We start from the raw sequence: 72,089 nt of genomic DNA on the forward strand, positions 1-72,089 counted from the left end.
TGGGCCTCAGAGGTGTAGGATGCATTTTTCAGGCCAAAAATGTTTTTGAATATTTCAGGGGTCTAGGGTGCAGATTCAGGCCCTTTACATGCTGCCGATATTTTTGGGACATTCAGAGCACTTTGACACATTTTTCAGGCCACCAACATTTTATGGACTTTAGGGGTCTAGGCTATTTGTAAACCACTTTTTCAGTCCTCCAAGGTTTTCTAGATTTTTGGAGGCCTAAAATGTGTTTTAAGGCTCTTTTTGGCCGGCCAATATTTTCTGGACCTCAGGGGTGTAGGATACATTTTTTGGGCCAAAAATGTTTTTGAATATTTCAGGGGTCTAGTATGCGGTTTAAGGCCCTTTACAGGCTGACGATATATTTGGGACATTCAGAGCTCTGTGACACATTTTTCGGGTCACCAACTTTTTCTGTATTTTATGGGGTCTAGGCTATTTGTAAACCCCTTTTTCGGGCCTCCAAAGTTTTCTAGATTTTTGGAGGACTAAGATGTGTTTTAAGGCTCTTTTTGGCCTGCCAACATTTTCTGGACCTCAGGGGTGTAGGATGCATTTTTTGGGCCAAAAATGTTTTTGAACATTTCAGGGGTCTAAGATACGGTTTAAGGCCCTTTACAGGCTGACGATATTTTTGGGACATTCGGAGCCCTGTGACACATTTTCTGGGCTGCCAACTTTTTCTGGACTTTAGGGGGTCTAGGCTATTTGGAAACCCCTTTTTTGGGACTCCAAAGTTTTCTAGATTTTTGGAGGCCTAAGATGTGTTTTAAGGCTCTTCTTGGCCGGCCAATATTTTCTGGACCTCAGGGGTGTAGGATGCATTTTTTGGGCCAAAAATGTTTTAGAATATTTCAAGGGTCTAGGATGCAGATTAAGGCCTTACATGCTGCCGATATTTTTGGGACATTTAGAGCTATGTGACACATTTTTTGGGTCACCAACTTTTTCTGTATTTTAGGGGGTCTAGGCTATTTGGAAACCCCTTTTTAGGGACTCCAAGGTTTTCTAGATTTTTGGAGGCCTAAGATGTGTTTTAAGGCTCTTTTTGGCCTGCCAACATTTTCTGGACCTCAGGGGTGTAGGATGCATTTTTTGGGCCAAAAATGTTTTTGAATATTTCAGGGGTCTAATATGCGGTTTAAGGCCCTTTACAGGCTGACGATATTTTTGGGACATTCGGAGCCCTGTGACACATTTTTTGGGCCGCCAACTTTTTCTGGACTTTAGGGGGTCTAGGCTATGTGGAAACCCTTTTTTGGGGCTCTAAAGTTTTCTAGATTTTTGGAGGCCTAAGATGTGTTTTAAGGCTCTTTTTGGCCTGCCAACATTTTCTGGACCTCAGGGGTGTAGGATGCATTTTTTGGGCCAAAAATGTTTTAGAATATTTCAGGGGTCTAGGATGCAAATTAAGGCCTTACATGCTGCCGATATTTTTGGGACATTCAGAGCTCTGTGACACAATTTTCGGGTCAGAAACTTTTTCTGTATTTTATCGGGTCTAGGCTGTTTGTAAACCCCTTTTTCGGGCCTCCAAAGTTTTCTAGATTTTTGGAGGCCTAAGATGTGTTTTAAGGCTCTTTTTGGCCTGCCCACATTTTCTGGACCTCAGGGGTGTAAGATGCATTTTTTGGGCCAAAAATGTTTTTGAATATTGCAGGGGTCTAGGATGCGGATTAAGGCCCTTTACAGGCTGAAGATATTTTTGGGACGTTCGGAGTCCTGTGACACATTTTCAGGGCCACCAACTTTTTCTGGACTTTAGGGGGTCTAGGCTATTTGTAAACCCATTTTTCAGGCCTCCAAAGTTTTCTAGATTTTTGGAGGCCTATGATGTGTTTTTTAAGGCTCTTTTTGGCCTGCACACATTTTCTGGACCTAGGGGTGTAGGGTGCATTTTTCAGGCCAAAAATGTTTTTGAATATTGCAGGGCTCTAGTATGCGGATTAAGGCCCTTTACAGGCTGAAGATATTTTTTTGACATTCGGAGCCCTGTGACACATTTTCTGGGCCACCACCTTTTTCTGGACTTTAGAGTGTCTAGGCTATTTGTAAACCCCTTTTTCGGGCCTCCAAAGTTTTCTAGATTTTTGGAGGCCTAAGATGTGTTTTAAGGCTCTTTTTGGCCTGCCCGCATTTTCTGGACCTCAGGGGTGTAAGATGCATTTTTTGGGCCAAAAATGTTTTTGAATATTGCAGGGGTCTATGATGCGGATTAAGGCCCTTTACAGGCTGAAGATATTTTTGGGACGTTCGGAGTCCTGTGACACATTTTCAGGGCCAGCAACTTTTTCTGGACTTTAGGGGGTCTAGGCTATTTGTAAACCCCTTTGTCAGGCCTCCAAAGTTTTCTAGATTTTTGGAGGCCTATGATGTGTTTTTAAGGCTCTTTTTGGCCTGCACACATTTTGTGGACCTCAGGGGTGTAGGATGCATTTTTCAGGCCAAAAATGTTTTTGAATATTTCAGCGGTCTAGGATGCAGATTAAGGCCTTACATGCTGCCGATATTTTTGGGACATTCAGAGCTCTGTGACACATTTTTCGGGTCACCAGCTTTTTCTGTGTTTTATGGGGTCTAGGCTATTTGTAAACCCCTTTTTCGGGCCTCCAAAGTTTTCTAGGTTTTTGGAGGCCTAAGATGTGTTTTAAGGCTCTTTTTGGCCTGCCAACATTTTCTGGACCTCAGGGGTGTAGGATGCATTTTTTGGGCTAAAAATGTTTTTGAATATTTCAGAGGTCTAAGATGCGGTTTAAGGCCCTTTACAGGCTGACGATATTTTTGGGACATTCGGAGCCCTGTGACACATTTTCTGGGCCGCCAACTTTTTCTGGACTTTAGGGGGCCTAGGCTATTTGGAAACCCCTTTTTTGGGACTCCAAAGTTTTCTAGACTTTTGGAGGCCTAAGATGTGTTTTAAGGCTCTTCTTGGCTGGCCAATATTTTCTGGACCTCAGGGGTGTAGGATGCATTTTTTGGGCCAAAAATGTTTTTGAATATTTCAGGGGTCTAGGATGCAGATTAAGGCCTTACATGCTGCTGATATTTTTGGGACATTCAGAGCTCTGTGACACATTTTTTGGGTCACCAACTTTTTCTGTATTTTAGGGGGTCTAGGCTATTTGGAAACCCCTTTTTTGGGGCTCCAAAGTTTTCTAGATTTTTGGAGGCCTAAGATGTGTTTTAAGGTTCTTTTTGGCCTGCCAACATTTTCTGGACCTAAGGGTGTAGGATGATTTTTCGGCCAAAAATGTTTTTGAATATTTCAGGGGTCTAGGATGCATATTAAGGCCTTACATGCTGCCGATAGTTTTGGGACATTCAGAGCTCTGTGACACATTTTTCGGGTCACCAACTTTTTCTGTATTTTAGGGGGTCTAGGCTATTTGTAAACCCCTTTTTCGGGGCTCCAAAATTTTCTAGATTTTTGGAGGCCTAAGATGTGTTTTAAGGCTCTTTTTGGACTGCCAACATTTTCTGGACCTCAGGGGTGTAAGATACATTTTTTGGGCCAAACATTTTTTTGAATATTTCAGGGGTCTAGGATGCAGATTAAGGCCCTTTACATGCTGCCAATATTTTTGGGACATTCAGAGCTCTGTGACACATTTTTCGGGCCACCAACCTTTTCTGGACTTTAGGGGGTCTAGGCTTGTAAACCCCTTTTTCAGGCCTCCAAAGTTTTCTAGATTTTTGGAAACCTAAGATGTGTTTTAAGGCTCTTTTTGGCCTGCCAATATTTTCTGGACCTCAGAGGTGTAGGATGCATTTTTTGGGCCAAAAATATTTTTGAATATTGCAGGGCTCTAGTATGCGGATTAAGGCCCTTTACAGGCTGACGATATTTTTGAGACATTCGAAGCCCTGTGACACATTTTCTGGGCCACCAACTTTTTCTGGACTTTAGAGTGTCTAGGCTATTTGTAAACCCCTTTTTCGGTCCTCCAAAGTTTTCTAGATTTTTGGAGGCCTAAGATGTGTTTTAAGGCTCTTTTTGGACTGCCCGCATTTTCTGGACCTCAGGGGTGTAAGATGCATTTTTTGGGCCAAAAATGTTTTTGAATATTGCAGGGGTCTAGGATGCGGATTAAGGCCCTTTACAGGCTGAAGATATTTTTGGGACGTTCGGAGTCCTGTGACACTTTTTCAGGGCCACCAACTTTTTCTGGACTTTAGGGGGTCTAGGCTTGTAAACCCCTTTTTCAGGCCTCCAAAGTTTTCTAGATTTTTGGAGGCCTAAGATGTGTTTTAAGGCTCTTCTTGGCCGGCCAATATTTTCTGGACCTCAGGGGTGTAGGATGCATTTTTTGGGCCAAAAATGTTTTTGAATATTTCAGGGATCTAGGATGCAGATTAAGGCCTTACATGCTGCCGATATTTTTGGGACATTCAGAGCTCTGTGACTCATTTTTTGGGTCACCAACTTTTTCTGTATTTTAGGGGGTCTAGGCTATTTGGAAACCCCTTTTTTGAGACTCCAAAGTTTTCTAGATTTTTGGAGGCCTAAGATGTGTTTTAAGGCTCTTTTTGGCCTGCCAACATTTTCTGGACCTCAGGGGTGTAGGATGCATTTTTTGGGCCAAAAATGTTTTTGAATATTTCAGGGGTCTAGGGTGCAGATTAAGGCCCTTTACATGCTGCCGATATTTTTAGGACATTCAGAGCACTGTGACACATTTTTCAGGCCACCAACATTGTGTGGACTTTAGGGGGTCTACGCTATTTGTAAACACCTCTTTCAGTCCTCCAAAGTTTTCTAGATTTTTGGAGGCCTAAGATGTGTCTTAAGGCTCTTTTTGGCCGGCCAATATTTTCTGGACCTCAGGGGTGTAGGATGCATTTTTTGGGCCAAAAATGTTTTTGAATATTTCAGGGGTCTAGTATGTGGTTTAAGGCCCTTTACAGGCTGACAATATTTTTGGGACATTCAGAGCCCTGTGACACATTTTCTGGGCCACCAACTTTTTCTGGACTTTAGGGGGTCTAGGCTATTTGTAAACCCCTTTTTTGGGCCTCCAAAGTTTTCTAGATTTTTTGAGGCGTAAAATGTGTTTTAATGCTCTTTTTGGCCTGCCAACATTTTCTGGACCTCAGGGGTGTAGGATGCTTTTTTCGGCCCCAAAATGTTTTTGAGTGTTTCAGGGGTCTAGGATGCGGATTAAGGCTCTTTACATGCTGCCAATATTTTTGGGACATTCAAAGCACTGTGACACAATTTTCGGGCCACCAATGTTTTGTGGACTTTAGGGGGTATAGGCTATTTGTAAACCCCTTTTTCAGGCCTCCAAAGTTTTCTAGAATTTTGGAGGCCTAAGATGTGTTTTAAGGCTCTTTTTGGCCGGCCAATATTTTCTGGACCTCAGGGGTGTAGGATGCATTTTTTGGGCCAAAAATGTTTTTGAATATTTCAGGGGTCTAGGATGCAATTTAATGCCCTTTACAGGCTGACGATATTTTTGGGACATTCGGAGCCCTGTGACACATTTTCTGGGCCACCAACTTTTTCTGGACTTTAGGGGGTCTAGGCTATTTGTAAACCCCTTCTTTGGGCCTCCAAAGTTTTCTAGATTTTTGGAGGCCTAAGATGTGTTTTAAGGCTCTTTTTGGCCTGCCAACATTTTTTGGACCTCTGGGGTGTAGGATGCATTTTTTGGGGCAAAAATGTTTTTGAATATTTCAGGGGTCTAGGATGCGGATTAAGGCCCTTTACAGGCTGCCGATATTTTTGGGACATTCAGAGCACTGTGACACATTTTTCGGGCCACCAATGTTTTGTGGACTTTAGGGGGTCTAGGCTATTTGTAAACCCCTTTTTCAGGCCTCCAAAGTTTTCTAGATTTTTGGAGGCCTATGATGTGTTTTTAAGGCTCTTTTTGGCCTGCACACATTTTGTGGACCTCAGGGGTGTAGGATGCATTTTTCAGGCCAAAAATGTTTTTGAATATTTCAGCGGTCTAGGATGCAGATTAAGGCCTTACATGCTGCCGATATTTTTGGGACATTCAGAGCTCTGTGACACATTTTTCGGGTCACCAGCTTTTTCTGTGTTTTATGGGGTCTAGGCTATTTGTAAACCCCTTTTTCGGGCCTCCAAAGTTTTCTAGGTTTTTGGAGGCCTAAGATGTGTTTTAAGGCTCTTTTTGGCCTGCCAACATTTTCTGGACCTCAGGGGTGTAGGATGCATTTTTTGGGCTAAAAATGTTTTTGAATATTTCAGAGGTCTAAGATGCGGTTTAAGGCCCTTTACAGGCTGACGATATTTTTGGGACATTCGGAGCCCTGTGACACATTTTCTGGGCCGCCAACTTTTTCTGGACTTTAGGGGGCCTAGGCTATTTGGAAACCCCTTTTTTGGGACTCCAAAGTTTTCTAGACTTTTGGAGGCCTAAGATGTGTTTTAAGGCTCTTCTTGGCTGGCCAATATTTTCTGGACCTCAGGGGTGTAGGATGCATTTTTTGGGCCAAAAATGTTTTTGAATATTTCAGGGGTCTAGGATGCAGATTAAGGCCTTACATGCTGCTGATATTTTTGGGACATTCAGAGCTCTGTGACACATTTTTTGGGTCACCAACTTTTTCTGTATTTTAGGGGGTCTAGGCTATTTGGAAACCCCTTTTTTGGGGCTCCAAAGTTTTCTAGATTTTTGGAGGCCTAAGATGTGTTTTAAGGTTCTTTTTGGCCTGCCAACATTTTCTGGACCTAAGGGTGTAGGATGATTTTTCGGCCAAAAATGTTTTTGAATATTTCAGGGGTCTAGGATGCATATTAAGGCCTTACATGCTGCCGATAGTTTTGGGACATTCAGAGCTCTGTGACACATTTTTCGGGTCACCAACTTTTTCTGTATTTTAGGGGGTCTAGGCTATTTGTAAACCCCTTTTTCGGGGCTCCAAAATTTTCTAGATTTTTGGAGGCCTAAGATGTGTTTTAAGGCTCTTTTTGGACTGCCAACATTTTCTGGACCTCAGGGGTGTAAGATACATTTTTTGGGCCAAAATTTTTTTTGAATATTTCAGGGGTCTAGGATGCAGATTAAGGCCCTTTACATGCTGCCAATATTTTTGGGACATTCAGAGCTCTGTGACACATTTTTCGGGCCACCAACCTTTTCTGGACTTTAGGGGGTCTAGGCTTGTAAACCCCTTTTTCAGGCCTCCAAAGTTTTCTAGATTTTTGGAAACCTAAGATGTGTTTTAAGGCTCTTTTTGGCCTGCCAATATTTTCTGGACCTCAGAGGTGTAGGATGCATTTTTTGGGCCAAAAATATTTTTGAATATTGCAGGGCTCTAGTATGCGGATTAAGGCCCTTTACAGGCTGACGATATTTTTGAGACATTCGAAGCCCTGTGACACATTTTCTGGGCCACCAACTTTTTCTGGACTTTAGAGTGTCTAGGCTATTTGTAAACCCCTTTTTCGGTCCTCCAAAGTTTTCTAGATTTTTGGAGGCCTAAGATGTGTTTTAAGGCTCTTTTTGGACTGCCCGCATTTTCTGGACCTCAGGGGTGTAAGATGCATTTTTTGGGCCAAAAATGTTTTTGAATATTGCAGGGGTCTAGGATGCGGATTAAGGCCCTTTACAGGCTGAAGATATTTTTGGGACGTTCGGAGTCCTGTGACACTTTTTCAGGGCCACCAACTTTTTCTGGACTTTAGGGGGTCTAGGCTTGTAAACCCCTTTTTCAGGCCTCCAAAGTTTTCTAGATTTTTGGAGGCCTAAGATGTGTTTTAAGGCTCTTCTTGGCCGGCCAATATTTTCTGGACCTCAGGGGTGTAGGATGCATTTTTTGGGCCAAAAATGTTTTTGAATATTTCAGGGATCTAGGATGCAGATTAAGGCCTTACATGCTGCCGATATTTTTGGGACATTCAGAGCTCTGTGACTCATTTTTTGGGTCACCAACTTTTTCTGTATTTTAGGGGGTCTAGGCTATTTGGAAACCCCTTTTTTGAGACTCCAAAGTTTTCTAGATCTTTGGAGGCCTAAGATGTGTTTTAAGGCTCTTTTTGGCCTGCCAACATTTTCTGGACCTCAGGGGTGTAGGATGCATTTTTTGGGCCAAAAATGTTTTTGAATATTTCAGGGGTCTAATATGCGGTTTAAGGCCCTTTACAGGCTGACGATATTTTTGGGACATTCGGAGCCCTGTGACACATTTTCTGGGCCGCCAACTTTTTCTGGACTTTAGGGGGTCCAGGCTATTTGGAAACCCCTTTTTTGGGGCTCCAAAGTTTTCTAGATTTTTGGAAGCCTAAGATCTGTTTTAAGGCTCTTTTTCGCCTGCCAACATTTTCTGGACCTCAGAGGTGTAGGATGCATTTTTCGGGCCAAAAATGTTTTTGAATATTTCAGGGGTCTAGGGTGCAGATTAAGGCCCTTTACATGCTGCCGATATTTTTAGGACATTCAGAGCACTGTGACACATTTTTCAGGCCACCAACATTTTGTGGACTTTAGGGGGTCTACGCTATTTGTAAACACCTCTTTCAGTCCTCCAAAGTTTTCTGGATTTTTGGAGGCCTAAGATGTGTCTTAAGGCTCTTTTTGGCCGGCCAATATTTTCTGGACCTCAGGGGTGTAGGATGCATTTTTTGGGCCAAAAATGTTTTTGACTATTTCAGGGGGCTAGTATGTGGTTTAAGGCCCTTTACAGGCTGACAATATTTTTGGGACATTCAGAGCCATGTGACACATTTTCTGGGCCACCAACTTTTTCTGGACTTTAGGGGGTCTAGGCTATTTGTAAACCCCTTTTTTGGGCCTCCAAAGTTTTCTAGATTTTTTGAGGCGTAAAATGTGTTTTAATGCTCTTTTTGGCCTGCCAACATTTTCTGGACCTCAGGGGTGTAGGATGCTTTTTTCGGCCCCAAAATGTTTTTGAGTGTTTCAGGGGTCTAGGATGCGGATTAAGGCTCTTTACATGCTGCCAATATTTTTGGGACATTCAAAGCACTGTGACACATTTTTCGGGCCACCAATGTTTTGTGGACTTTAGGGGGTATAGGCTATTTGTAAACCCCTTTTTCAGGCCTCCAAAGTTTTCTAGAATTTTGGAGGCCTAAGATGTGTTTTAAGGCTCTTTTTGGCCGGCCAATATTTTCTGGACCTCAGGGGTGTAGGATGCATTTTTTGGGCCAAAAATGTTTTTGAATATTTCAGGGGTCTAGGATGCAATTTAATGCCCTTTACAGGCTGACGATATTTTTGGGACATTCGGAGCCCTGTGACACATTTTCTGGGCCACCAACTTTTTCTGGACTTTAGGGGGTCTAGGCTATTTGTAAACCCCTTCTTTGGGCCTCCAAAGTTTTCTAGATTTTTGGAGGCCTAAGATGTGTTTTAAGGCTCTTTTTGGCCTGCCAACATTTTTTGGACCTCTGGGGTGTAGGATGCATTTTTTGGGGCAAAAATGTTTTTGAATATTTCAGGGGTCTAGGATGCGGATTAAGGCCCTTTACAGGCTGCCGATATTTTTGGGACATTCAGAGCACTGTGACACATTTTTCGGGCCACCAATGTTTTGTGGACTTTAGGGGGTCTAGGCTATTTGTAAACCCCTTTTTCAGGCCTCCAAAGTTTTCTAGATTTTTGGAGGCCTATGATGTGTTTTTAAGGCTCTTTTTGGCCTGCACACATTTTGTGGACCTCAGGGGTGTAGGATGCATTTTTCAGGCCAAAAATGTTTTTGAATATTTCAGCGGTCTAGGATGCAGATTAAGGCCTTACATGCTGCCGATATTTTTGGGACATTCAGAGCTCTGTGACACATTTTTCGGGTCACCAGCTTTTTCTGTGTTTTATGGGGTCTAGGCTATTTGTAAACCCCTTTTTCGGGCCTCCAAAGTTTTCTAGGTTTTTGGAGGCCTAAGATGTGTTTTAAGGCTCTTTTTGGCCTGCCAACATTTTCTGGACCTCAGGGGTGTAGGATGCATTTTTTGGGCTAAAAATGTTTTTGAATATTTCAGAGGTCTAAGATGCGGTTTAAGGCCCTTTACAGGCTGACGATATTTTTGGGACATTCGGAGCCCTGTGACACATTTTCTGGGCCGCCAACTTTTTCTGGACTTTAGGGGGCCTAGGCTATTTGGAAACCCCTTTTTTGGGACTCCAAAGTTTTCTAGACTTTTGGAGGCCTAAGATGTGTTTTAAGGCTCTTCTTGGCTGGCCAATATTTTCTGGACCTCAGGGGTGTAGGATGCATTTTTTGGGCCAAAAATGTTTTTGAATATTTCAGGGGTCTAGGATGCAGATTAAGGCCTTACATGCTGCTGATATTTTTGGGACATTCAGAGCTCTGTGACACATTTTTTGGGTCACCAACTTTTTCTGTATTTTAGGGGGTCTAGGCTATTTGGAAACCCCTTTTTTGGAGCTCCAAAGTTTTCTAGATTTTTGGAGGCCTAAGATGTGTTTTAAGGTTCTTTTTGGCCTGCCAACATTTTCTGGACCTAAGGGTGTAGGATGATTTTTCGGCCAAAAATGTTTTTGAATATTTCAGGGGTCTAGGATGCATATTAAGGCCTTACATGCTGCCGATAGTTTTGGGACATTCAGAGCTCTGTGACACATTTTTCGGGTCACCAACTTTTTCTGTATTTTAGGGGGTCTAGGCTATTTGTAAAACCCTTTTTCGGGGCTCCAAAATTTTCTAGATTTTTGGAGGCCTAAGATGTGTTTTAAGGCTCTTTTTGGACTGCCAACATTTTCTGGACCTCAGGGGTGTAAGATACATTTTTTGGGCCAAAATTTTTTTTGAATATTTCAGGGGTCTAGGATGCAGATTAAGGCCCTTTACATGCTGCCAATATTTTTGGGACATTCAGAGCTCTGTGACACATTTTTCGGGCCACCAACCTTTTCTGGACTTTAGGGGGTCTAGGCTTGTAAACCCCTTTTTCAGGCCTCCAAAGTTTTCTAGATTTTTGGAAACCTAAGATGTGTTTTAAGGCTCTTTTTGGCCTGCCAATATTTTCTGGACCTCAGAGGTGTAGGATGCATTTTTTGGGCCAAAAATATTTTTGAATATTGCAGGGCTCTAGTATGCGGATTAAGGCCCTTTACAGGCTGACGATATTTTTGAGACATTCGAAGCCCTGTGACACATTTTCTGGGCCACCAACTTTTTCTGGACTTTAGAGTGTCTAGGCTATTTGTAAACCCCTTTTTCGGTCCTCCAAAGTTTTCTAGATTTTTGGAGGCCTAAGATGTGTTTTAAGGCTCTTTTTGGACTGCCCGCATTTTCTGGACCTCAGGGGTGTAAGATGCATTTTTTGGGCCAAAAATGTTTTTGAATATTGCAGGGGTCTAGGATGCGGATTAAGGCCCTTTACAGGCTGAAGATATTTTTGGGACGTTCGGAGTCCTGTGACACATTTTCAGGGCCACCAACTTTTTCTGGACTTTAGGGGGTCTAGGCTTGTAAACCCCTTTTTCAGGCCTCCAAAGTTTTCTAGATTTTTGGAGGCCTAAGATGTGTTTTAAGGCTCTTCTTGGCCGGCCAATATTTTCTGGACCTCAGGGGTGTAGGATGCATTTTTTGGGCCAAAAATGTTTTTGAATATTTCAGGGATCTAGGATGCAGATTAAGGCCTTACATGCTGCCGATATTTTTGGGACATTCAGAGCTCTGTGACACATTTTTTGGGTCACCAACTTTTTCTGTATTTTAGGGGGTCTAGGCTATTTGGAAACCCCTTTTTTGAGACTCCAAAGTTTTCTAGATTTTTGGAGGCCTAAGATGTGTTTTAAGGCTCTTTTTGGCCTGCCAACATTTTCTGGACCTCAGGGGTGTAGGATGCATTTTTTGGGCCAAAGATGTTTTTGAATATTTCAGGGGTCTAATATGCGGTTTAAGGCCCTTTACAGGCTGACGATATTTTTGGGACATTCGGAGCCCTGTGACACATTTTCTGGGCCGCCAACTTTTTCTGGACTTTAGGGGGTCCAGGCTATTTGGAAACCCCTTTTTTGGGGCTCCAAAGTTTTCTAGATTTTTGGAAGCCTAAGATCTGTTTTAAGGCTCTTTTTCGCCTGCCAACATTTTCTGGACCTCAGAGGTGTAGGATGCATTTTTCGGGCCAAAAATGTTTTTGAATATTTCAGGGGTCTAGGGTGCAGATTAAGGCCCTTTACATGCTGCCGATATTTTTAGGACATTCAGAGCACTGTGACACATTTTTCAGGCCACCAACATTTTGTGGACTTTAGGGGGTCTAGGCTATTTGTAAACACCTCTTTCAGTCCTCCAAAGTTTTCTAGATTTTTGGAGGCCTAAGATGTGTTTTAAGGCTCTTTTTGGCCGGCCAATATTTTCTGGACCTCAGGGGTGTAGGATGCATTTTTTGGGCCAAAAATGTTTTTGAATATTTCAGGGGTCTAGTATGTGGTTTAAGGCCCTTTACAGGCTGACAATATTTTTGGGACATTCAGAGCCCTGTGACACATTTTCTGGGCCACCAACTTTTTCTGGACTTTAGGGGGTCTAGGCTATTTGTAAAACCCTTTTTTGGGCCTCCAAAGTTTTCTAGATTTTTTGAGGCGTAAAATGTGTTTTAATGCTCTTTTTGGCCTGCCAACATTTTCTGGACCTCAGGGGTGTAGGATGCTTTTTTCGGCCCCAAAATGTTTTTGAGTGTTTCAGGGGTCTAGTATGCGGATTAAGGCTCTTTACATGCTGCCAATATTTTTGGGACATTCAAAGCACTGTGACACATTTTTCGGGCCACCAATGTTTTGTGGACTTTAGGGGGTATAGGCTATTTGTAAACCCCTTTTTCAGGCCTCCAAAGTTTTCTAGAATTTTGGAGGCCTAAGATGTGTTTTAAGGCTCTTTTTGGCCGGCCAATATTTTCTGGACCTCAGGGGTGTAGGATGCATTTTTTGGGCCAAAAATGTTTTTGAATATTTCAGGGGTCTAGGATGCAATTTAATGCCCTTTACAGGCTGACGATATTTTTGGGACATTCGGAGCCCTGTGACACATTTTCTGGGCCACCAACTTTTTTTGGACTTTAGGGGGTCTAGGCTATTTGGAAACCCCTTCTTTGGGCCTCCAAAGTTTTCTAGACTTTTGGAGGCCTAAGATGTGTTTTAAGGCTCTTCTTGGCTGGCCAATATTTTCTGGACCTCAGGGGTGTAGGATGCATTTTTTGGGCCAAAAATGTTTTTGAATATTTCAGGGGTCTAGGATGCAGATTAAGGCCTTACATGCTGCTGATATTTTTGGGACATTCAGAGCTCTGTGACACATTTTTTGGGTCACCAACTTTTTCTGTATTTTAGGGGGTCTAGGCTATTTGGAAACCCCTTTTTTGGGGCTCCAAAGTTTTCTAGATTTTTGGAGGCCTAAGATGTGTTTTAAGGTTCTTTTTGGCCTGCCAACATTTTCTGGACCTAAGGGTGTAGGATGATTTTTCGGCCAAAAATGTTTTTGAATATTTCAGGGGTCTAGGATGCATATTAAGGCCTTACATGCTGCCGATAGTTTTGGGACATTCAGAGCTCTGTGACACATTTTTCGGGTCACCAACTTTTTCTGTATTTTAGGGGGTCTAGGCTATTTGTAAACCCCTTTTTCGGGGCTCCAAAATTTTCTAGATTTTTGGAGGCCTAAGATGTGTTTTAAGGCTCTTTTTGGACTGCCAACATTTTCTGGACCTCAGGGGTGTAAGATACATTTTTTGGGCCAAAAATTTTTTTGAATATTTCAGGGGTCTAGGATGCAGATTAAGGCCCTTTACATGCTGCCAATATTTTTGGGACATTCAGAGCTCTGTGACACATTTTTCGGGCCACCAACCTTTTCTGGACTTTAGGGGGTCTAGGCTTGTAAACCCCTTTTTCAGGCCTCCAAAGTTTTCTAGATTTTTGGAAACCTAAGATGTGTTTTAAGGCTCTTTTTGGCCTGCCAATATTTTCTGGACCTCAGAGGTGTAGGATGCATTTTTTGGGCCAAAAATATTTTTGAATATTGCAGGGCTCTAGTATGCGGATTAAGGCCCTTTACAGGCTGACGATATTTTTGAGACATTCGAAGCCCTGTGACACATTTTCTGGGCCACCAACTTTTTCTGGACTTTAGAGTGTCTAGGCTATTTGTAAACCCCTTTTTCGGTCCTCCAAAGTTTTCTAGATTTTTGGAGGCCTAAGATGTGTTTTAAGGCTCTTTTTGGACTGCCCGCATTTTCTGGACCTCAGGGGTGTAAGATGCATTTTTTGGGCCAAAAATGTTTTTGAATATTGCAGGGGTCTAGGATGCGGATTAAGGCCCTTTACAGGCTGAAGATATTTTTGGGACGTTCGGAGTCCTGTGACACATTTTCAGGGCCACCAACTTTTTCTGGACTTTAGGGGGTCTAGGCTTGTAAACCCCTTTTTCAGGCCTCCAAAGTTTTCTAGATTTTTGGAGGCCTAAGATGTGTTTTAAGGATCTTCTTGGCCGGCCAATATTTTCTGGACCTCAGGGGTGTAGGATGCATTTTTTGGGCCAAAAATGTTTTTGAATATTTCAGGGATCTAGGATGCAGATTAAGGCCTTACATGCTGCCGATATTTTTGGGACATTCAGAGCTCTGTGACACATTTTTTGGGTCACCAACTTTTTCTGTATTTTAGGGGGTCTAGGCTATTTGGAAACCCCTTTTTTGAGACTCCAAAGTTTTCTAGATTTTTGGAGGCCTAAGATGTGTTTTAAGGCTCTTTTTGGCCTGCCAACATTTTCTGGACCTCAGGGGTGTAGGATGCATTTTTTGGGCCAAAGATGTTTTTGAATATTTCAGGGGTCTAATATGCGGTTTAAGGCCCTTTACAGGCTGACGATATTTTTGGGACATTCGGAGCCCTGTGACACATTTTCTGGGCCGCCAACTTTTTCTGGACTTTAGGGGGTCCAGGCTATTTGGAAACCCCTTTTTTGGGGCTCCAAAGTTTTCTAGATTTTTGGAATCCTAAGATCTGTTTTAAGGCTCTTTTTCGCCTGCCAACATTTTCTGGACCTCAGAGGTGTAGGATGCATTTTTCGGGCCAAAAATGTTTTTGAATATTTCAGGGGTCTAGGGTGCAGATTAAGGCCCTTTACATGCTGCCGATATTTTTAGGACATTCAGAGCACTGTGACACATTTTTCAGGCCACTAACATTTTGTGGACTTTAGGGGGTCTAGGCTATTTGTAAACACCTCTTTCAGTCCTCCAAAGTTTTCTAGATTTTTGGAGGCCTAAGATGTGTTTTAAGGCTCTTTTTGGCCGGCCAATATTTTCTGGACCTCAGGGGTGTAGGATGCATTTTTTTGGGCCAAAAATGTTTTTGAATATTTCAGGGGTCTAGTATGTGGTTTAAGGCCCTTTACAGGCTGACAATATTTTTGGGACATTCAGAGCCCTGTGACACATTTTCTGGGCCACCAACTTTTTCTGGACTTTAGGGGGTCTAGGCTATTTGTAAACCCCTTTTTTGGGCCTCCAAAGTTTTCTAGATTTTTTGAGGCGTAAAATGTGTTTTAATGCTCTTTTTGGCCTGCCAACATTTTCTGGACCTCAGGGGTGTAGGATGCTTTTTTCGGCCCCAAAATGTTTTTGAGTGTTTCAGGGGTCTAGTATGCGGATTAAGGCTCTTTACATGCTGCCAATATTTTTGGGACATTCAAAGCACTGTGACACATTTTTCGGGCCACCAATGTTTTGTGGACTTTAGGGGGTATAGGCTATTTGTAAACCCCTTTTTCAGGCCTCCAAAGTTTTCTAGAATTTTGGAGGCCTAAGATGTGTTTTAAGGCTCTTTTTGGCCGGCCAATATTTTCTGGACCTCAGGGGTGTAGGATGCATTTTTTGGGCTAAAAATGTTTTTGAATATTTCAGGGGTCTAGGATGCAATTTAATGCCCTTTACAGGCTGACGATATTTTTGGGACATTCGGAGCCCTGTGACACATTTTCTGGGCCACCAACTTTTTCTGGACTTTAGGGGGTCTAGGCTATTTGTAAACCCCTTCTTTGGGCCTCCAAAGTTTTCTAGATTTTTGGAGGCCTAAGATGTGTTTTAAGGCTCTTTTTGGCCTGCCAACATTTTTTGGACCTCTGGGGTGTAGGATGCATTTTTTGGGGCAAAAATGTTTTTGAATATTTCAGGGGTCTAGGATGCGGATTAAGGCCCTTTACAGGCTGCCGATATTTTTGGGACATTCAGAGCACTGTGACACATTTTTCGGGCCACCAATGTTTTGTGGACTTTAGGGGGTCTAGGCTATTTGTAAACCCCTTTTTCAGGCCTCCAAAGTTTTCTAGATTTTTGGAGGCCTACAATGTGTTTTAAGGCTCTTTTTGGCCTGCACACCTTTTCCAGACCTCAGGGGTGTAGGATGCATTTTTCTGGCCAAAAATGTTTTTGAATATTGCAGGGGTCTAGGATGCGGATTAAGGCCCTTTACAGGCTGAAGATATTTTTGGGACGTTTGGAGCCCTGTGACACATTTTCAGGGCCACCAACTTTTTCTGGACTTTAGGGGGTCTAGGCTATTTGTAAACTCCTTTTTCAGGCCTCCAAAGTCTTCTAGATTTTTGGAGGCCTAAGATGTGTTTTAAGGCTCTTTTTGGCCTGCCAATATTTTCTGGACCTCAGGGGTGTAGGATGCATTTTTTGGGCCAAAAATGTTTTTGAATATTGTAGGGCTCTAGTATGCGGATTAAGGCCCTTTACAGGCTGAAGATATTTTTGGGACATTCGGAGCCCTGTGACACATTTTCTGGGCCACCAACTTTTTCTGGACTTTAGAGTGTCTAGGCTATTTGTAAACCCCTTTTTCGGGCCTCCAAAGTTTTCTAGATTTTTGGAGGCCTAAGATGTGTTTTAAGGCTCTTTTTGGCCTGCCTGCATTTTCTGGACCTCAGGGGTGTAAGATGCATTTTTTGGGCCAAAAATGTTTTAGAATATTTCAGGGGTCTAGTATGCGGTTTAAGGCCCTTTACAGGCTGACTATATATTTGGGACATTCAGAGCTCTGTGACACATTTTTTGGGTCACCAACTTTTTCTGTATTTTATGGGGTCTAGGCTATTTGTAAACCCCTTTTTCGGGCCTCCAAAGTTTTCTAGATTTTTGGAGGACTAAGATGTGTTTTAAGGCTCTTTTTGGCCTGCCAACATTTTCTGGACCTCAGGGGTGTAGGATGCATTTTTTGGGCCAAAAATGTTTTTGAACATTTCAGGGGTCTAAGATACGGTTTAAGGCCCTTTACAGGCTGACGATATTTTTGGGACATTCGGAGCCCTGTGACACATTTTCTGGGCTGCCAACTTTTTCTGGACTTTAGGGGGTCTAGGCTATTTGGAAACCCCTTTTTTGGGACTCCAAAGTTTTCTAGATTTTTGGAGGCCTAAGATGTGTTTTAAGGCTCTTCTTGGCCGGCCAATATTTTCTGGACCTCAGGGGTGTAGGATGCATTTTTTGGGCCAAAAATGTTTTAGAATATTTCAAGGGTCTAGGATGCAGATTAAGGCCTTACATGCTGCCGATATTTTTGGGACATTCAGAGCTATGTGACACATTTTTTGGGTCACCAACTTTTTCTGTATTTTAGGGGGTCTAGGCTATTTGGAAACCCCTTTTTTGGGACTCCAAAGTTTTCTAGATTTTTGGAGGCCTAAGATGTGTTTTAAGGCTCTTTTTGGCCTGCCAACATTTTCTGGACCTCAGGGGTGTAGGATGCATTTTTTGGGCCAAAAATGTTTTTGAATATTTCAGGGGTCTAATATGCGGTTTAAGGCCCTTTACAGGCTGACGATATTTTTGGGACATTCGGAGCCCTGTGACACATTTTCTGGGCCGCCAACTTTTTCTGGACTTTAGGGGGTCCAGGCTATTTGGAAACCCCTTTTTTGGGGCTCCAAAGTTTTCTAGATTTTTGGAAGCCTAAGATCTGTTTTAAGGCTCTTTTTCGCCTGCCAACATTTTCTGGACCTCAGAGGTGTAGGATGCATTTTTCGGGCCAAAAATGTTTTTGAATATTTCAGGGGTCTAGGGTGCAGATTAAGGCCCTTTACATGCTGCCGATATTTTTAGGACATTCAGAGCACTGTGACACATTTTTCAGGCCACCAACATTTTGTGGACTTTAGGGGGTCTAGGCTATTTGTAAACACCTCTTTCAGTCCTCCAAAGTTTTCTAGATTTTTGGAGGCCTAAGATGTGTTTTAAGGCTCTTTTTGGCCGGCCAATATTTTCTGGACCTCAGGGGTGTAGGATGCATTTTTTGGGCCAAAAATGTTTTTGAATATTTCAGGGGTCTAGTATGTGGTTTAAGGCCCTTTACAGGCTGACAATATTTTTGGGACATTCGGAGCCCTGTGACACATTTTCTGGGCCACCAACTTTTTCTGGACTTTAGGGGGTCTAGGCTATTTGTAAACCCCTTTTTTGGGCCTCCAAAGTTTTCTAGATTTTTTGAGGCGTAAAATGTGTTTTAATGCTCTTTTTGGCCTGCCAACATTTTCTGGACCTCAGGGGTGTAGGATGCTTTTTTCGGCCCCAAAATGTTTTTGAGTGTTTCAGGGGTCTAGCATGCGGATTAAGGCTCTTTACATGCTGCCAATATTTTTGGGACATTCAAAGCACTGTGACACATTTTTCGGGCCACCAATGTTTTGTGGACTTTAGGGGGTATAGGCTATTTGTAAACCCCTTTTTCAGGCCTCCAAAGTTTTCTAGAATTTTGGAGGCCTAAGATGTGTTTTAAAGCTCTTTTTTTCCTGCCAATATTTTCTAGACCTCAGGGGTGTAGGATGCATTTTTCGGGGCAAAAATGTTTTTGAATATTTCAGGGGTCAAGGATGAGGATTAAGGCCCTTTACAGGCTGAAGATATTTTTGGGACATTCAGAGCTCTGTGACACATTTTTCGGGCCACCAACCTTTTCTGGACTTTAGGGGGTCTAGGCTATTTGTAAACCCCTTTTTCGGGCCTCCAAAGTTTTCTAGATTTTTGGAGGCCTAAGATGTGTTTTAAGGCTCTTTTTGGCCTGCCAATATTTTCTGGACCTCAGCGGTGTAGGATGCATTTTTTGGGCCAAAAATATTTTTGAATATTGCAGGGGTCTAGGATGCGGATTAAGGCCCTTTACAGGCTGAAGATATTTTTGGGACGTTCGGAGTCCTGTGACACATTTTCAGGGCCACCAACTTTTTCTGGACTTTAGGGGGTCTAGGCTGTTTGTAAACCCCTTTTTCGGCCTCCAAATATTTCTAGATTTTTGGAGGCCTAAGATGTGTTTTAAGGCTCTTTTTGGCCTGCCAACATTTTCTGGACCTCAGGGGTGTAGGATGCATTTTTTGGGCCAAAAATATTTTTGAATATTTCAGGGGTCTAGGATGCAGATTAAGGCCTTACATGCTGCCGATATTTTTGGGACATTCAGAGCTCTGTGACACATTTTTTGGGTCACCAACTTTTTCTGTATTTTAGGGGGTCTAGGCTATTTGGAAACCCCTTTTTTGGGACTCCAAAGTTTTCTAGATTTTTGGAGGCCTAAGATGTGTTTTAAGGCTCTTTTTGGCCTGCCAACATTTTCTGGACCTCAGGGATGTAGGATGCATTTTTTGGGCCAAAAATGTTTTTGAATATTTCAGGGGTCTAATATGCGGTTTAAGGCCCTTTAAAGGCTGACGATATTTTTGGGACATTCGGAGCCCTGTGACACATTTTCTGGGCCGCCAACTTTTTCTGGACTTTAGGGGGTCCAGGCTATTTGTAAACCCCTTTTTTGGGCCTCCAAAGTTTTCTAGATTTTTGGAGGCCTAAGATGTGTTTTAAGGCTCTTTTTGTCCTGCCAACATTTTCTGGACCTCAGAGGTGTAGGATGCATTTTTCGGGCCAAAAATGTTTTTGAATATTTCAGGGGTCTAGGGTGCGGATTAAGGCCCTTTACATGCTGCCGATATTTTTGGGACATTCAGAGCACTGTGACACATGTTTCAGGCCACCAACATTTTGTGGACTTTAGGGGGTCTAGGCTATTTGTAAACACCTCTTTCAGTCCTCCAAAGTTTTCTAGATTTTTGGAGGCCTAAAATGTGTTTTATTGCTCTTTTTGGCCGGCCAATATTTTCTGGACCTCAGGGGTGTAGGATGCATTTTTCGGCCCCAAAATGTTTTTCAGTGTTTCAGGGGTCTAGGATGCGGATTAAGGCTCTTTACATGCTGCCGATATTTTTGGGACATTCAAAGCACTGTGACACATTTTCTGGGGCACCAACTTTTTCTGGACTTTAGAGTGTCTAGGCTATTTGTAAACCCCTTTTTCAGGCCTCCAAAGTTTTCTAGATTTTTGGAGGCCTAAGATGTGTTTTAAGGCTCTTTTTGGCCTGCCAATATTTTCTGGACCTCAGGGGTGTAGGATGCATTTTTCGGGGCAAAAATGTTTTTGAATATTTCAGGGGTTAAGGATGCAGATTAAGGCCCTTTACATGCTGCCGATATTTTTGGGACATCCCGAGCACTGTGACACATTTTTAGGGCCACCAACCTTTTCTGGACTTTAGGGGGTCTAGGCTATTTGTAAACCCCTTTTTCGGGGCTCCAAAATTTTCTAGATTTTTGGAGGCCTAAGATGTGTTTTAAGGCTCTTTTTGGACTGCCAACATTTTCTGGACCTCAGGGGTGTAAGATGCATTTTTTGGGCCAAAAATGTTTTTGAATATGTCAGGGGTCTAGGATGCAGATTAAGGCCCTTTACATGCTGCCAATATTTTTCGGACATTCAGAGCTCTGTGACACATTTTTCGGGCCACCAACCTTTTCTGGACTTTAGGGGGTCTAGGCTTGTAAACCCCTTTTTCGGGCCTCCAAGGTTTCTAGATTTTCAGAGACCTAAGATGTGTTTTAAGGCTCTTTTTGTCCTGCCAACATTTTCTGGACCTTCAGGGGTGTAGGATGCATTTTTCAGGCCAAAAATGTTTTGGGGAATTTCAGGGGTCTAGGATGCGGGTTAAGGCCCTTTACAGGCTTTTTATATTTTTGGGACATTCAGAGCCCTCTGACACATTTTTCGGGCCACCAACTTTTTCTGGACTTTAGGGGGTCTAGGCTTGTAAACCCCTTTTTCAGGCCTCTAAAGTTTTCTAGATTTTTGCAGTCCTAAGATCTGTTTTAAGGCTCTTTATGGCCTGCCAAAGTTTTCTGGTCCTCAGGGGTGTAGGATGCTTTTTTCGGGACAAAAATGTTTTTGAATATTTCAGGGGTCTAGGATGCGGATTAAGGCCCTTTACAGGCTGACAATATTTTTGGGATATTCGGAGCCCTGTGACACATTTTCTGGGCCACCAACATTTTCTGGACTTTAGGGGGTCTAAGCTATTTGCAAACCCCTTTTTCAGGCCTCCAAAGTTTTCTAGATTTTTGGAGGCCTAAAATGTGTGTTAAGGCTCTTTTTGGCCTGCCAATATTTTCTGGACCTCAGGGGTGTAGGATGCATTTTTCGGGCCAAAAATGTTTTTGAATATTTCAGGTGTCTAGGATACAGACGAAGGCCCTTTACAGGCTGCCGATATTTTTGGGACATTCAGAGCTCTGTGACACATTTCGGGCCACCAATGTTTTCTAGATTTTTGGAGGCCTAAGATGTGTTTTAAGGCTCTTTTTGTCCTGCCAACATTTTCTGGAACTTCAGGGATGTAGGATGCATTTTTTGGGAAAAATGTTTTTGGGAATTTCAGGGGTCTAGGATGCGGATTAATACCCTTTACAGGCTGACGATATTTTTGGGACAATCCAAGCTCTGTGACACATTTTCTTGTCCATCAACTTTTTCTATACTTGAGCAGGTCCAGGCTATTTGTAAACCCCTTTTTCGGGCCTCCAAAGTTTTCTAGATTTTTGGAGGCCTAAGATGTGTTTAAGGCTCTTTTTGGCCTGCCAACATTTTCTGGACCTTCAGGGGAGTAGGATGCATTTTTCAGGCCAAAAATGTTTTTGGGAATTTCAGGGGTCTAGGATGCGGATTAAAGCCATTTATAGGCTGCCGATATTTTTCGGATATTCAGAGATCTGTGACACATTTTTCAAGCCACCAATGTTTTCTGGACTTTAGGGGGTCTAGGCTATTTGTAAAGCCCTTTTTCGGGCCTCCAAAGTTTTCTAGATTTTTGGAGGCCTAAGATCTGTTTTTGGCCTGCCAACATTTACTGGACCTCAGGGGTGTAGGATGTATTCTTGGGGCAAAAATGTTTTTGGGGAATTTCAGGGGTCTAGGATGCGGATCAAGGCCCCTTACAGGCTGCCGATGTTTTTGGGACATTCAGAGCCCTGTGGCACGTTTTTCAGGCCACCAACTTTTTCTAGTCTTTAGGGTGTCTAGGCTATTTGTAAACCCCTTTTTTGAGCCTCCAAAGTTTTCTAGATTTTTGGAGGCCTTATATGTGTTTTGGCTCTTTTTGGCCTTCCAACATTTTCTGGAATTTCAGGGGTGTAGGATGCATTTTTTGGGCCAAAACTGTTTTGGGGAATCTCAGGGGTCTAGGATGCAGATTACGGCCCTTTAAGGCTGATGATAATTTTGGGACATTCAGAGCTCGGTGACACATTTTCTGAGCAACCAACCTTTCTGGACTTTAGGCGGTCTAGGCCATCTGTAGACCCCTTTTTCAGGCCTCCAAAGTTTTCTAGATTTTTGGAGACTTAGATGTGTTTTAAAGTTCTTTTTGGCCTGTAAACATTTTCTGGACCTTCAGGAGAGTAGGATGCATTTTTCGGGCCAACATTTTTGGGGGAATTTCAAGGGTCTAGGATGCGGATTAAGGCCCTTTACAGGCTGCCGATATTCTTGGGACATTCAGGCTCTGTGACACATTTTTCGGGCCACCAACTTTTTCTGGACTTTAGGCGGTCTAGGCCATCTGTAGACCCCTTTTTCGGGCCTCCAAAGTTTTCTAGATTTTTGGAGACTTAGATGTGTTTTAAAGCTCTTTTTGGCCTGTAAACATTTTCTGGACCTTCAGGAGAATAGGATGCATTTTTCGGGCCAACATTTTTTGGGGAATTTCAAGGGTCTAGGATGTGGATTAAGGCCCTTTACAGGCTGCCGATATTTTTGGGACATTCGGGGGTCTATGACACATTTTCTGGGCCACCAACTTTTTCTGGACTTTAGGGGGTCTAGGCTATTTGTAAACCCCTTTTTTGGGCCTCCAAATATTTCTATATTTTTGGAGACCTAAGATGTTTTTTAAGGCTTTTTTTGGCCTGCCAACATTTTTTGGACCTTCAGGGGTGTAGGATGCATTTTTCAGGCCAAAACAGTTTTCGGAAATTTCAGGGGTCTAGGTTGTGGATTAAGGCCCCTTACAGGCTGCCGATGTTTTTGGGACATTCCGAGCTCTGTGGCACTTTTTCAGGCCACCAACTTTTTCTAGTCTTTAGGGTGTCTAGGCTATTTGTAAACCCCTTTTTTGAGCCTCAAACGTTTTCTAGATTTTTGGAGGCCTAATATGTGTTTTGGCTCTTTTTGGCGTGACAACATTTTCTGGACCTTCAGGGGTGTAGGATGCATTTTTTGGGCCAAAACTGTTTTTGGGAATTTCAGGGGTCTAGGATGCAGATTACGGCCCTTTAAGGCTGATGATAATTTTGGGACATTCGGAGCTCGGTGACACATTTTCTGAGCAACCAACCTTTCTGGACTTTAGGCGGTCTAGACTATCTGTAGACCCCTTTTTCGGGCCTCCAAAGTTTTCTAGATTTTTGGAGACTTAGATGTGTTTTAAAGCTCTTTTTGGCCTGTAAACATTTTCTGGACCTTCAGGAGAATAGGATGCATTTTTCGGGCCAACATTTTTTGGGGAATTTCAAGGATCTACGATGCGGATTAAGGCCCTTTACAGGCTGCCGATATTTTTGGGATATTCAGGCTCTGTGACACATTTTTCGGGCCACCAAATTTTTCTGGACTTAAGGTGGTCTAGGCTATTTTTAAAGCCCTTTTTCGGGCCTCCAAAGTTTTCTATATTTTTGGAGGCCTGCGATGTGTTTTAAGGCTCTTTTTGGCATGCCATCATTTACTGGACCTCAGGGGTGTAGGATGTATTTTTGGGCATAAATGTTTTTGGGAATTTGAGGGGTCTAGGATGCGGATAAAGGTCCTTTACAGGCTGAAGATATTTTTGGGACGTTCGGAGTCCTGTGACACATTTTCAGGGCCACCAACTTTTTCTGGACTTTAGGGGGTCTAGGCTATTTGTAAACCCCTTTTTCAGGCCTCCAAAGTTTTCTAGATTTTTGGAGGCCTATGATGTGTTTTTTAAGGCTCTTTTTGGCCTGCACACATTTTCTGGACCTAGGGGTGTAGGATGCATTTTTCGGGCCAAAAATGTTTTTGAATATTTCAGCGGTCTAGGATGCAGATTAAGGCCTTACATGCTGCCGATATTTTTGGGACATTCAGAGCTCTGTGACACATTTTTCGGGTCACCAACTTTTTCTATATTTTATGGGGTCTAGGCTATTTGTAAACCCCTTTTTTGGGCCTCCAAAGTTTTCTAGATTTTTGGAGGTCTAAGATGTGTTTTAAGGCTCCTTTTGGTCTGCCAACATTTTCTGGACCTCAGGGGTGTAGGATGCATTTTTTGGGCCAAAAATGTTTTTGAATATTTCAGGGGTCTCAGATGCAGTTTAAGGCCCTTTACAGGCTGACAATATTTTTGGGACATTCGGAGCCCTGCGACACATTTTCTGGGCCGCCAACTTTGTCTGGACTTTAGGGGGTCTAGGCTATTTGGAAACCCGTTTTTTGGGACTCCAAAGTTTTCTAGATTTTTGGAGGCCTAAGATGTGTTTTAAGGCTCTTCTTGGCCGGCCAATATTTTCTGGACCTCAGGGGTGTAGGATGCATTTTTTGGCCCAAAAATGTTTTAGAATATTTCAAGGGTCTAGGATGCAGATTAAGGCCTTACATGCTGCCGATATTTTTGGGACATTCAGAGCTCTGTGACACATATTTTTTTGGGTCACCAACTTTTTCTGTATTTTAGGGGGTCTAGGCTATTTGAAAACCCCTTTTTTGGGACTCCAAAGTTTTCTAGATTTTTGGAGGCCTAAGATGTGTTTTAAGGCTCTTTTTTGGCCTGCCAACATTTTCTGGACCTCAGGGGTGTAGGATGCATTTTTTGGGCCAAAAATGTTTTTGAATATTTCAGGGGTCTAATATGCGGTTTACGGCCCTTTACAGGCTGACGATATTTTTGGGACATTCGGAGCCCTGTGACACATTTTCTGGGCCACCAACTTTTTCTGGACTTTAGGGGGTCTAGGCTATTTGTAAACCCCTTTTTTCGGGCCTCCAAAGTTTTCTAGATTTTTGGAGGCCTACGATGTGTTTTAAGGCTCTTTTTTGGCCTGCCAACATTTTCTGGACCTCAGGGGTGTAGGATGCATTTTTTGGGCCAAAAATGTTTTTGAATATTTCAGGGGTCTAGGATGCAATTTAATTCCCTTTACAGGCTGACGATATTTTTGGGACATTCGGAGCCCTGTGACACATTTTCTGGGCCACCAACTTTTTCTGGACTTTAGGGGGTCTAGGCTATTTGTAAACCCCTTTTTTAGGCGTCCAAAGTTTTCTAGATTTTTGGAGGCCTAAGATGTGTTTTAAGGTTCATTTTGGCCTGCCAACATTTTCTGGACCTCAGGGGTGTAGGATGCATTTTTTGGCCCCAAAATGTTTTTGAGTGTTTCAGGGGTCTAGGATGCGGATTAAGGCTCTTTACATGCTGCCGATATTTTTGGGACATCCAGAGCACTGTGACACATTTTTAGGGCCACCAACCTTTTCTGGACTTTAGGGGGTCTAGGCTATTTGTAAACCCCTTTTTCAGGCGTCCAAAGTTTTCTAGATTTTTGGAGGCCTAAGATGTGTTTTAAGGTTCTTTTTGGCCTGCGAACATTTTCTGGACCAAATGTTTTTGAATATTGCAGGGCTCTAGTATGCGGATTAAGGCCCTTTACAGGCTGAAGAAATTTTTGTTGGAAGTTCGGAGTCCTGTAATACATTTTCAGGGCCACCAGTTTTTTCTGGACTTTAGGGGGTCTAGGCTATTTGGAAACCCCTTTTTTGGGACTCCAAAGTTTTCTAGATTTTTGGAGGCCTAAGATGTGTTTTAAGGCTCTTCTTGGCTGGCCAATATTTTCTGGACCTCAGGGGTGTAGGATGCATTTTTTGGGCCAAAAATGTTTTTGAATATTTCAGGGGTCTAGGATGCAGATTAAGGCCTTACATGCTGATGATATTTTTGGGACATTCAGAGCTCTGTGACACATTTTTTGGGTCACTAACTTTTTCTGTATTTTAGGGGGTCTAGGCTATTTGTAAACCCCTTTTTCGGGCCTCCAAAGTTTTCTAGATTTTTGGAGGCCTAAGATGTGTTTTAAGGCTCTTTTTGGCCTGCCAACATTTTCTGGACCTCAGGGGTGTAGGATGCATTTTTTGGGCCAAAAATGTTTTTGAATATTTCAGGGGTCTAAGATGCGGTTTAAGGCCCTTTACAGGCTGACGATATTATTGGGACATTCAGAGCCCTGTGACACATTTTCTGGGCCGCCAACTTTTTCTGGACTTTAGGGGGTCTAGGCTATTTGGAAACCCCTTTTTTGGGACTCCAAAGTTTTCTAGATTTTTGGAGGCCTACAATGTGTTTTAAGGCTCTTTTTGGCCTGCACACATTTTCCAGACCTCAGGGGTGTAGGATGCATTTTTCTGGCCAAAAATGTTTTTGAATATTGCAGGGGTCTAGGATGCGGATTAAGGCTCTTTACAGGCTGAAGATATTTTTGGGACGTTTGGAGCCCTGTGACACATTTTCAGGGCCACCAACCTTTTCTGGACTTTAGGGGGTCTAGGCTATTTGTAAACCCCTTTTTCAGGCCTCCAAAGTTTTCTAGATTTTTGGAGGCCTAAGATGTGTTTTAAGGTTCTTTTTGGCCTGCCAATATTGTCTGGACCTCAGGGGTGTAGGATGCATTTTTTGGGGCAAAAAAGTTTTTGAATATTTCAGGGTTCTAGGATGCAATTTAATGCCCTTTACAGGCTGACGATATTTTTGGGACGTTTGGAGCCCTGTGACACATTTTCAGGGCCACCAACTTTTTCTGGACTTTAGGGGGTCTAGGCTATTTGTAAAGCCCTTTTTCAGGCCTCCAAAGTTTTCTAGATTTTTGGAGGCCTAAGATGTGTTTTAAGGCTCTTTTTGGCCTGCCCACATTTTCTGGACCTCAGGGGTGTGAGATGCATTTTTTGGGCCAAAAATGTTTTTGAATATTGCAGGGCTCTAGTATGTGGATTAAGGCCCTTTACAGGCTGAAGATATTTTTGGGACGTTCGGAGTCCTGTGACACATTTTCAGGGACACCAACTTTTTCTGGACTTTAGGGGGTCTAGGCTATTTGTAAACCCCTTTTTCAGGCCTCCAAAGTTTTCTAGATTTTTGGAGGCCTATGATGTGTTTTTTAAGGCTCTTTTTGGCCTGCACACACTTTCTGGACCTAGGGGTGTAGGATGCATTTTTCGGGCCAAAAATGTTTTTGAATATTTCAGTGGTCTAGGATGCAGACTAAGGCCTTACATGCTGCCAAATGTTTTGGGACATTCGGAGCCCTGTGACACATTTTCTGGGCCGCCAACTTTTTCTGGACGTTAGGGGGTCTAGGCTATTTGTAAACCCCTTTTTCGGGCCTCCAAAGTTTTCTAGATTTTTGGAGGCCTAAGATGTGTTTTAAGGCTCTTTTTGGCCTGCCAACATTTTCTGGACCTCAGGGGTGTTCGATGCATTTTTTGGGCCAAAAATGTTTTTGAATATTTCAGGGCTCTAAGATGCGGTTTAAGGCCCTTTACAGGCTGACGATATTTTTGGGACATTCAGAGCCCTGTGACACATTTTCTGGGCCACCAACTTTTTCTGGACTTTAGGGGGTCTAGGCTATTTGTAAACCCCTTTTTTGGGACTCCAAAGTTTTCTAGATTTTTGGAGGCCTAAGATGTGTTTTAAGGCTCTTCTTGGCTGGCCAATATTTTCTGGACCTCAGGGGTGTAGGATGCATTTTTTGGGCCAAAAATGTTTTTGAATATTTCAGGGGTCTAGGATGCAGATTAAGGCCTTACATGCTGATGATATTTTTGGGACATTCAGAGCTCTGTGACACATTTTTTGGGTCACTAACTTTTTCTGTATTTTAGGGGGTCTAGGCTATTTGTAAACCCCTTTTTCGGGCCTCCAAAGTTTTCTAGATTTTTGGAGGCCTAAAATGTGTTTTAAGGCTCTTTTTGGCCTGCCAACATTTTCTGGACCTCAGGGGTGTAGGATGCATTTTTTGGGCCAAAAATGTTTTTGAATATTTCAGGGGTCTCAGATGCAGTTTAAGGCCCTTTACAGGCTGACAATATTTTTGGGACATTCAGAGCCCTGCGACACATTTTCTGGGCCGCCAACTTTGTCTGGACTTTAGGGGGTCTAGGCTATTTGGAAACCCGTTTTTTGGGACTCCAAAGTTTTCTAGATTTTTGGAGGCCTAAGATGTGTTTTAAGGCTCTTCTTGGCCGGCCAATATTTTCTGGACCTCAGGGGTGTAGGATGCATTTTTTGGCCCAAAAATGTTTTAGAATATTTCAAGGGTCTAGGATGCAGATTAAGGCCTTACATGCTGCCGATATTTTTGGGACATTCAGAGCTCTGTGACACATATTTTTTTGGGTCACCAACTTTTTCTGTATTTTAGGGGGTCTAGGCTATTTGAAAACCCCTTTTTTGGGACTCCAAAGTTTTCTAGATTTTTGGAGGCCTAAGATGTGTTTTAAGGCTCTTTTTTGGCCTGCCAACATTTTCTGGACCTCAGGGGTGTAGGATGCATTTTTTGGGCCAAAAATGTTTTTGAATATTTCAGGGGTCTAATATGCGGTTTACGGCCCTTTACAGGCTGACGATATTTTTGGGACATTCGGAGCCCTGTGACACATTTTCTGGGCCACCAACTTTTTCTGGACTTTAGGGGGTCTAGGCTATTTGTAAACCCCTTTTTTCGGGCCTCCAAAGTTTTCTAGATTTTTGGAGGCCTACGATGTGTTTTAAGGCTCTTTTTTGGCCTGCCAACATTTTCTGGACCTCAGGGGTGTAGGATGCATTTTTTGGGCCAAAAATGTTTTTGAATATTTCAGGGGTCTAGGATGCAATTTAATTCCCTTTACAGGCTGACGATATTTTTGGGACATTCGGAGCCCTGTGACACATTTTCTGGGCCACCAACTTTTTCTGGACTTTAGGGGGTCTAGGCTATTTGTAAACCCCTTTTTTAGGCGTCCAAAGTTTTCTAGATTTTTGGAGGCCTAAGATGTGTTTTAAGGTTCATTTTGGCCTGCCAACATTTTCTGGACCTCAGGGGTGTAGGATGCATTTTTTGGCCCCAAAATGTTTTTGAGTGTTTCAGGGGTCTAGGATGCGGATTAAGGCTCTTTACATGCTGCCGATATTTTTGGGACATCCAGAGCACTGTGACACATTTTTAGGGCCACCAACCTTTTCTGGACTTTAGGGGGTCTAGGCTATTTGTAAACCCCTTTTTCAGGCGTCCAAAGTTTTCTAGATTTTTGGAGGCCTAAGATGTGTTTTAAGGTTCTTTTTGGCCTGCGAACATTTTCTGGACCAAATGTTTTTGAATATTGCAGGGCTCTAGTATGCGGATTAAGGCCCTTTACAGGCTGAAGAAATTTTTGTTGGAAGTTCGGAGTCCTGTAATACATTTTCAGGGCCACCAGTTTTTTCTGGACTTTAGGGGGTCTAGGCTATTTGGAAACCCCTTTTTTGGGACTCCAAAGTTTTCTAGATTTTTGGAGGCCTAAGATGTGTTTTAAGGCTCTTCTTGGCTGGCCAATATTTTCTGGACCTCAGGGGTGTAGGATGCATTTTTTGGGCCAAAAATGTTTTTGAATATTTCAGGGGTCTAGGATGCAGATTAAGGCCTTACATGCTGATGATATTTTTGGGACATTCAGAGCTCTGTGACACATTTTTTGGGTCACTAACTTTTTCTGTATTTTAGGGGGTCTAGGCTATTTGTAAACCCCTTTTTCGGGCCTCCAAAGTTTTCTAGATTTTTGGAGGCCTAAGATGTGTTTTAAGGCTCTTTTTGGCCTGCCAACATTTTCTGGACCTCAGGGGTGTAGGATGCATTTTTTGGGCCAAAAATGTTTTTGAATATTTCAGGGGTCTAAGATGCGGTTTAAGGCCCTTTACAGGCTGACGATATTATTGGGACATTCAGAGCCCTGTGACACATTTTCTGGGCCGCCAACTTTTTCTGGACTTTAGGGGGTCTAGGCTATTTGGAAACCCCTTTTTTGGGACTCCAAAGTTTTCTAGATTTTTGGAGGCCTACAATGTGTTTTAAGGCTCTTTTTGGCCTGCACACATTTTCCAGACCTCAGGGGTGTAGGATGCATTTTTCTGGCCAAAAATGTTTTTGAATATTGCAGGGGTCTAGGATGCGGATTAAGGCTCTTTACAGGCTGAAGATATTTTTGGGACGTTTGGAGCCCTGTGACACATTTTCAGGGCCACCAACCTTTTCTGGACTTTAGGGGGTCTAGGCTATTTGTAAACCCCTTTTTCAGGCCTCCAAAGTTTTCTAGATTTTTGGAGGCCTAAGATGTGTTTTAAGGTTCTTTTTGGCCTGCCAATATTGTCTGGACCTCAGGGGTGTAGGATGCATTTTTTGGGGCAAAAAAGTTTTTGAATATTTCAGGGTTCTAGGATGCAATTTAATGCCCTTTACAGGCTGACGATATTTTTGGGACGTTTGGAGCCCTGTGACACATTTTCAGGGCCACCAACTTTTTCTGGACTTTAGGGGGTCTAGGCTATTTGTAAAGCCCTTTTTCAGGCCTCCAAAGTTTTCTAGATTTTTGGAGGCCTAAGATGTGTTTTAAGGCTCTTTTTGGCCTGCCCACATTTTCTGGACCTCAGGGGTGTGAGATGCATTTTTTGGGCCAAAAATGTTTTTGAATATTGCAGGGCTCTAGTATGTGGATTAAGGCCCTTTACAGGCTGAAGATATTTTTGGGACGTTCGGAGTCCTGTGACACATTTTCAGGGACACCAACTTTTTCTGGACTTTAGGGGGTCTAGGCTATTTGTAAACCCCTTTTTCAGGCCTCCAAAGTTTTCTAGATTTTTGGAGGCCTATGATGTGTTTTTTAAGGCTCTTTTTGGCCTGCACACACTTTCTGGACCTAGGGGTGTAGGATGCATTTTTCGGGCCAAAAATGTTTTTGAATATTTCAGTGGTCTAGGATGCAGACTAAGGCCTTACATGCTGCCAAATGTTTTGGGACATTCGGAGCCCTGTGACACATTTTCTGGGCCGCCAACTTTTTCTGGACGTTAGGGGGTCTAGGCTATTTGTAAACCCCTTTTTCGGGCCTCCAAAGTTTTCTAGATTTTTGGAGGCCTAAGATGTGTTTTAAGGCTCTTTTTGGCCTGCCAACATTTTCTGGACCTCAGGGGTGTTCGATGCATTTTTTGGGCCAAAAATGTTTTTGAATATTTCAGGGCTCTAAGATGCGGTTTAAGGCCCTTTACAGGCTGACGATATTTTTGGGACATTCAGAGCCCTGTGACACATTTTCTGGGCCACCAACTTTTTCTGGACTTTAGGGGGTCTAGGCTATTTGTAAACCCCTTTTTTGGGACTCCAAAGTTTTCTAGATTTTTGGAGGCCTAAGATGTGTTTTAAGGCTCTTCTTGGCTGGCCAATATTTTCTGGACCTCAGGGGTGTAGGATGCATTTTTTGGGCCAAAAATGTTTTTGAATATTTCAGGGGTCTAGGATGCAGATTAAGGCCTTACATGCTGATGATATTTTTGGGACATTCAGAGCTCTGTGACACATTTTTTGGGTCACTAACTTTTTCTGTATTTTAGGGGGTCTAGGCTATTTGTAAACCCCTTTTTCGGGCCTCCAAAGTTTTCTAGATTTTTGGAGGCCTAAAATGTGTTTTAAGGCTCTTTTTGGCCTGCCAACATTTTCTGGACCTCAGGGGTGTAGGATGCATTTTTTGGGCCAAAAATGTTTTTGAATATTTCAGGGGTCTAAGATGCGGTTTAAGGCCCTTTACAGGCTGACGATATTATTGGGACATTCAGAGCCCTGTGACACATTTTCTGGGCCGCCAACTTTTTCTGGACTTTAGGGGGTCTAGGCTATTTGGAAACCCCTTTTTTGGGACTCCAAAGTTTTCTAGATTTTTGGAGGCCTAAGATGTGTTTTAAGGCTCTTTTTGGCCTGCCAACATTTTCTGGACCTCAGGGGTGTAGGATGCATTTTTTGGGCCAAAAATGTTTTTGAATATTTCAGGGGTCTAAGATGCGGTTTAAGGCCCTTTACAGGCTGACACTATTTTTGGGACATTTGGAGCCCTGTGACACATTTTCTGGGCCGCCAACTTTTTCTGGACTTTAGGGGGTCTAGGCTATTTGGAAACCCCTTTTTTGGGACTCCAAAGTCTTCTAGATTTTTGGAGGCCTAAGATGTGTTTTAAGGCTCTTTTTGGCCTGCCAACATTTTCTGGACCTCAGAGGTGTAGGATGCATTTTTCGGGCCAAAAATGTTTTTGAATATTTCAGGGGTCTAGGGTGCGGATTAAGGCCCTTTACATGCTGCCGATATTTTTGGGACATTCAGAGCACTGTGACACATTTTCTGGGCCGCCAACTTTTTCTGGACTTTAGGGGGTCTAGGCTATTTGGAAACCCCTTTTTTGGGACTCCAAAGTTTTCTAGATTTTTGGAGGCCTAAGATGTGTTTTAAGGCTCTTTTTGGCCGGCCAATATTTTCTGGACCTCAGGGGTGTAGGATGCATTTTTCTGGCCAAAAATGTTTTTGAATATTTCAGGGGTCTAGGATGCAATTTAATGCCCTTTACAGGCTGACGATATTTTTGGGACGTTCGGAGTCCTGTAACACATTTTCAGGGCCACCAACTTTTTCTGGATTTTAGGGGGTCTAGGCTATTTGTAAAGCCCTTTTTCAGGCCTCCAAAGTTTTCTAGATTTTTGGAGGCCTAAGATGTGTTTTAAGGCTCTTTTTGGCCTGCCAACATTTTTTGGACCTCAGGGGTGTAGGATGCATTTTTTGGGGCAAAAATGTTTTTGAATATTTCAGGGGTCTAGGATGCGGATTAAGGCCCTTTACAGGCTGAAGATATTTTTGGGACGTTCGGAGTCCTGTGACACATTTTCAGGGACACCAACTTTTTCTGGACTTTAGGGGGTCTAGGCTATTTGTAAACCCCTTTTTCAGGCCTCCAAAGTTTTCTAGATTTTTGGAGGCCTATGATGTGTTTTTTAAGGCTCTTTTTGGCCTGCACACACTTTCTGGACCTAGGGGTGTAGGATGCATTTTTCGGGCCAAAAATGTTTTTGAATATTTCAGTGGTCTAGGATGCAGACTAAGGCCTTACATGCTGCCAAATGTTTTGGGACATTCGGAGCCCTGTGACACATTTTCTGGGCCGCCAACTTTTTCTGGACGTTAGGGGGTCTAGGCTATTTGTAAACCCCTTTTTCGGGCCTCCAAAGTTTTCTAGATTTTTGGAGGCCTAAGATGTGTTTTAAGGCTCTTTTTGGCCTGCCAACATTTTCTGGACCTCAGGAGTGTTCGATGCATTTTTTGGGCCAAAAATGTTTTTGAATATTTCAGGGCTCTAAGATGCGGTTTAAGGCCCTTTACAGGCTGACGATATTTTTGGGACATTCAGAGCCCTGTGACACATTTTTTGGGTCACCAACTTTTTCTGTATTTTAGGGGGTCTAGGCTATTTGGAAACCCCTTTTTTGGGACTCCAAAGTTTTCTAGATTTTTGGAGGCCTAAGATGTGTTTTAAGGCTCTTTTTGGCCTGCCAACATTTTCTGGACCTCAGGGGTGTAGGATGCATTTTTTGGGCCAAAAATGTTTTTGAATATTTCAGGGGTCTAATATGCGGTTTAAGGCCCTTTACAGGCTGACAATATTTTTGGGACATTCGGAGCCCTGTGACACATTTTCTGGGCCGCCAACTTTTTCTGGACTTTAGGGGGTCTAGGCTATTTGGAAACCCCTTTTTTGGGGCTCTAAAGTTTTCTAGATTTTTGGAGGCCTAAGATGTGTTTTAAGGCTCTTTTTGGCCTGCCAACATTTTCTGGACCTCAGGGGTGTAGGATGCATTTTTTGGGCCAAAAATGTTTTTGAATATTTCAGGGGTCTAATATGCGGTTTAAGGCCCTTTACAGGGTGATGATATTTTTGGGACATTCGGAGCCCTGTGACACATATTCTGGGCCGCCAACTTTTTCTGGACTTTAGGGGCTCTAGGCTATTTGGAAACCCATTTTTTGGGACTCCAAAGTTTTCTAGATTTTTGGAGGCCTAAGATGTGTTTTAAGGCTCTTTTTGGCCTGCCAACATTTTCTGGACCTCAGGGGTGTAGGATGCATTTTTTGGGCCAAAAATGTTTTAGAATATTTCAGGGGTCTAGGATGCAAATTAAGGCCTTACATGCTGCCGATATTTTTGGGACATTCAGAGCTCTGTGACACAATTTTCGGGTCAGAAACTTTTTCTGTATTTTATCGGGTCTAGGCTGTTTGTAAACCCCTTTTTCGGGCCTCCAAAGTTTTCTAGATTTTTGGAGGCCTAAGATGTGTTTTAAGGCTCTTTTTGGCCTGCCCACATTTTCTGGACCTCAGGGGTGTAAGATGCATTTTTTGGGCCAAAAATGTTTTTGAATATTGCAGGGGTCTAGGATGCGGATTAAGGCCCTTTACAGGCTGAAGATATTTTTAGGACGTTCGGAGTCCTGTGACACATTTTCAGGGCCACCAACTTTTTCTGGACTTTAGGGGGTCTAGGCTATTTGTAAACCCCTTTTTCGGGCCTCCAAAGTTTTCTAGATTTTTGGAGGCCTAAGATGTGTTTTAAGGCTCTTTTTGGCCTGCCCGCATTTTCTGGACCTCAGGGGTGTAAGATGCATTTTTTGGGCCAAAAATGTTTTTGAATATTGCAGGGGTCTAGGATGCGGATTAAGGCCCTTTACAGGCTGAAGATATTTTTGGGACGTTCGGAGTCCTGTGACACATTTTCAGGGCCACCAACTTTTTCTGGACTTTAGGGGGTCTAGGCTATTTGTAAACCCCTTTGTCAGGCCTCCAAAGTTTTCTAGATTTTTGGAGGCCTATGATGTGTTTTTAAGGCTCTTTTTGGCCTGCACACATTTTGTGGACCTCAGGGGTGTAGGATGCATTTTTCAGGCCAAAAATGTTTTTGAATATTTCAGCGGTCTAGGATGCAGATTAAGGCCTTACATGCTGCTGATATTTTTGGGACATTCAGAGCTCTGTGACACATTTTTCGGGTCACCAGCTTTTTCTGTATTTTATGGGGTCTAGGCTATTTGTAAACCCCTTTTTCGGGCCTCCAAAGTTTTCTAGGTTTTTGGAGGCCTAAGATGTGTTTTAAGGCTCTTTTTGGCCTGCCAACATTTTCTGGACCTCAGGGGTGTAGGATGCATTTTTTGGGCTAAAAATGTTTTTGAATATTTCAGAGGTCTAAGATGCGGTTTAAGGCCCTTTACAGGCTGACGATATTTTTGGGACATTCGGAGCCCTGTGACACATTTTCTGGGCCGCCAACTTTTTCTGGACTTTAGGGGGCCTAGGCTATTTGGAAACCCCTTTTTTGGGACTCCAAAGTTTTCTAGACTTTTGGAGGCCTAAGATGTGTTTTAAGGCTCTTCTTGGCCGGCCAATATTTTCTGGACCTCAGGGGTGTAGGATGCATTTTTTGGGCCAAAAATGTTTTTGAATATTTCAGGGGTCTAGGATGCAGATTAAGGCCTTACATGCTGCCGATATTTTTGGGACATTCAGAGCTCTGTGACACATTTTTTGGGTCACCAACTTTTTCTGTATTTTAGGGGGTCTAGGCTATTTGGAAACCCCTTTTTTGGGGCTCCAAAGTTTTCTAGATTTTTGGAGGCCTAAGATGTGTTTTAAGGTTCTTTTTGGCCTGCCAACATTTTCTGGACCTAAGGGTGTAGGATGATTTTTCGGCCAAAAATGTTTTTGAATATTTCAGGGGTCTAGGATGCATATTAAGGCCTTACATGCTGCCGATAGTTTTGGGACATTCAGAGCTCTGTGACACATTTTTCGGGTCACCAACTTTTTCTGTATTTTAGGGGGTCTAGGCTATTTGTAAACCCCTTTTTCGGGGCTGCAAAATTTTCTAGATTTTTGGAGGCCTAAGATGTGTTTTAAGGCCTTTTTGGACTGCCAACATTTTCTGGACCTCAGGGGTGTAAGATACATTTTTTGGGCCAACATTTTTTTTGAATATTTCAGGGGTCTAGGATGCAGATTAAGGCCCTTTACATGCTGCCAATATTTTTGGGACATTCAGAGCTCTGTGACACATTTTTCGGGCCACCAACCTTTTCTGGACTTTAGGGGGTCTAGGCTTGTAAACCCTTTTTTCAGGCCTCCAAAGTTTTCTAGATTTTTGGAAGCCTAAGATGTGTTTTAAGGCTCTTTTTGGCCTGCCAATATTTTCTGGACCTCAGAGGTGTAGGATGCATTTTTTGGGCCAAAAATATTTTTGAATATTGCAGGGCTCTAGTATGCGGATTAAGGCCCTTTACAGGCTGACGATATTTTTGAGACATTCGAAGCCCTGTGACACATTTTCTGGGCCACCAACTTTTTCTGGACTTTAGAGTGTCTAGGCTATTTGTAAATCCCTTTTTCGGTCCTCCAAAGTTTTCTAGATTTTTGGAGGCCTAAGATGTGTTTTAAGGCTCTTTTTGGACTGCCCGCATTTTCTGGACCTCAGGGGTGTAAGATGCATTTTTTGGGCCAAAAATGTTTTTGAATATTGCAGGGGTCTAGGATGCGGATTAAGGCCCTTTACAGGCTGAAGATATTTTTGGGACGTTCGGAGTCCTGTGACACATTTTCAGGGCCACCAACTTTTTCTGGACTTTAGGGGGTCTAGGCTTGTAAACCCCTTTTTCAGGCCTCCAAAGTTTTCTAGATTTTTGGAGGCCTAAGATGTGTTTTAAGGCTCTTCTTGGCCGGCCAATATTTTCTGGACCTCAGGGGTGTAGGATGCATTTTTTGGGCCAAAAATGTTTTTGAATATTTCAGGGATCTAGGATGCAGATTAAGGCCTTACATGCTGCCGATATTTTTGGGACATTCAGAGCTCTGTGACACATTTTTTGGGTCACCAACTTTTTCTGTATTTTAGGGGGTCTAGGCTATTTGGAAACCCCTTTTTTGAGACTCCAAAGTTTTCTAGATTTTTGGAGGCCTAAGATGTGTTTTAAGGCTCTTTTTGGCCTGCCAACATTTTCTGGACCTCAGGGGTGTAGGATGCATTTTTTGGGCCAAAAATGTTTTTGAATATTTCAGGGGTCTAATATGCGGTTTAAGGCCCTTTACAGGCTGACGATATTTTTGGGACATTCGGAGCCCTGTGACACATTTTCTGGGCTGCCAACTTTTTCTGGACTTTAGGGGGTCCAGGCTATTTGGAAACCCCTTTTTTGGGGCTCCAAAGTTTTCTAGATTTTTGGAAGCCTAAGATCTGTTTTAAGGCTCTTTTTCGCCTGCCAACATTTTCTGGACCTCAGAGGTGTAGGATGCATTTTTCGGGCCAAAAATGTTTTTGAATATTTCAGGGGTCTAGGGTGCAGATTAAGGCCCTTTACATGCTGCCGATATTTTTAGGACATTCAGAGCACTGTGACACATTTTTCAGGCCACCAATGTTTTGTGGACTTTAGGGGGTATAGGCTATTTGTAAACCCCTTTTTCAGGCCTCCAAAGTTTTCTAGAATTTTGGAGGCCTAAGATGTGTTTTAAGGCTCTTTTTGGCCTGCCAATATTTTCTAGACCTCAGGGGTGTAGGATGCATTTTTCGGGGCAAAAATGTTTTTGAATATTTCAGAGGTCAAGGATGCGGATTAAGGCCCTTTACAGGCTGAAGATATTTTTGGGACATTCAGAGCTCTGTAACACATTTTTCAGGCCACCAACCTTTTCTGGACTTTAGGGGGTCTAGGCTATTTGTAAACCCCTTTTTCGGGCCTCCAAAGTTTTCTAGATTTTTGGAGGCCTAAGATGTGTTTTAAGGCTCTTTTTGGCCTGCCAATATTTTCTGGACCTCAGCGGTGTCGGATGCATTTTTTGGGCCAAAAATATTTTTGAATATTGCAGGGGTCTAGGATGCGGATTAAGGCCCTTTACAGGCTGAAGATATTTTTGGGATGTTCGGAGTCCTGTGACACATTTTCAGGGCCACCAACTTTTTCTGGACTTTAGGGGGTCTAGGCTATTTGTAAACCCCTTTTTCGGCCTCCAAATATTTCTAGATTTTTGGAGGCCTAAGATGTGTTTTAAGGCTCTTTTTGGCCGGCCAATATTTTCTGGACCTCAGCGGTGTAGGATGCATTTTTTGGGCCAAAAATATTTTTGAATATTTCAGGGGTCTAGGATGCAGATTAAGGCCTTACATGCTGCCGATATTTTTGGGACATTCAGAGCTCTGTGACACATTTTTTGGGTCACCAACTTTTTCTGTATTTTAGGGGGTCTAGGCTATTTGGAAAGCCCTTTTTTGGGACTCCAAAGTTTTCTAGATTTTTGGAGGCCTAAGATGTGTTTTAAGGCTCTTTTTGGCCTGCCAACATTTTCTGGACCTCAGGGATGTAGGATGCATTTTTTGGGCCAAAAATGTTTTTGAATATTTCAGGGGTCTAATATGCGGTTTAAGGCCCTTTACAGGCTGACGATATTTTTGGGACATTCGGAGCCCTGTGACACATTTTCTGGGCCGCCAACTTTTTCTGGACTTTAGGGGGTCCAGGCTATTTGTAAACCCCTTTTTTGGGCCTCCAAAGTTTTCTAGATTTTTGGAGGCCTAAGATGTGTTTTAAGGCTCTTTTTGTCCTGCCAACATTTTCTGGACCTCAGAGGTGTAGGATGCATTTTTCGGGCCAAAAATGTTTTTGAATATTTCAGGGGTCTAGGGTGCGGATTAAGGCCCTTTACATGCTGCCGATATTTTTGGGACATTCAGAGGACTGTGACACATTTTCAGGCCACCAACGTTTTGTGGACTTTAGGGGGTTTAGGCTATTTGTAAACCCTCTTTCAGTCCTCAAAAGTTTTCTAGATTTTTGGAGGCCTAAGATGTGTTTTAAGGCTCTTTTTGGCCTGCCAACATTTTCTGGGCCTCAGAGGTGTAGGATGCATTTTTCAGGCCAAAAATGTTTTTGAATATTTCAGGGGTCTAGGGTGCAGATTCAGGCCCTTTACATGCTGCCGATATTTTTGGGACATTCAGAGCTCTGTGACACATTTTTCGGGTCACCAACTTTTTCTGTATTTTATGGGTTCTAGGCTATTTGTAAACCCCTTTTTCGTGCCTCCAAAGTTTTCTAGATTTTTGGAGGCCTAAGATGTGTTTTAAGGCTCTTTTTGGCCTGCCAACATTTTCTGGACCTCAGGGGTGTAGGATGCATTTTTTGGGCCAAAAATGTTTTTGAATATTTCAGGGGTCTAATATGCGGTTTAAGGCCCTTTACAGGCTGACGATATTTTTGGGACATTCGGAGCCCTGTGACACATTTTCTGGGCCGCCAACTTTTTCTGGACTTTAGGGGGTCTAGGCTATTTGGAAACCCCTTTTTTGGGACTCTAAAGTTTTCTAGATTTCTGGAGGCCTAAGATGTGTTTTAAGGCTCTTCTTGGCCGGCCAATAATTTCTGGACCTCAGGGGTGTAGGATGCATTTTTTGGGCCAAAAATGTTTTTGAATATTTCAGGGGTCTAGTATGCGGTTTAAGGCCCTTTACAGGCTGACGATATATTTGGGACATTCAGAGCTCTGTGACAAATTTTTGGGTCACCAACTTTTTCTGTATTTTAGGGGGTCTAGGCTATTTGGAAACCCCTTTTTTGGGACTCCAAAGTTTTCTAGATTTTTGGAGGCCTAAGATGTGTTTTAAGGCTCTTTTTGGCCTGCCAACATTTTCTGGACCTCAGGGGTGTAGGATGCATTTTTTGGGCCAAAAATGTTTTTGAATATTTCAGGGGTCTAATATGCGGTTTAAGGCCCTTTACAGGCTGACGATATTTTTGGGACATTCGGAGCCCTGTGACACATTTTCTGGGCCGCCAACTTTTTCTGGACTTTAGGGGGTCTAGGCTATTTGGAAACCCCTTTTTTGGGGCTCTAAAGTTTTCTAGATTTTTGGAGGCCTAAGATGTGTTTTAAGGCTCTTTTTGGCCTGCCAACATTTTCTGGACCTTAGAGGTGTAGGATGCATTTTTCGGGCCAAAAATGTTTTTGAATATTTCAGGGGTCTAGGGTGCGGATTAAGGCCCTTTACATGCTGCCGATATTTTTGGGACATTCAGAGCACTGTGACACATTTTTCAGGCCAACCACATTTTGTGGACTTTATTGGGTCTAGGCTATTTGTAAACCCCTGTTTCAGTCCTCCAAAGTTTTCTAGATTTTTGGAGGCCTAAGATGTGTTTTAAGGCTCTTTTTGGCCGGCCAATATTTTCTGGACCTCAGGGGTGTAGGATGCATTTTTTGGGCCAAAAATGTTTTTGAATATTTCAGGGGTCTAGGATGCAATTTAATGCCCTTTACAGGCTGACGATATTTTTGGGACATTCGGAGCCCTGTGACACATTTTCTGGGCCACCAACTTTTTCTGGACTTTAGGGGGTCTAGGCTATTTGTAAACCCCTTCTTTGGGCCTCCAAAGTTTTCTAGATTTTTGGAGGCCTAAGATGTGTTTTAAGGCTCTTTTTGGCCTGCCAACATTTTTTGGACCTCTGGGGTGTAGGATGCATTTTTTGGGGCAAAAATGTTTTTGAATATTTCAGGGGTCTAGGATGCGGATTAAGGCCCTTTACAGGCTGCCGATATTTTTGGGACATTCAGAGCACTGTGACACATTTTTCGGGCCACCAATGTTTTGTGGACTTTAGGGGGTCTAGGCTATTTGTAAACCCCTTTTTCAGGCCTCCAAAGTTTTCTAGATTTTTGGAGGCCTACAATGTGTTTTAAGGCTCTTTTTGGCCTGCACACCTTTTCCAGACCTCAGGGGTGTAGGATGCATTTTTCTGGCCAAAAATGTTTTTGAATATTGCAGGGGTCTAGGATGCGGATTAAGGCCCTTTACAGGCTGAAGATATTTTTGGGACGTTTGGAGCCCTGTGACACATTTTCAGGGCCACCAACTTTTTCTGGACTTTAGGGGGTCTAGGCTATTTGTAAATTCCTTTTTCAGGCCTCCAAAGTTTTCTAGATTTTTGGAGGCCTAAGATGTGTTTTAAGGCTCTTTTTGGCCTGCCAATATTTTCTGGACCTCAGGGGTGTAGGATGCATTTTTTGGGCCAAAAATGTTTTTGAATATTGTAGGGCTCTAGTATGCGGATTAAGGCCCTTTACAGGCTGAAGATATTTTTGGGACATTCGGAGCCCTGTGACACATTTTCTGGGCCACCAACTTTTTCTGGACTTTAGAGTGTCTAGGCTATTTGTAAACCCCTTTTTCGGGCCTCCAAAGTTTTCTAGATTTTTGGAGGCCTAAGATGTGTTTTAAGGCTCTTTTTGGCCTGCCTGCATTTTCTGGACCTCAGGGGTGTAAGATGCATTTTTTGGGCCAAAAATGTTTTAGAATATTTCAGGGGTCTAGGATGCAGATTAAGGCCTTACATGCTGCTGATATTTTTGAGACATTCAGAGCTCTGTGACACAATTTTCGGGTCAGAAACTTTTTCTGTATTTTATGGGGTCTAGGCTATTTGTAAACCCTTTTTTCGGTCCTCCAAAGTTTTCAAGATTTTTGGAGGCCTAAAGTGTGTTTTAAGGCTCTTTTTGGCCTGCCAACATTTTCTGGACCTCAGCGGTGTAAGATGCATTTTTTGGGCCAAAAATGTTTTTGAATATTTCAGGGGTCTAGGATGCAGATTAAGGCCTTACATGCTGACTATATTTTTTGGAGATTCAGAGCTCTGTGACACATTTTTTGGGTCACCAACTTTTTCTGTATTTTAGGGGGTCTAGGCTATTTGGAAACCCCTTTTTTGGGACTCCAAAGTTTTCTAGATTTTTGGAGGCCTAAGATGTGTTTTAAGGCTCTTTTTGGCCTGCCAACATTTTCTGGACCTCAGGGGTGTAGGATGCATTTTTTGGGCCAAAAATGTTTTTGAATATTTCAGGGCTCTAAGATGCGATTTAAGGCCCTTTACAGGCTGACAATATTTTTGGGACATTTGGAGCCCTGTGACACATTTTCTGGGCCGCCAACTTTTTCTGGACTTTAGGGGGTCTAGGCTATTTGGAAACCCCTTTTTTGGGACTCCAAAGTTTTCTAGATTTTTGGAGGCCTAAGATGTGTTTTAAGGCTCTTTTTGGCCTGCCAACATTTTCTGGACCTCAGGGGTGTAGGATGCATTTTTTGGGCCAAAAATGTTTTTGAACATTTCAGGGGTCTAGGGTGCGGATTAAGGCCCTTTACATGCTGCCGATATTTTTGGGACATTCTGAGCACTGTGACACATTTTTCAGGCCACCAACGTTTTGTGGACTTTAGGGGGTTTAGGCTATTTGTAAACCCCTCTTTCAGTCCTCAAAGGTTTTCTAGATTTTTGGAGGCCTAAGATGTGTTTTAAGGTTCTTTTTGGCCTGCCAACATTTTCTGGGCCTCAGAGGTGTAGGATGCATTTTTCAGGCCAAAAATGTTTTTGAATATTTCAGGGGTCTAGGGTGCAGATTCAGGCCCTTTACATGCTGCCGATATTTTTGGGACATTCAGAGCACTTTGACACATTTTTCAGGCCACCAACATTTTGTGGACTTTAGGGGTCTAGGCTATTTGTAAACCACTTTTTCAGTCCTCCAAGGTTTTCTAGATTTTTGGAGGCCTAAAATGTGTTTTAAGGCTCTTTTTGGCCGGCCAATATTTTCTGGACCTCAGGGGTGTAGGATGCATTTTTTGGGCCAAAAATGTTTTTGAATGTTTCAGGGGTCTAGTATGCGGTTTAAGGCCCTTTACAGGCTGACGATATATTTGGGACATTCAGAGCTCTGTGACACATTTTTCGGGTCACCAACTTTTTCTGTATTTTATGGGGTCTAGGCTATTTGTAAACCCCTTTTTCGGGCCTCCAAAGTTTTCTAGATTTTTGGAGGACTAAGATGTGTTTTTAGGCTCTTTTTGGCCTGCCAACATTTTCTGGACCTCAGGGGTGTAGGATGCATTTTTTGGGCCAAAAATGTTTTTGAACATTTCAGGGGTCTAAGATACGGTTTAAGGCCCTTTACAGGCTGACAATATTTTTGGGACATTCGGAGCCCTGTGACACATTTTCTGAGCTGCCAACTTTTTCTGGACTTTAGGGGGTCTAGGCTATTTGGAAACCCCTTTTTTGGGACTCCAAAGTTTTCTAGATTTTTGGAGGCCTAAGATGTGTTTTAAGGCTCTTCTTGGCCGGCCAATATTTTGTGGACCTCAGGGGTGTAGGATGCATTTTTTGGGCCAAAAATGTTTTAGAATATTTCAAGGGTCTAGGATGCAGATTAAGGCCTTACATGCTGCCGATATTTTTGGGACATTCAGAGCTATGTGACACATTTTTTGGGTCACCAACTTTTTCTGTATTTTAGGGGGTCTAGGCTATTTGGAAACCCCTTTTTTGGGACTCCAAAGTTTTCTAGATTTTTGGAGGCCTAAGATGTGTTTTAAGGCTCTTTTTGGCCTGCCAACATTTTCTGGACCTCAGGGGTGTAGGATGCATTTTTTGGGCCAAAAATGTTTTTGAATATTTCAGGGGTCTAATATGCGGTTTAAGGCCCTTTACAGGCTGACGATATTTTTGGGACATTCGGAGCCCTGTGACACATTTTCTGGGCCGCCAACTTTTTCTGGACTTTAGGGGGTCTAGGCTATTTGGAAACCCCTTTTTTGGGGCTCTAAAGTTTTCTAGATTTTTGGAGGCCTAAGATGTGTTTTAAGGCTCTTTTTGGCCTGCCAACATTTTCTGGACCTCAGGGGTGTAGGATGCATTTTTTGGGCCAAAAATGTTTTTGAATATTTCAGGGGTCTAATATGCGGTTTAAGGCCCTTTACAGGGTGATGATATTTTTGGGACATTCGGAGCCCTGTGACACATATTCTGGGCCGCCAACTTTTTCTGGACTTTAGGGGCTCTAGGCTATTTGGAAACCCATTTTTTGGGACTCCAAAGTTTTCTAGATTTTTGGAGGCCTAAGATGTGTTTTAGGGCTCTTTTTGGCCTGCCAACATTTTCTGGACCTCAGGGGTGTAGGATGCATTTTTTGGGCCAAATATGTTTTAGAATATTTCAGGGGTCTAGGATGCAAATTAAGGCCTTACATGCTGCCGATATTTTTGGGACATTCAGAGCTCTGTGACACAATTTTCGGGTCAGAAATTTTTCTGTATTTTATCGGGTCTAGGCTGTTTGTAAACCCCTTTTTCGGGCCTCCAAAGTTTTCTAGATTTTTGGAGGCCTAAGATGTGTTTTAAGGCTCTTTTTGCCCTGCCCACATTTTCTGGACCTCAGGGGTGTAAGATGCATTTTTTGGGCCAAAAATGTTTTTGAATATTGCAGGTGTCTAGGATGCGGATTAAGGCCCTTTACAGGCTGAAGATATTTTTGGCACGTTCGGAGTCCTGTGACACATTTTCAGGGCCACCAACTTTTTCTGGACTTTAGGGGGTCTAGGCTATTTGTAAACCCCTTTTTCGGGCCTCCAAAGTTTTCTAGATTTTTGGAGGCCTAAGATGTGTTTTAAGGCTCTTTTTGGCCTGCCTGCATTTTCTGGACCTCAGGGGTGTAAGATGCATTTTTTGGGCCAAAAATGTTTTTGAATATTGCAGGGGTCTAGGATGCGGATTAAGGCCCTTTACAGGCTGAAGATATTTTTGGGACGTTCGGAGTCCTGTGACACATTTTCAGGGCCACCAACTTTTTCTGCACTTTAGGGGGTCTAGGCTATTTGTAAACCCCTTTGTCAGGCCTCCAAAGTTTTCTAGATTTTTGGAGGCCTATGATGTGTTTTTAAGGCTCTTTTTGGCCTGCACACATTTTGTGGACCTCAGGGGTGTAGGATGCATTTTTCAGGCCAAAAATGTTTTTGAATATTTCAGCGGTCTAGGATGCAGATTAAGGCCTTACATGCTGCCGATATTTTTGGGACATTCAGAGCTCTGTGACACATTTTTCGGGTCACCAGCTTTTTCTGTATTTTATGGGGTCTAGGCTATTTGTAAACCCCTTTTTCGGGCCTCCAAAGTTTTCTAGGTTTTTGGAGGCCTAAGATGTGTTTTAAGGCTCTTTTTGGCCTGCCAACATTTTCTGGACCTCAGGGGTGTAGGATGCATTTTTTGGGCTAAAAATGTTTTTGAATATTTCAGAGGTCTAAGATGCGGTTTAAGGCCCTTTACAGACTGACGATATTTTTGGGACATTCGGAGCCCTGTGACACATTTTCTGGGCCGCCAACTTTTTCTGGACTTTAGGGGGCCTAGGCTATTTGGAAACCCCTTTTTTGGGACTCCAAAGTTTTCTAGACTTTTGGAGGCCTAAGATGTGTTTTAAGGCTCTTCTTGGCCGGCCAATATTTTCTGGACCTCAGGGGTGTAGGATGCATTTTTTGGGCCAAAAATGTTTTTGAATATTTCAGGGGTCTAGGATGCAGATTAAGGCCTTACATGCTGCCGATATTTTTGGGACATTCAGAGCTCTGTGACACATTTTTTGGGTCACCAACTTTTTCTGTATTTTAGGGGGTCTAGGCTATTTGGAAACCCCTTTTTTGGGGCTCCAAAGTTTTCTAGATTTTTGGAGGCCTAAGATGTGTTTTAAGGTTCTTTTTGGCCTGCCAACATTTTCTGGACCTAAGGGTGTAGGATGATTTTTCGGCCAAAAATGTTTTTGAATATTTCAGGGGTCTAGGATGCATATTAAGGCCTTACATGCTGCCGATAGTTTTGGGACATTCAGAGCTCTGTGACACATTTTTCGGGTCACCAACTTTTTCTGTATTTTAGGGGGTCTAGGCTATTTGTAAACCCCTTTTTCGGGGCTCCAAAATTTTCTAGATTTTTGGAGGCCTAAGATGTGTTTTAAGGCTCTTTTTGGACTGCCAACATTTTCTGGACCTCAGGGGTGTAAGATACATTTTTTGGGCCAAAATTTTTTTTGAATATTTCAGGGGTCTAGGATGCAGATTAAGGCCCTTTACATGCTGCCAATATTTTTGGGACATTCAGAGCTCTGTGACACATTTTTCGGGCCACCAACCTTTTCTGGACTTTAGGGGGTCTAGGCTTGTAAACCCCTTTTTCAGGCCTCCAAAGTTTTCTAGATTTTTGGAAGCCTAAGATGTGTTTTAAGGCTCTTTTTGGCCTGCCAATATTTTCTGGACCTCAGAGGTGTAGGATGCATTTTTTGGGCCAAAAATATTTTTGAATATTGCAGGGCTCTAGTATGCGGATTAAGGCCCTTTACAGGCTGACGATATTTTTGAGACATTCGAAGCCCTGTGACACATTTTCTGGGCCACCAACTTTTTCTGGACTTTAGAGTGTCTAGGCTATTTGTAAATCCCTTTTTCGGTCCTCCAAAGTTTTCTAGATTTTTGGAGGCCTAAGATGTGTTTTAAGGCTCTTTTTGGACTGCCCGCATTTTCTGGACCTCAGGGGTGTAAGATGCATTTTTTGGGCCAAAAATGTTTTTGAATATTGCAGGGGTCTAGGATGCGGATTAAGGCCCTTTACAGGCTGAAGATATTTTTGGGACGTTCGGAGTCCTGTGACACATTTTCAGGGCCACCAACTTTTTCTGGACTTTAGGGGGTCTAGGCTTGTAAACCCCTTTTTCAGGCCTCCAAAGTTTTCTAGATTTTTGGAGGCCTAAGATGTGTTTTAAGGCTCTTCTTGGCCGGCCAATATTTTCTGGACCTCAGGGGTGTAGGATGCATTTTTTGGGCCAAAAATGTATTTGAATATTTCAGGGATCTAGGATGCAGATTAAGGCCTTACATGCTGCCGATATTTTTGGGACATTCAGAGCTCTGTGACACATTTTTTGGGTCACCAACTTTTTCTGTATTTTAGGGGGTCTAGGCTATTTGGAAACCCCTTTTTTGAGACTCCAAAGTTTTCTAGATTTTTGGAGGCCTAAGATGTGTTTTAAGGCTCTTTTTGGCCTGCCAACATTTTCTGGACCTCAGGGGTGTAGGATGCATTTTTTGGGCCAAAAATGTTTTTGAATATTTCAGGGGTCTAATATGCGGTTTAAGGCCCTTTACAGGCTGACGATATTTTTGGGACATTCGGAGCCCTGTGACACATTTTCTGGGCTGCCAACTTTTTCTGGACTTTAGGGGGTCCAGGCTATTTGGAAACCCCTTTTTTGGGGCTCCAAAGTTTTCTAGATTTTTGGAAGCCTAAGATCTGTTTTAAGGCTCTTTTTCGCCTGCCAACATTTTCTGGACCTCAGAGGTGTAGGATGCATTTTTTGGGCCAAAAATGTTTTTGAATATTTCAGGGGTCTAGGGTGCAGATTAAGGCCCTTTACATGCTGCCGATATTTTTAGGACATTCAGAGCACTGTGACACATTTTTCAGGCCACCAACATTTTGTGGACTTTAGGGGGTCTAGGCTATTTGTAAACACCTCTTTCAGTCCTCCAAAGTTTTCTAGATTTTTGGAGGCCTAAGATGTGTTTTAAGGCTCTTTTTGGCCGGCCAATATTTTCTGGACCTCAGGGGTGTAGGATGCATTTTTTGGGCCAAAAATGTTTTTGAATATTTCAGGGGTCTAGTATGTGGTTTAAGGCCCTTTACAGGCTGACAATATTTTTGGGACATTCGGAGCCCTGTGACACATTTTCTGGGCCACCAACTTTTTCTGGACTTTAGGGGGTCTAGGCTATTTGTAAACCCCTTTTTTGGGCCTCCAAAGTTTTCTAGATTTTTTGAGGCGTAAAATGTGTTTTAATGCTCTTTTTGGCCTGCCAACATTTTCTGGACCTCAGGGGTGTAGGATGCATTTTTCGGCCCCAAAATGTTTTTGAGTGTTTCAGGGGTCTAGGATGCGGATTAAGGCTCTTTACATGCTGCCAATATTTTTGGGACATTCAAAGCACTGTGACACATTTTTCGGGCCACCAATGTTTTGTGGACTTTAGGGGGTATAGGCTATTTGTAAACCCCTTTTTCAGGCCTCCAAAGTTTTCTAGAATTTTGGAGGCCTAAGATGTGTTTTAAGGCTCTTTTTGGCCTGCCAATATTTTCTAGACCTCAGGGGTGTAGGATGCATTTTTCGGGGCAAAAATGTTTTTGAATATTTCAGAGGTCAAGGATGCGGATTAAGGCCCTTTACAGGCTGAAGATATTTTTGGGACATTCAGAGCTCTGTAACACATTTTTCGGGCCACCAACCTTTTCTGGACTTTAGGGGGTCTAGGCTATTTGTAAACCCCTTTTTTGGGCCTCCAAAGTTTTCTAGATTTTTGGAGGCCTAAAATGTGTTTTAAGGCTCTTTTTGGCCTGCCAATATTTTCTGGACCTCAGCGGTGTAGGATGCATTTTTTGGGCCAAAAATATTTTTGAATATTGCAGGGGTCTAGGATGCGGATTAAGGCCCTTTACAGGCTGAAGATATTTTTGGGATGTTCGGAGTCCTGTGACACATTTTCAGGGCCACCAACTTTTTCTGGACTTTAGGGGGTCTAGGCTATTTGTAAACCCCTTTTTCGGCCTCCAAATATTTCTAGATTTTTGGAGGCCTAAGATGTGTTTTAAGGCTCTTTTTGGCCTGCCAACATTTTCTGGACCTCAGGGGTGTAGGATGCATTTTTTGGGCCAAAAATATTTTTGAATATTTCAGGGGTCTAGGATGCAGATTAAGGCCTTACATGCTGCCGATATTTTTGGGACATTCAGAGCTCTGTGACACATTTTTTGGGTCACCAACTTTTTCTGTATTTTAGGGGGTCTAGGCTATTTGGAAACCCCTTTTTTGGGACTCCAAAGTTTTCTAGATTTTTGGAGGCCTAAGATGTGTTTTAAGGCTCTTTTTGGCCTGCCAACATTTTCTGGACCTCAGGGATGTAGGATGCATTTTTTGGGCCAAAAATGTTTTTGAATATTTCAGGGGTCTAATATGCGGTTTAAGGCCCTTTACAGGCTGACGATATTTTTGGGACATTCGGAGCCCTGTGACACATTTTCTGGGCCGCCAACTTTTTCTGGACTTTAGGGGGTCCAGGCTATTTGTAAACCCCTTTTTTGGGCCTCCAAAGTTTTCTAGATTTTTGGAGGCCTAAGATGTGTTTTAAGGCTCTTTTTGTCCTGCCAACATTTTCTGGACCTCAGAGGTGTAGGATGCATTTTTCGGGCCAAAAATGTTTTTGAGTGTTTCAGGGGTCTAGGATGCGGATTAAGGCTCTTTACATGCTGCCAATATTTTTGGGACATTCAAAGCACTGTGACACATTTTTCGGGCCACCAATGTTTTGTGGACTTTAGGGGGTATAGGCTATTTGTAAACCCCTTTTTCAGGCCTCCAAAGTTTTCTAGAATTTTGGAGGCCTAAGATGTGTTTTAAGGCTCTTTTTGGCCTGCCAATATTTTCTAGACCTCAGGGGTGTAGGATGCATTTTTCGGGGCAAAAATGTTTTTGAATATTTCAGAGGTCAAGGATGCGGATTAAGGCCCTTTACAGGCTGAAGATATTTTTGGGACATTCAGAGCTCTGTAACACATTTTTCGGGCCACCAACCTTTTCTGGACTTTAGGGGGTCTAGGCTATTTGTAAACCCCTTTTTTGGGCCTCCAAAGTTTTCTAGATTTTTGGAGGCCTAAGATGTGTTTTAAGGCTCTTTTTGGCCTGCCAATATTTTCTGGACCTCAGCGGTGTAGGATGCATTTTTTGGGCCAAAAATATTTTTGAATATTGCAGGGGTCTAGGATGCGGATTAAGGCCCTTTACAGGCTGAAGATATTTTTGGGATGTTCGGAGTCCTGTGACACATTTTCAGGGCCACCAACTTTTTCTGGACTTTAGGGGGTCTAGGCTATTTGTAAACCCCTTTTTCGGCCTCCAAATATTTCTAGATTTTTGGAGGCCTAAGATGTGTTTTAAGGCTCTTTTTGGCCTGCCAACATTTTCTGGACCTCAGGGGTGTAGGATGCATTTTTTGGGCCAAAAATATTTTTGAATATTTCAGGGGTCTAGGATGCAGATTAAGGCCTTACATGCTGCCGATATTTTTGGGACATTCAGAGCTCTGTGACACATTTTTTGGGTCACCAACTTTTTCTGTATTTTAGGGGGTCTAGGCTATTTGGAAACCCCTTTTTTGGGACTCCAAAGTTTTCTAGATTTTTGGAGGCCTAAGATGTGTTTTAAGGCTCTTTTTGGCCTGCCAACATTTTCTGGACCTCAGGGATGTAGGATGCATTTTTTGGGCCAAAAATGTTTTTGAATATTTCAGGGGTCTAATATGCGGTTTAAGGCCCTTTACAGGCTGACGATATTTTTGGGACATTCGGAGCCCTGTGACACATTTTCTGGGCCGCCAACTTTTTCTGGACTTTAGGGGGTCCAGGCTATTTGTAAACCCCTTTTTTGGGCCTCCAAAGTTTTCTAGATTTTTGGAGGCCTAAGATGTGTTTTAAGGCTCTTTTTGTCCTGCCAACATTTTCTGGACCTCAGAGGTGTAGGATGCATTTTTCGGGCCAAAAATGTTTTTGAATATTTCAGGGGTCTAGGGTGCGGATTAAGGCCCTTTACATGCTGCCGATATTTTTGGGACATTCAGAGCACTATGACACATTTTTCAGGCCACCAATATTTTGTGGACTTTAGGGGGTCTAGGCTATTTGTAAACACCTCTTTCAGTCCTCCAAAGTTTTCTAGATTTTTGGAGGCCTAAAATGTGTTTTAAGGCTCTTTTTGGCCTGCCAATATTTTCTGGACCTCAGGGGTGTAGGATGCATTTTTCGGGGCAAAAATGTTTTTGAATATTTCAGGGGTTAAGGATGCAGATTAAGGCCCTTTACATGCTGCCGATATTTTTGGGACATCCCGAGCACTGTGACACATTTTTAGGGCCACCAACCTTTTCTGGACTTTAGGGGGTCTAGGCTATTTGTAAACCCCTTTTTCGGGGCTCCAAAATTTTCTAGATTTTTGGAGGCCTAAGATGTGTTTTAAGGCTCTTTTTGCCCTGCCAACATTTTCTGGACCTTCAGGGGTGTAGGATGCATTTTTCAGGCCAAAAATGTTTTGGGGAATTTCAGGGGTCTAGGATGCGGGTTAAGGCCCTTTACAGGCTTTTTATATTTTTGGGACATTCAGAGCCCTCTGACACATTTTTCGGGCCACCAACTTTTTCTGGACTTTAGGGGGTCTATGCTTGTAAACCCCTTTTTCAGGCCTCTAAAGTTTTCTAGATTTTTGGAGGCCTAAGATGTGTTTTAAGGCTCTTTTTGCCCTGCCAACATTTTCTGGACCTTCAGGGGTGTAGGATGCATTTTTCAGGCCAAAAATGTTTTGGGGAATTTCAGGGGTCTAGGATGCGGGTTAAGGCCCTTTACAGGCTTTTTATATTTTTGGGACATTCAGAGCCCTCTGACACATTTTTCGGGCCACCAACTTTTTCTGGACTTTAGGGGGTCTATGCTTGTAAACCCCTTTTTCAGGCCTCTAAAGTTTTCTAGATTTTTGCAGTCCTAAGATCTGTTTTAAGGCTCTTTTTGGCCTGCCAATATTTTCTGGACCTTCAGGGGTGTAGGATGCATTTTTCAGGCCAAAAATGTTTTGGGGAATTTCAGGGGTCTAGGATGCGGGTTAAGGCCCTTTACAGGCTTTTTATATTTTTGGGACATTCAGAGCCCTCTGACACATTTTTCGGGCCACCAACATTTTCTGGACTTTAGGGGGTCTAAGCTATTTGCAAACCCCTTTTTCAGGCCTCCAAAGTTTTCTAGATTTTTGGAGGCCTAAAATGTGTGTTAAGGCTCTTTTTGGCCTGCCAATATTTTCTGGACCTCAAGGGTGTAGGATGCATTTTTCGGGCCAAAAATGTTTTTGAATATTTCAGGTGTCTAGGATACAGACGAAGGCCCTTTACAGGCTGCCGATATTTTTGGGACATTCAGAGCTCTGTGACACATTTCGGGCCACCAATGTTTTCTAGATTTTTGGAGGCCTAAGATGTGTTTTAAGGCTCTTTTTGTCCTGCCAACATTTTCTGGAACTTCAGGGATGTAGGATGCATTTTTTGGGAAAAATGTTTTTGGGAATTTCAGGGGTCTAGGATGCGGATTAATACCCTTTACAGGCTGACGATATTTTTGGGACAATCCAAGCTCTGTGACACATTTTCTTGTCCATCAACTTTTTCTATACTTGAGCAGGTCCAGGCTATTTGTAAACCCCTTTTTCGGGCCTCCAAAGTTTTCTAGATTTTTGGAGGCCTAAGATGTGTTTAAGGCTCTTTTTGGCCTGCCAACATTTTCTGGACCTTCAGGGGAGTAGGATGCATTTTTCAGGCCAAAAATGTTTTTGGGAATTTCAGGGGTCTAGGATGCGGATTAAAGCCATTTATAGGCTGCCGATATTTTTCGGATATTCAGAGATCTGTGACACATTTTTCAAGCCACCAATGTTTTCTGGACTTTAGGGGGTCTAGGCTATTTGTAAAGCCCTTTTTCAGGCCTCCAAAGTTTTCTAGATTTTTGGAGGCCTAAAATGTGTTTTAAGGCTCATTTTGGCGTGCCAACATTTACTGGACCTCAGGGGTGTAGAATGTATTTTTGGGGGAAAATGTTTATGGGACTTTCAGGGGTCTAGGATGTGGATTAAGGCCCTTTACAGGCTGATGATAATTTTGGGACATTCAGAGCGCTGTGACACATTTTTCAAGCCACCAACGTTTTCTGGACTTTAGGGGGTCTAGGCTATTTGTAAACCCCTTTTTTGTGCAATAGGTGCCTATTCCCTTTACAAAACCAGACTGATGACAGTCAAACAAATTAGCCATGGATATCCATTTCAATAGGTCTCTCAAAATCATTCTTCCAAAAATGTTCCCGAGATTTCTAAGAGGGCTATAGGACAGTAATTAGTCGGATCCTCATGGTTACCTTTTTTTAAAATAGGTATTACGATAGACTCTTTCCATGATTTCGGTATCAGCCCTGTCTTCAGCACATTATTAAAAATAATTTCTAAAATGATTGCCCATTCATAAGGATGTTTTTTTAAGATAATGTTAGATAAGCATCTGGTCCTGGAGCACGGGAACTGCTTAATTTATTGATAAGTAATGAGATTTCTGTGTGGTCAAAGGTTAATGTCAAACGTTTCATATCTGGTATAATTGTTTTCAGAGGTTGCAATAATCCTGGTGCAAGTAATAATGAGTAGTGAGTGATCCAAGCTTGCTCACTGATAGAATTGAGCAGAAGAGATTTGCTAATTATTGCTTTAAGCATATTTTCACCCTGTTGGTGTCTTATATGGGCTCTTATTTGATGAATTCTATTTCTATAGCGATTACGCAGACTTGCCTTTAGTTGTCCATTGTTACTGGAGCAGCATTTCCTTAGGTCTGATTGAAGTTGGGTTTTTAGGGCTTTAATGGTGGGATGGGTAGTGTAACCATGCTTGAACATAGGTGTATTATGTTGACCACGGGTTTCAGCAATCAGCATAAGAATATCAGTGTAATCCACACAGTTTTGCCCGGTAGATGTTTTAATGGATTCAACAAGACTCACTTTTAAGTGATTAAGTTTAGTATGTGTCCATCTCACTCTATTTCTACTTGGATTAAGTGATATATGCCCATCATAGACTTCACGGAGAAGCAGGTTGGTGGGGGCCATTTGATTTCCAAAATCTCGTGATCACTCGCATCTGAAGCAACTCCAGTGAACAATTGGATGGTATTGATTGCATGAAATGAAATAAATGCATAGTCCAAGGTAGCCTGGGATGCTCCTCTTGACCATGTAGGCGCAGGAGGGATATCACCAGGAATAGTTACATTCAAAGGGATGAAGTTACTCGCTTTCATTAAGGCTGTCCACCTATGTGCACGCTAAGTGAGACTCGATGGGACCTTTGGAAAATATTTAATGTTAAGGTCCCCAACTATTAATGTAACTCTGGACTTCCCATCAAGAGCTATGAGTTCTAAGAGTTGTTCAATATAAATAAAGAACTTATTGTCATCAATAGCAATCGAGTTACAGTATATGTTAAGCAGAGATGCTTGCAAGCCCAATGTATGATTGCCTGTGTGGGTGTCAATTTAGTTAATTTTAAACCTAAATAGTATGAGGCCCATGGTTCTAGGTGGATATCTGCTTGTAATTTTACAGCCGTGGGGAGACCTGAAACTGGGCAACCTTTGGCTTGCTTACGTGCTGGAATCAAGGCTATTTGGTAATCTGGCCATATCGGTTGGCCAGTTATCCAAGTCTCCTGTAGGACTAGAATGTTGTATATAGCTCATTTATGCTTTGTTGACAAGAGTAGATGGGAAAAGCCTTGCGTATTCCATACAGCCATGGAGAATGGTACGGTAGACGCAACTATGAAACATTATTATTAATTTGGACAGTTGGAGTTTGTATGATTAAGTGCTTTAGCAAGCCATGACCAGTTTGTATGAGTAGAGGCCTTTGGATCATCTTTAAAATGAACCTGAGGACCTAAAGAGCCTCTAGCAACAGTAGATTTAATTGCAAGTGGCTGGTATTATTCTTGTTTTGCGCTTGTGTTAGGGGCTGAGTTTCTGAGTAGTACAGGCTGGAGAAGAGAATCTTCATTGTCGGATTTGGCTATACTTGTTGTTCATGGCTTCCGGGGGCTGATATCTTATTTCTGCAATAAGAAACCTGTTTTGAATAAATCATCTTTTGTATACCATAACAAGTCGGCTACAATTTGAGAGCGTATTACAAGCTCCACTACGTCATGCATAGGAGTATTTATATATCCTATTGCTTTGATGTCGCTCAATCTAATATATTTCAGCTTTGGAATTGTATGAAAAACAGCAAGTAATGTCGAGCGATTAGGATGGGGTCATGTGTTTTGCCTGTCTAGCATAGTTAAAGTAGAACTATTTAGGGCACTACAGAGATCCTGCTTTGAATTTGATGTAACAGGCTTTTATTGTTTCTCTGACCGGAGAGCTAGTTTGGATGACCAATGACGAGTGATGGTTTTAGAAGCCCCTTGTGATGTTGACGCAGTAATAGCCTCAAACTCTTTATGACAGCAAGCTTTTTTGATCAAGTGTTTAAAATTGAGGGGAATTTTCTTGAGATGTTTTGGCTGTTATTGTCCTAGAAGAGCTAGCTAGTTTTTTGGGATAGTGTAGGCTCTCATGAATAGAGTCTAATTGCGGTAGTGATGAGGTAGAGTAAATTGAGAAATTCATAATCTCAACTTCTGCACAATCGACATCATTGCATATGGATTCAGGTGCTATAAAACCGCTTGATCTAGCTTTAGTTGATGGAGAAACAATCATTTTGCAGGTTATTGGACATGGACGGTTTATTAGGAGCTGAAAGAGAAATAGATCTCACTGGAGTAGTTAAATTGTCGATAGCTTTTTTTGCTTTTGCTTTTTAATTGCCCTTTTTCATATTCTGAAGGTTTTTAGTTTTTTTAGGGATTTTGGGTTGGATAATGGTATTACGTTTCTTAGCCATTTTTTGCAGGGAATTGGGTGAAACAAATCAAAAACTGGAGGGCAATCAGCTTCACGAGTGAGTTCTTGATTGGGTGCAGATGATTGGGGGTCAGTCATAAGAGTGCTTGAATGCATTTATTCAGTCTCACTATGTGACTGTTGGGAGGGAATTTGAATTGCGTCGTCACATGCCCCCTGTAGCAGGTCATCCCCAATTTCAATTGGCAATGTTGGTGTACACTCAATAACAATGGGTGATGTTAAAGCAGGATTAGAACATGTGAAGATTTTTTAACATTCAATTGATAGGTAGTAATTTCCGCATCTATCCAGTCAAATTTAGTTGACAATAAGTTAAGAATAGCAGTGTGTTGTTCAATTTTCCTATCCACACCTTCATGCAACTTGATTAGACTACATATTCTTGTATTAATAGCAGCAAAAATCGATTCCTGAAAGAAATTTGGAGGATGAGAGATGCCAAAGTATGGTCTTGAAGTCGGGTTGGCAAATGAGGCGGCTGATGACATAGATGAGAATGTAGAATTAGCTACATCCTGGTTTGCTGTTGCCGGATATAGAATAGGAGAGTTAGATAAATTCAATGCAGTACTGCCAATGGCCAGACCCAGTTGAGTTTTAGCTATGACATTTAATAATGCATCTGGAGATAAGGATTTTTGATTAAGATCAGGATTACATGAGTTAGCAGCTGGTAAGAAAATATCAAGAGCAGGTTTGGTAAGGATAGCATGAGTCTGAGAACTGTGTGAATTAACGGTCTGAAGTTGTAGCCAAAGCGATGTTGCAAAATAGCCTCTGGCATTGCATAAACCTCCTGGGCAGAACCTGGGGTTGTCGGGCATACAGCATGCTAGCATAACCGTATCCGTGATCTGGAAATTTGCTGCCAAAATGTTTACTGAGGTTACCTCCAATCCTGCATGCGGATGTGCAAGGTCCGCTGTTTTTGGCAACATCAACGATGTAGTTAATACATGCGTAGGGCCGGCGGGCACCAGGCAATCTTTTTTTGTATTATAGAAGAGTTGGATGTCTGACTTGGAGCTTTTAGTCTACGCTGGTGACCCAAATTTGTTATACTCCTTTGAGGAGCGTGATATAGAAATCTTATGGACTACGAACCTTGTTGCTGATTTTGGCTTTACCACTGCTCGCTCAATCTTGACCGAGACAGTTACTCTTCCTCCTCCTCGCTTACCATTTTGGAACATTGGAATCATCTCGCACAACGCCGACTCGGACAGGAGAAAGGACTTATTTTGGATATTGGACGTGGCTACAACCTTGAATTGCACTCTGGTGTACCTCCACCAAACACTGCGCACAGACTAGAGACTTCCATTATTGGCGCAAGTCATTAGGTATCCTCGTGCCATCGTGACAGGTGGAACAGAAGGAACTGGATACTCTATACATAATGCTGTAGGCGTCCGCGTGCCGTCGTGGTTAGTACTGTTTAGGTGGAGTACACTGTGTGCATCTTTTGGACCTACCAATTATCACCACTGTGCCAGACGGTGGGTTTAATATCCTTGTATCTGATAATACCTCTATCCAGTAACTCTTCTTACAATTACCTTTTCTGTTTCCCAGATGACCGTCTCCAGGCCACTCCCACTGTTACGCCACTCAGAGGATAGACAGTGCTACATCATTCAGTCCCAGGGTTACCGCTTTACATCATTCAGGTTAGAACAACGGATAATGTTTCTATCCCATACTGCCTAGTGTTCATATTTAATCACGTTACTGATTACAATGTTCTATTTTGTTGCAGTTCCTGTGTTTTGTGCGGTGTTCCATCTTCCAATTAATAGACACTGCTACATGTATATTTCATGTAGAGGAGTACATTGGTAGGAAGAACTCTACGGCTACACTTCGAGTTCAACTACCAGGTTTCTGACATAATCATAAGCCTTACATGGACACGAATGAAACACTGGCTACCATCATGCAAATGGTGGCGGAAATACATGCTGACATGTCATCTGCGCATGCCTCTACGCAACAGCGAATAGATGACCTACAGGCCCGTGTTCATCCTGTTGGGGTTCCAGCCCCTTCCCCGGCAGTAGCATCCGGCTCGGGGGATCCTGTACCGCAGCAGGGAGCGACTCCCATTTATGTTCCCACTCAGTTTCCTCTAGCCCCTCCAGAGAGGTTTCTTGGTGACCCTAAATTCTATCGCACCTTTTTGAATCAGTGCAGATTACAATTCTTGTGTCGCCCCAATGCTTTTCCAGATTCCACGACCAAAGCAGCTTTTGTGCTGTCCCATTTGGAGGGACAGCTGCAGCATGGGTTAATCCATTACTGGAAGCCGGTAGTCCTTTGTTATTCGATTGTGATGCCCTGTTAAGTGCTATGAGTCGCGTCTTTGATACCAGGAATAAGACGCAGGCCACTGAATTAGAACTATTAGGGCTACAACAAGGAGACTCCTCACTTCTGCATTACGTGGCTAAGTTCAACCAGCTGGCCGCTGAAATCGGTTGGCCCGAGGAGAAGAAAGCTTCCCTGTTTTATAAGGGTTTGTCTGAATCTTTGAAAGACACGTTAGCCACTGTACCAGTGGTTCTGAATGCTTTCCAGGAACTATTGGATCTTGTCTTACAGATCGATGCACGTAGGGCGGAGAGGAAAGGGGATAAAAGGGATCCTGTGATTATTCCCATAGCACCATCTAACCCCTCCAATGGTAATGGAGAACCCATGCAAATAGGTGCCATTAGAGCCCCCTCGACACCCGAAGAACGGGAAAGATGTAGGTCTTCCAATCTATGGTTCTACTGTGGTTCCTCAGAACATCTATTAAAAGCATGTACAAAGAAACCCAAGAAGCAGGGAAATGCAAAAGCTCGGCAGTAGAGGGAGTCCAACTGCTGAGTACTACATTCATGGACTCTGTCTTGACCACACCCGTTGTAATCAAAGCCACTTTTCGGCTTCTGTCTGGTGTTTCCTGGGTTGGGGAAGCCGTTCTAGACTCAGGTGCTATCGGTAATTATGTGGACAATGCCTATGCTCTCGAGAATGATGTCCCTCTTGTTCAAAAGGAATGCCCTGAGGTGGTCAACGCGGTGGATGACATCACGTTACTCTCTGGTACGGTGACAGAAAAAACAGTAGACTTAATCATGACCACGGATGACAGACATACAGAGTCTATCTGTTTTGATGTCATAATTGCCCCCCAGTTTAAATTAATAATGAGTTTGCCTTGGTTGAAGTTGCACAATCCTGTTGTTGATTGGCAGACAGGAGAATTGTACTTTACCTCAGAATACTGTGAAACCAATTGCCCGAGTGTCTCAACAGCCTTGTACAGCAATCCCTGTCGACCATTGCTTGGCATCGCCCCAGTAATAGGGTCTGTCACTACTGTCTCGTTGCCTAAAGAATGCAAAAGGGGCCGAAACACTACCCCACATAGGCCCTACGATTGTCCCATTGACCTGGTTCCTGGGGCAAACATTCCTTCAGGTCGTGTGTACTCATTAACTGCTAAAGAAGACACGATCATGAAAGACTACATTGACAAAGCCCTTAGTATGGGGTTTATTCGCCCTTCTCGTTCCCCTGCAGCTTCAGCCATGTACTTCGTTCCGAAGAAGGAAGGGGACCTTCGTCCTTGTATTGACTACCGGGCACTAAATGTGGTAACAACACACAATAATTACCCCATACCATTAATATCTGTTCTTCTGGACCAATTGGGTTCTTCCACAATAATCACGAAACTGGACTTGAGGGGGGCTTACAACCTAGTCAGAATGTGGGAGGGAGACAAATGGAAAACAGCCTTCAAGACGAGATATGGGTTATATGAATACTGTATTATGCCATTCAGTTTGTGCAATGCCCCCGCCACATTCCAACACTTCATCAATGATGTATTTAGGGACATGCTCGACAGTTATCTTGTGTATCTGGATAATATCCTCCTCTATTCCCCTACGTTTGAGTCTCATATCAAGAACGTGTCTTCAGTTTTACAACGTCTCAGGGAGAACAGTCTTTATGCCAAACTAGAAAAATGTATATTCCATGTCAACAAAGTAGAATTCCTCGGTTACGGCATAACAGACAAAGGGATCCAGATGAGTTCTACCAAAGTGAGTGCAGTCTTGGACTGGCCGACACCTACCAACCTGAAAACGCTACAGTCTTTACTCGGCTTTGCAAATTTCTATAGACGTTTCATTAGGTCCTTTTCGAGTATAGTTGCACCACTTACCTCGCTCACGAGTTCCAAGAAGGACTTTGTCTGGGGCCAGTCAACTCAGGAGGCTTTTGATTCCCTCAAGGCTGCATTTACTACTGCCCCTGTGCTCCTGTATCCAAATCCTGCTTTACCATATGTGGTTGAGGCGGATGCGTCCAATGTAGCCATTGGGGCTATCCTATCCCAGAAATGCATGGATTCCAATTAATTAAATCCCGTAGCTTTTCATTCCAGAAAACGTACACCCTGCAAGGTCAATTATACCATCACAGAGAGAGTGCTCCTCACAGTGCGTGGCGTGATGCCTTTCTAGTGTGGAGACACCATCTATTGGACACTGCCATTCCTGTACAGGTCTATACCCATCTTTGTAACCTCTTGGCATTACAATCAGTGAGGTGTATCACAGCCCGTCACGCTCGCTGGCACAAGTTTTTCTCGATGTACAACTTCGTTATCACTTACCGACCCGGGGCAAAGCATTCGAAGGCGGATGCAGTATCACGCCTTCACGAACCAAATTCAGGTGTCAACAGGGATGACATGCTTTTACTACCCCATCAGGTGGTATGTGGGTGTACTATGCAACCTTCCTTGCGTTATACTCTACTGAAGTGGGTATGTACCCATCCATAACAGATCAAGGGCAACACCCTGGACGTGGTGCAAGGCTTGCCTTATCATCAGGGTTTGGTTTATCTACCAGACCATTCTACTCGCAAAACCGCCATACAATGGTGCCATGATTCGAAGTATGTGGCACATCCCGGGTGCAGAAAGACACTCGCTCTCTTGAAGCGCTGGTGCTGGAGGCCGTCCAGTAGCAAAGACGTTATGAATACTTGCTTGGCTGTGCTATTTTTATGTAGAGCAAGGGCACCTCTGCCAAACCCATGGGTCTATGGCAACCACTGCCGATCCCGGAACAACCTTGAATTATGTTGTCAATGGATTTTATAGTCGAGCTGCCCATGACAAAAGGCTACGACACGATATGGGTGGTTATCGACTAATTTTCCAAGATGGCCTTGTTCATTCCTTGCAATGGTCTTCTCACTGCTCCCGTCCTGGCGGACCTCTTTTCAAAGCATGTCTTTAGGTTCTATGGTCTTACGCACATTATTTTTTCTGACTGAGGCTCTCAATTTACATCCCATTTCTGGAGGGCTCTCATGGATTCCCTTGGCATCAAGGAAAGGTATTCAAGCGCATACCACCCGCAGACGGGCGACCAAACTGAATGTCTGAATGCTACATTGGAGCAATTCTTGCGGTGCTTGATTCTTTAACACCAGGATAAGTGGTTGCAAGTCTTAGTCATGGCAGAGTTTGCCTATAACAACTCCATACATACCTCCACTGCGTCTTCTCCTTTTTTCGCAATGTATGGCAGGCATCCCAGCTCTCTTCCTTTGCAGCCATTGTCTTCATAATCTAGTCCTGCTGCCAATGCTTGCATTCGCGACTTGACCAAGATTCGAGATGCCATCGCCTGCCAGTTACGGAAGGCAAAAGCCAGTGATAAAGCCTTTGCTGATGTTCACAGGATACCTGCTCCGCAGTATCGAGTGGATTCCAAGGTGTGGTTATCCACTCATAATCTGCATATTGCAGGGCGTTGAACTCTCTTACCTCATTTTGTGGGTCCGTTCCAGGTTACTGCTGTCATTAACCCTGTGGCTGTATGCCTCGCTCTTCCAGCTTCTTGGAGGATTTTTCATGTGTCTCTTGTCAAACCATGCCACCGCTCTACTAGGTTACCATCCCGTCCTCGCCCTGTCACCATCTAAGGATCGGATGAGTACGAAGTTCAGGCTATCCTGGACACTAAGGTCCGTAGGGGTGTCTGTCTGTACCTAGGGGACTGGAAGGGATATGGCCTGGAGGACAGGACATGGGAACCATCTACAAACATCAATGCCCCGGCTCTTCTATCTAGTTTCTGGTCTATGAGGGGGGTGAGGGCTTCTTTGGGTGAGGGTACTGTCAGGATTGGAATGCAGACAATACGTTGAAAACGGCCTCTAGGGCGTTCCTGTTCGATTCCAACAGTACACGGCAAACACCATACTGGTTCTAGACATTCCTATCTGTCTTTCTGTAGAATCTCTAAACCTCTTGCTCCAGGACTTTCTCGCTCGCGGGACCACTACACCTGGCAGTTGCTGTGGCGACTCTGGCATCCGCTGCATGTACGTGACAAGTTCCGCTCGAGGGCCGGACGTAAGGGTGTTCTCGTGAGGTAAGGTACTTAGCCTTCTACTTCCTGGTTTTTAGCCTTCTACTTCCTGCAACCCGTCGCTTCTAATTTTGCAAAAAATCACGGCTTGTATCCCTTTGAACCTTGAAGTTACCTTGTTATCAGACCTTTGCTTACGCCTCACGGATTTTGCCTTTGCCTTCTCCTCGTGTACCTTGACCATTTCGAACATTTGTTACAAACCTCGGAAATCTTACGGACTAAGAACCTTGTTGCTGATTTTGGCTTTACCACTGCGCACTCAATCTTGAACCGGACCGTTACTCTTCATCCTCCTTGCTTACTGTTTTGGAACATTGGAATCATCTCGCACAATGCCGACTCGGACAGGAGAAATACATGATTTTGGATATTGGACGTGGCTACAATCTCTGAATTGCACTGCGATGTACCTCCACCAAACACTGCGCACAGACTAGAGACTTCCATTACTGGCGCAAGTCGTTATGCGTGCTCGTGCCATTGTGACAGGTGGAACAGAAGGAACTAGCGACTCTATACATACCGCTGTAGATGGCTGCGTGCCGTCGTGGTTAGTACTGTTTAGGTGGAGTACACCGTGTGCATCTTTTGGACCTACCTGCAGATTAATTATCACCACTGTGCCAGACAGTAAGTTTAATATCCTTGTATCTGATATTACCTCTATCCAGTACCTCTCCTTACAATTCCTTTTTCTGTTTCCCAGATGACCATCTCCAGGCTACTCCCACTGTTAAGCCACTCAGAGGATAGACAGTACTACATCATTCAGTCCCTGGGTTACCGCTTTACATCATTCAGGTTAGAACAACGGATAATGTTTCTATCCCATACTGCCTAGTGTTCATATATTTAACCACTTTACTGATTACAGTGTTCTATTTTGTTGCAGTTCCTGTGTTTCGGGCGGTGTTCCATCTTCCAATTAATAGACGCCTCTACATGTATATTTCATGTAGAGGAGTACATTGGTAGGAAGAACTCTACGGCTACACTTTGAGTTCAACTACCTGGATTCGGACAGAAATTAAGATAGAAAGTGAGAGAGGCACCCGGCGCTGCTGACCCGCTGAACAGCGGAACAGCACTCGCCGGATGCACACTCGCAAATGCACGCACGCGAATGTGCGCGCCCTCCAGATTATATTGAATGTTGGGATTGGTGGGTGTGGCCTGTGCACACAATTCAAAGTCCACAGCAAAATTCAGGCAAATTACTGTGTAAAAGTAATATGAGTCAGGAGCAAACAGGGAGAAGCCGATCCAGAGAGAGTGGTAGGAGCAGGAACAGCACTCGCCGGATGCACTCTCATGGAGGCGCGCCGGGAAGTTTTACAAAGGAGAGACCACGACCCCTCCGATACCCGTTGACTGCGGAGCAAGAGAATAAGTTCCGCGCATGCAGACCAGATTGGTTACCAAGGGAAAGAATAAAGAATTTACAGATCAAAGAAAAAACATTCTGGAACGAATAGACACTACATAAAAGTTTAAGTAGGAAGTGAATGGACTTGCCGCTGTTCCAGAATTTATTTTTCAATTAAAACTCAAAACAGACTATACGACAACCATGAGAAACAACAATTACAGAGAACACCTTACACTGCTTGAGATATTACAGTGATATCAGAACAAAGAGTCAACAACAAAGCAATACTATATTTATATATATATACTATATAGCTTTTCATAGGGCCCAGAATTGTAACATTACGCACCTTTCTGAATGTACTTTACACCTATATTATTCAGTCTTATCCGGCTTTAGTAAGACAACACTTGGATGTGGCTATATTTTTTGAGGATCCTAAAAACGGTCCTATTGTTTGCAGAATTGTTGTTGCTATTTTTATCGCATAGCCGATACTGCCAAACATAAAATCTAAAAAATAAGTGAAAGTGAATAAAATGAATTAAAAATGGGAATTTTCTACTATATAAAACACACATTCACAAGGAGACCAGCTACTCCACAAGAGATTATGATATGATATGATAGTTTATTTATATAGCGCCTATACACAATGTGTTTCAAAGCGCTTCATGTGGCATTTGAATAATATGGCATTGCTTCTTCTAGTTGAACTTTGTTATATGACGTTTCTTTATTTCTTTATGATTTACATATTTCGTCAGTTATTCTTTTATTGAATAGAGTGAAATACCTGAAAATTAGACATCCCTTTCTCTCCCTAACAGGGACGAGTAATATTTTCCCTGGTATATTTGAACAAATTGCTCAATTCAAAAGAGATGTTGGAGAGGATCATACAAAATAAATATGGATCTTGATCATTTGGCCCATTTGAAGAACAACATGTGGTATCAGCACATGAAGGAGGTGGGGGAGAGAATGTCAGATGAAAGCTGTTACGTATGCTCCCTCATCCCTTATGCCATGAATGCAGCCAGAACATTTATTGTAAAAGAAATACCTGCACACGATGCAAAGTGCCTCAGCCATCTAGAAGCATGCTCACCAAGTGAACAATTTGAAGGAAGATGGGCAACCCAAAAATGGCGATCGAAGAATTCATTTCCATATGAAGATGCTTATGTAAAAACACAGAAGATGGAGAAAGACATAGGATGGTTGAGCAGAATGCTCATATATTCATCCTTGACTGGAGAGCAATTAGCGATTGTGGAAAAGAAGAGAGTGGGATGTGCAGATGTATGAAACACCAAGATTACAGAATGTTGGGAAAGGCCTTAGCTATTGGTATATGTACGAGCTGCCACCAGCCAGGATGGGAAGATGGAATATTATCATGCACTGCACACTTATTAATAAAGAAATCAGTAAGCATACTGCAAATAGAAAACGGCATATGCCTAAAGTCATGAGCCAAGTATTCTAAGCTAATAACATGGGTCGACAATGAAGCAGGTGCCCATAATACAAACACAGAATGCAACAATATGCTTCAGGAACAAAGTCCTGGTTCCAGTTGGAGAAAAGAAAGGATGCAAGCATGTGCTCGAAGTACCAGGAATTAATGGTGGAACTGCTGTGCTTATGGATTGTTATTGGGCCTCTGGATCCAGAGCTTACATGCAGCTGTCTAAATATTGGGGATGAATATGCTTTATTGTGATCATACATGTTCCTGCATTGATAATTTCCCAAAGTGACCTAAATATTGAAGAGTTTCCAAAGATGGATCCACACCAGAGGAAGAGGAGGTCGCTTAGCCTCCAAAGAATGAAGAGAGAGAACTATTTCTCAATGAAATCAGAATACAGCAGTGATATTTATGTCTATATTCATGCCAGGACTACAGACTTCAGTAAAGGCCAAATGGTTACAGATCACCAGATGGGAGCTGCTACAAACAATCAATACAATAAAAGCATTTAACGCAATCAGAGAAGAACTGAAGGCAATCAGGCTGATGACCCTCCATAACAGGTTTGCTTTGGACCTAATTACAGCAATGGAAGGAGAAGTTTGCGCAAAGATCGGGCCTTCTTGCTGCACATTCACACCAGCCCACGATGGAGAAAATGGAACCCTGAGACAGGCGATAAATATGTTGACAACCCTGCATATGACAATGGAAGAAGAAGCTGACGAGGTAGATGAAGATGATTGGTTTTCATCCTTGTTCTCATGGGTTCTGACTTTGATGGCGAATGCCTTCAAACTACTTGGAACAATACAAGTGTTGATATTGCTAGAATTCCGTCTTATAAGGATATTTATAGGACAATGCAAGCAAAGAAAGCTATTGGGATGAAGAAAATGATTGATGTGAAAGGTGGTCGCACACCACATACTGAAGACACCACCTGTGAAAACATAAAGAAAGGTTTACTGGCACACCCAGGAATGAGGTTCTACTACCCAAAGGCTCGTAAGAACTATATTGGATGTTGGGTATTCTGGCATCCCGCTGGTAAATGTTGTCACATGACCTGGAGTGTGGATTCGCATATAAAGAATGCAGGTGACCTGAGGGGGGGTGACAAAGGTGTGGATCCCAAAGAAGTCAAGATGGACAGAAGAGATGAAGAAGATTAAGGAAGAGGAGGTGGTTGAGGACTCAACTAGAGGTGCGAATGTAGAGGAGCAGACAAATATGTCACTGTTAAGCTCTCCGCCCTCACCTCCATCAAGTTGGAACAACGGTAAAAGAGTTGCATGTATGACACCAGGCATTGTCCCGATGCTGCATCAAGTGCAGGTGAGATGTTATGCACTCAGACAACTGTATCGAATGTACCATCGTACTGAGATAGTAGATGGATGTCGACATACCGTAATGAACACTGAAGAACTGTAAAGAAAATCTAACAGCTGCAGAGTGACGTTTTGAAGTAAAGACACATGGATGCACTGAAACGATTTATGAATATTCAAAAGAATAAAAGATGTAACTGCAGAAACAAGAGAAACATGTAATCAAGTCTGAAGAACTCATGAGTATCAAAGAAACAAGTGAGAAGAGGCAAAGTGAATGTATATACGTGGAAATGAAAGGTAGAGGAGGCATATGCCTGCTGCGATATAACCTATAATGTGACTAAAGCGGCCATGGGGAAAAAGTTGGACGTCGGACTCGTTTTGAATCTAACCGAGTTACTTCAGAAAGAGAGCAAGGCTGCAGGGACTGGACACGCTAGAAAAACAGCTCTGTGCGAAGGATGGAGAGGATCCTCTTGGCTTGGGATCAAGGATGTCAATCAACGAATAACTGCAAAGCACAAAGGGAGTCAAGATGATAAGCAATGGACATGCCACACATTTATCTTAGATTAAGCTAAGAAGAAAACATCCACAAGTGCCAAGTATTGGATAATTAAAAATGCAGAAAGCATATGTGAGATGGAGTGATCAAGTCTCCAGAGGCCAAGAGGAGTAATAAAACCAAATACAATTAAATCAAATAGCAGTAAATAAGTCACATGTGACTCGAAGGGTGAAAACAAGGTCCATTCATACACTCCCTCAACGATCCCAGAGCAAAGAACAGGCTGCAAGGTCAACTACAAAGGAGAAACTTTGGCTAAGGGCCTGACTAATGAGAGATGATGGACTAATTGGAGCAAGTGAGTAGTAGTCTGATGCTGTTCTCTGTACCTGGGTTTTGTTTTGTTTACGTGGTGCTAACGAGCTGAAAGTCCAAGGTTGGGAGAGAATGCCAACCAATCATATGGGTCCATGCAGAAATCTGCTATACAAGGTTTCACAGGCCAATCCGCTACTGTATTCTGTTATAATCAGTATTAAATGTATTTAGAGGTAGTTCAAGGAGTGCCTACTAGAAAAGGGGCAGACAATGGAGTTATTAAAACTTACACATACTATAGGGACATATGTTCCCTTAACCAACCCCTGCCTTGAATAGGTTTTAAGTTTGCCACGTAGGATGGCTTCATAGCCGACGCATATTGAGGTATAAATCCTTTGTGTAATTAAAATCACTTGTGAGTGTGTGGACTACTTGTGGTTCGCCAGATTGCCCTACTTTATTTTGAACTGACAAAAAAAAGTAGTGCTTTGCCATATTCTTTGGGCCTGTCCGGTTATTTGAGTCTGAGGTCATTTAGTGTGGTGATTCCATTCTGCGCACATTAAACACGTCAAGGTGCTATTGCACAGTCTTATCCAATGAGAATTGTGCATTTTTAAAGTTGGAACCAAAGAGAACTTTGTTATCATACAGGATTTTCTTAAACTTTTGGAAAAATCATGCTTGAATCTGGGGAAGGGGAATTCACCCAGATTAGAAGGACAAACATTTATTGAATTTGACTATTGAATTGTTGTTGTTGAACTGCCATAAACATACCTTGTTAAGTTGTGTATGATAAAGTGTGAGGGACAGAATCCTTTTGTTAGAGTGTTTCCTTTAGTTTATTTTAGGCAGGGAAATCCTCATCAGGGTAGGGATAGTGAGGTGTTTATCCAACATTTTGTGTTAATATAATGTCATCTTTTGAAAAACCTTCACAAAGTTGGCAGCCTCACATCTCTGACCACTCACATTATACTGATAATCCAGGCACTTTTTGTTCCATTTTCCGGTTGTTTAAATAAATAATACCCACCCCTTTACAACTTTGTCGCTTTTGCCCGCTCAGCTATAGCCTAAAGAGGACCAGTCTCTTCGTCTATCCCCTCATCCTAGACAGGCGGGTCACCACCTCAGCTTAGGGAAAGTCCATCACTGTGGGTATAGTAAGCATTGGTTAGAGGGTCAAACAGGCCAGGGAGGTTTCCTGCCTGGAAACTAGTGACTAGTTGTCCCTGGTCCTGGCACTATGCTGATTTTGAACAACTGTGAAATTTCTAAGTCTCATTGCCTCAGGTCCTAACAAGTAAACAGGCTCCACTTCTATGACACAATAAGGCAATCCTGCAGTAGAGACACTGTGCTCTTTCTGTCCAGACCCAAACACTGCCCTGAATTCCTTGGAACCTGTGGACAAAGGAGGAGACATGGGTATGTAGCTCATCTTATGTTTAAGATCAATAATAAGCAATGTTTGGAGAGTCATTTCTTTCGACAGGAAAAATAATCCTTATCTGTTCTTTCTGAATTAAATGTATTTTGCTCGTTTGGACAATATATATAAAGGGTCACACCATACAAATTTAAGCAATCATGAAACTACGGCAAAAGAAACCCTTTACTTGAGTTAGCTAAAGACAATTCAGATTTTCAACACATTCATTCCAGAAAGTCATAAAAGACACAGAGATGAAGGATTATGCTTCTCTTTCCATTTTTCTACTTCAGCAGCAAAGTACAACCGATAATAGAAATGATAACAAAGATCCAAAAAACTACAATAACCATTGAAATAGAGTCTTTGGTAGTCCTGATATTATTGGTCTTCAAACTGACCACATGACAAACATAATCAATCAGTATAGTTATTGTCCATGACCACACTGTCTCTTCTCCACTTCCTCTTTTTTGGCTTGGTCAAAAATGGCATCCTCTGATATTCACAATCTTGTTGTGTACACAAAAAACCTTCCTCAATTCCGTTTGTTTGGTATCCACCACCGAACCTATTAGAAAACAAATATATACGGTGACTGCAAGTCGAAAGAGGGTGGGACAATCATAAAAACAACCACAGTTTCCATTTGTTATAACTTTATGCATATAAAAACATGTAACACTTTTATCATATTCATCACCAGATCTACTTGAGCATTTATAAAACTCTAAAATCAGTTCAATATATATTCATCAAATTCATTGATATTACAATTGACGGGGCGGGATAAACCTTTGCCGCTGTGTCTTTAATAGAATTATGACTTTCTGGAACAAGTGTGTTGAAAATCTGAATTCTGTGTCAAGACCGGAGGGACAGAATATGCTTGTTCAAAGCTTACTCCCCACTAACGATGACACACTCTCCGTTGGTTTAAAATAAAATATCTTAAAAGTCAATTAATTCGACAAATCTGCTGATCTCATAATGTCTTCCAATCTGGCTCCTATGTTAAATGCCTTGGTAGCCTGATTGAGCACCATACTTTACTACGTCAATGCCTGCCTGATCCATCACCCATCTAAGCCATCTGGCTATAGTAGCCGGTATTACGGCCTTGAATGGTTTACAGATCGCTATGAATAACTGTGATATTCCTGGAGGTCTCTCTTCACTCGTCATACCCTCATATGCTGACAAACACCTGACCTGGCATAATTTAGGTTGACCCTGGAAAAAATCATATGATATGGATTTCAAACCTGTCTTAGTCCTCCTCGTTATGAGGAAGGTCACTCCGTTCGGTGATACACTCTTCCTATTGATCTCCAGTGCTCTAATGTCTGACGATCTTTTACAAGACAGTAGACATAGGAGCATGGATAGTTTGTCTGAAATTGCCTTCCTGGATAAATCCTGGTTATCCTGCCATGATAGAAAAGGTTTCAATACTGTGTCCACATCCCATAATTGAGTATATTTCTCTCTAGGGGGTCTAGACAACTTTACTCCCCTTAATAGTCTGCAAATCAGGGGGTGTTCTCCTATTGCGATCCCTTCGATCCTGGGGTGCCCTGCTGATATCGCAGACCTGGCCGTATTGATGGTTCAATATGCTTTCCCTTGAGCTGCCATCTGTGCTAGGAAATTGTCCACATGAACTACATCTGTTCCATCGGGGTGAATGTCCCTCTCCATACAACAGCTACTCCAGCTAGCCCATGCAGGTTTGTAAGCTCTGTGTGTTCCTGGGGCGCAGGATTTGTTAATGATGATTTCAGCCTCAATCGATAATCCTGGCCTAACCCAAAATCTCCTGAAATCGTCCATGCGATTAGATTGAGTTTGCCTAACCTCACTAAAGGATGGCTGGGGTCCCTTACAATGAACTGGTAGCTGGATAAAGCCACCAGGTTGTGGTGCGATAATTCCAGTAGGCTGGGATACCACACCTGTCCCCCCCAGTCTGGCGTAACTAGAATTAGTGATGCTTTCTGCCACCTCACCTGGGATAGCATACTCACTATCATGGAGAAAGGAGGGAGCATGTAATTTGTTTGCTGACCCCATGATTGGAGGAAGGCATCTGTCGCTTCCGCCTCTGGGTGCGGTTTCCAGCTGAAGAACCGAGGTAGTTGGTTGTTCAATCTCGATGCAAATAGATCAACCTGGCATGGCCACCATCGAGTCATCAGTTCTTGGAACACCTACTCTTCCAGCTTCCAATCGCTGGTGTCCCTGAGGTATTTGGAGTTACAGTCGGCCACCTCGTTCAGATGGCCCGGTAAGTACTCTGCAGTCACTGACACTTTCCTCTGAAGACAGAGTTCCCAGAATTCTTTCGCCAGTTCTGCCAATAATTTGGATCTTGTCCCTCTCAGCCTGTTTATGTACCTGATTGCCGAGACGTTGTCCATCGTGAGTAAGACACAACATTGTGCTTTCTCTTGAGTCCAGCATTTCACTGCAAAAGACCCTGCCAGTAAATCTAGACAGCTGATGTGGAGAGTTGTCTCCTGGTCCGACCACCTGCCCCCTTTCGACAGGTTCCTGCATCGGGCTCCCCAGCCCCATCTGTTGGCATTGGATTCGATGATCAGGTCCGGGGATGAGCCAAATATGGCTCGCCCGTTCCATGCATCCGTGTGGTGTAGCCACCATTCTAATTCTTCTCTTAGTTCATGAGAGATGATAACGTTTGTTTTCGTAAGATGCACCCCTCCTGAGATGTCTGATCTTTAATCTCTGCAGCGCTCTGTAATGTAGCGGTACTGGAAATATAGCCTGGATCGATGACGCTAGTAGTCCCACTTACCTTGCAATGTCGCTCAGTGACATCTCTCTTCTCGCTAGGGTGTGTCTAATCTGTTTCTTGATATCGTTCACGTTGGTAATGGGGAGGCTGAGGGATCCCTGCGTCGAGTCCACTACAAACCTCCGAAATTCCATTGTCTGTTACAGCAATATTCTGGATCTCTCTCAATTTATTAGGAAGCCCAGATCCTGCAATAATTTTACCATCATCTGCACCTGCATCTGTAGTGTCTCTCTGTCTTGACACATCAAGCATATATCGTCTAGGTATTTTATAGGTCTGAGGGTTTGTAGCGCTATATAAATACAAAATTAATATTATGAGTTTTATTCCCTGACGTCTGAGAGGTGGGTCACCACTGGCTTCATTATTTTGGTGAAGCACCATGGTGCGGATGCCAGCCTGAAGGTATGGCATCGAAATTCCCATGTTGACTCGCCGCAAATAAATCTTAGGAATTTTCAGTGTTCCGTTGCTATGGATA

This window comes from Ambystoma mexicanum, chromosome 9 (genome assembly GCF_040938575.1).
Source record: "Ambystoma mexicanum isolate Mex_15411 chromosome 9, UKY_AmexF1_1, whole genome shotgun sequence".
Taxonomy (NCBI): Eukaryota; Metazoa; Chordata; class Amphibia; order Caudata; family Ambystomatidae; genus Ambystoma; species Ambystoma mexicanum.